General features: G+C 45.6%; 1 protein-coding gene, 2 long non-coding RNA genes and 1 pseudogene across 5 annotated transcripts; 3 read left to right on the forward strand and 1 right to left on the reverse strand.

The window, feature by feature from the left end:
- Positions 1-3,483: 3,483 nt before the first annotated feature.
- On the forward strand, positions 3,484-12,636 carry LOC121843882 (annotated as a pseudogene).
- Positions 12,637-16,415: 3,779 nt separating this feature from the next.
- LOC112240601 lies at positions 16,416-49,852 on the forward strand. Its single transcript, XR_002952081.2, has 3 exons — positions 16,416-16,746; positions 19,160-19,296; positions 49,791-49,852. It is a non-coding gene; the product is annotated as an uncharacterized LOC112240601 (long non-coding RNA).
- Positions 28,640-33,695, reverse strand: LOC121838702 (GTPase IMAP family member 7-like). 3 transcript variants are annotated; one of them, XM_042313744.1, is made up of 4 exons: positions 33,596-33,695; positions 32,034-32,120; positions 28,910-29,881; positions 28,640-28,857 (listed from the first exon to the last, which is right to left on the reverse strand). In XM_042313744.1, exons 1-4 carry the CDS (start codon positions 33,612-33,614, stop codon positions 28,838-28,840), a joined length of 1,098 nt encoding a protein of 365 aa, XP_042169678.1. In that variant the 5' UTR covers positions 33,615-33,695; the 3' UTR covers positions 28,640-28,837. The 3 variants fall into 3 exon arrangements, with proteins under 3 accessions (XP_042169678.1, XP_042169679.1, XP_042169680.1); XM_042313745.1 differs by having other exon boundaries at positions 32,034-32,117; positions 33,596-33,694; XM_042313746.1 differs by having other exon boundaries at positions 28,640-29,881; positions 33,596-33,693.
- Positions 49,853-50,112: 260 nt separating the features above from the next.
- LOC121843883 lies at positions 50,113-51,936 on the forward strand. The gene is made up of 2 exons (XR_006081776.1): positions 50,113-50,485; positions 51,809-51,936. It is a non-coding gene; the product is annotated as an uncharacterized LOC121843883 (long non-coding RNA).
- The last annotated feature ends 10,506 nt before the right edge of the window (positions 51,937-62,442 follow it).

Genomic DNA, 62,442 nt, shown 5'->3' on the forward strand with positions numbered 1-62,442 from the left:
GCTAAATGACAAATTAGTTAGCAAGTGCCAGCTAGCTAAATACAAATTGGTTAGCAAGTGCCAGCTAGCTAAATAGGACAAATTAGTTAGCAAGTCTGCCAGCTAAATAGGACAAATTAGTTAGCAGTGCCAGCTAGCTAAATAGGACAAATTAGTTAGCAAGTGCCAGCTAGCTAAATAGGACAAATTAGTTAGCAAGTGCCAGCTAGCTAAATAGGACAAATTAGTTAGAAAGTGCCATGGTTAGGCTAGCTAAATAGGACAAATTAGTTAGCAAGTGCCAGCTAGCTAAATAGGACAAATTAGTTAGCAAGTGCCAGCTAGCTAAATAGGACAAATTAGTTAGCAAGTGCCAGCTAGCTAAATAGGACAAATTAGTTAGAAAGTGCCAGCTAGCTAAATAGGACAAATTAGTTAGCAAGTGCCAGCTAGCTAAATAGGACAAATTAGTTAGAAAGTGCCAGCTAGCTAAATAGGACAAATTAGTTAGCAAGTGCCAGCTGCTAAATAGGACAAATTAGTTAGCAAGTGCCAGCTAGCTAAATAGGACAAATTAGTTAGAAAGTGCCAGCTAGCTAAATAGGACAAATTAGTTAGAAAGTGCCAGCTAGCTAAATAGGACAAATTAGTTAGAAAGTGCCAGCTAGCTAAATAGGACAAATTAGTTAGCAAGTGCCAGCTAGCTAAATAGGACAAATTAGTTAGAAAGTGCCAGCTAGCTAAATAGGACAAATTAGTTAGAAAGTGCCAGCTAGCTAAATAGGACAAATTAGTTAGAAAGTGCCAGCTAGCTAAATAGGACAAATTAGTTAGCAAGTGCCAGCTAGCTAAATAGGACAAATTAGTTAGCAAGTGCCAGCTAGCTAAATAGGACAAATTAGTTAGAAAGTGCCAGCTAGCTAAATAGGACAAATTAGTTAGAAAGTGCCAGCTAGCTAAATAGGACAAATTAGTTAGAAAGTGCCAGCTAGCTAAATAGGACAAATTAGTTAGCATGTGCCAGCTAGCTAAATAGGACAAATTAGTTAGCAAGTGCCAGCTAGCTAAATAGGACAAATTAGTTAGCAAGTGCCAGCTAGCTAAATAGGACAAATTAGTTAGCAAGTGCCAGCTAGCTAAATAGGACAAATTAGTTAGAAAGTGCCAGCTAGCTAAATAGGACAAATTAGTTAGAAAGTGCCAGCTAGCTAAATAGGACAAATTAGTTAGAAAGTGCCAGCTAGCTAAATAGGACAAATTAGTTAGCAGTGCCAGCTAGCTAAATAGGACAAATTAGTTAGCAAGTGCCAGCTAGCTAAATAGGACAAATTAGTTAGCAAGTGCCAGCTAGCTAAATAGGACAAATTAGTTAGCAAGTGCCAGCTAGCTAAATAGGACAAATTAGTTAGCAAGTGCCAGCTAGCTAAATAGGACAAATTAGTTAGCAAGTGCCAGCTAGCTAAATAGGACAAATTAGTTAGCAAGTGCCAGCTAGCTAAATAGGACAAATTAGTTAGAAAGTGCCAGCTAGCTAAATAGGACAAATTAGTTAGCAAGTGCCAGCTAGCTAAATAGGACAAATTAGTTTGCCAGCTAGCTAAATAGGACAAATTAGTTAGCAAGTGCCAGCTAGCTAAATAGGACAAATTAGTTAGAAAGTGCCAGCTAGCTAAATAGGACAAATTAGTTAGCAAGTGCCAGCTAGCTAAATAGGACAAATTAGTTAGCAAGTGCCAGCTAGCTAAATAGGACAAATTAGTTAGCAAGTGCCAGCTAGCTAAATAGGACAAATTAGTTAGCAAGTGCCAGCTAGCTAAATAGGACAAATTAGTTAGAAAGTGCCAGCTAGCTAAATAGGACAAATTAGTTAGCAAGTGCCAGCTAGCTAAATAGGACAAATTAGTTAGAAAGTGCCAGCTAGCTAAATAGGACAAATTAGTTAGCATGTGCCAGCTAGCTAAATAGGACAAATTAGTTAGCATGTGCCAGCTAGCTAAGTTGCCATACATGTTTAATGCTTTTCAACCTGTCCCCAAATTAATGTCATTGGTTCAGAGTTTGTTTTGATATTTTAACCTGAGTGTGGTGTGGGGGGACGAAAGAAATGTATGCACGATGTCGCGCAGCCGGTTTGGGTTCGGTGTAGATGGATTAGAATACTGTATATACATATGAGATGAGTAAATCAAGGTACTATATTAAAGTGACAACATCTACTGACTGCATCCACTTTTCCCACAGCTTCTTCACCATCCTTGTGACTTCAAACGAGTTTCCCAAATAAACATCTTTATCAAAACAAAAACATACTCCAACAAGCAACGATTCAACAGACTAATTTTCCACAACAATTGCTGCCCTTTTTGTTCAATTCTTGGACTTCACTGTTGTCCACCCATCCTTCTCACTAATGATACTCGATGCGCTTTCATCTTCAAACAACACTTCTTCTGCTCTCAACTCTGATTCTGGGCAGACAGCCAATGTTGTGAATTGTCAGGAGGAGGTTGATAATAGTGACACCCAATCAGAATTCAGACTCTGCGTGTTCTGAGTTGAATTATTCTTGCCTAGTAACACTCTCTCATTGGCTATAAATAACAAGTTACAGGGGAACCGAAACTTAACTCGGAATGTACAGGTAACTGCCAAAATACAAGAAACACTTGAGTAATTGAGGGTTCTGTCAGCTCTGTTATGTTGTGGGGTGCATTTTCCTGGCGTGGTTTAGGTCCACTCAACCACTTAGAGACCAAGGTAAACACCAGTAAATACACAGCCATTCTGAGTGATCACCTTCAACCTGTGGTGAATAATGTCTATCCTGATGGGAGTGGTCTCTTCCAGGATGATAATGCCCCCGTCCACAGGGTATGAGAGGTCACTGAATGGTTTGATGAGCATGAAAACTATGTAAACCATATGCCTTGGCTGTCTCAGTCACCAGATCTCAACCCAGTTGAACCCTTAAGGGAGACTGAGAGAGTGTTTCCACCACCATCAACCAAACAATAGAGTTCTAGACACTTGTAGAGTCTATGTGCATTGAAGCAGTTCTGGCACTTCGTGGTGCCCAACACCCTGTTAACACACATTATGTTGGTGTTTCCTTTATTTTGGTAGTTACCTGTAAGGTCCAGCTAATAGCTTCACTAACAGCGAGTATTCAACTTAACTACCTTACTAATTAAATGACGTACAACGATTACATTAGAAGACCTAGGCAACTATGAGCCTAAGCGGCAGGCTGTTTGTGGTATTATTACATCTCCTTGTCACTCATTGTCATGGCTTGATAGTGATCAATGGAGTTGGAAAGAGAACAAACAGATCTGGGACCAGGCTAGGCAACTACAGTATATAGTGATCAATGGAGTTGGAAAGAGAACAAACAGATCTGGGACCAGGCTTGGCAACTACAGTATATAGTGATCAATGGATTTGGAAAGAGAACAAACAGATCTGGGACCAGGTTAGACAACTACAGTATATAGTGATCAATGGAGTTGGAAAGAGAACAAACAGATCTGGGACCAGGTTAGACAACTACATAGTTACATTTGAAAATGTTTCATTTGCTATTTTAATTTGAACCTTTTTCCCAGAAGAAGAGGTCTGTGTCCAACACATTTCATTTTACCCAGAGTTGTGGCTAATCCAAGGTTGAGTTGTCAGAGGAGGTTGATAATAGTGACACCCAATCAGATTTCAGCCTCTGTCTGTCCTGAGGTGAATTACTCCTCTCATTGGCTAGAAATGACTAGTTACAGGTGAAACGAAACTTAACTCCGACTATAAGTTGCAGCACATAGCTTCAGCTCTCACAGTCACAACAGGGGACAATTAACAGACATGTGCAACTCCACTAAAAGTGAGTATTCAACTTAACTACCTTACTAATGAAATGTACAACAATGTATTGTGATAACTGTAGCACAATATGGAGTAAACATTTTATTTATACCAGGTTTGATCATCACTAGACATGTCAGGACAATTTATTCAAAATAAACAAGTTTCTTGGAAAGTCAACAATCACATTCTTCTGTTTGTATTTATACATGTGGTTTAATATTGGATAACAATGAAAGGAGAATTAGGTTTTTCACTTTTACCTGAAACATTTATCTTGTTTTATTAAATAGAAACCAGAGGGTCTAGGACAAGATAGTGTAGCACAGGTCTGGGTCTATGATATTTACCTAAGAGAGTTCAAGGGCTGATTTCCTCGTGTTGTTTCAGTCTTAATGTTTTGCTCATAAAATTGGTGGGCCAAATTAAACCACCTGCGGGCCAAATTCAGCCTGTGGGCCGCGAGTTGGGTAACCCTGCTATATATCTAATTGAAGTGGGCAAAACTTGAGTCAACACAGCATATAGCAGGTTGTTGCTGTGAGGGACTGACGTGCAGGTTATCCTGGTACTGAGTGACAGGTCATTATACCACAGTGTACAGCAGGTTGCTGCTGTGAGGGACTGACCTGCAGGTATCTTGGTACTGAGTGACAGGTCATTATACCACAGTGTACAGCAGGGATGGGCTTCTCCATTCATCTGGGGCCTGTTTGGTGACCTTGAGTACATTCCTGACTGACTATTTATTTATTTGTTATTTTAACAGGTAAGTTGACTGAGAAACATTGTCATTTACAGCAACAACCTGGGGAATAGTTACAAGGGAGTGGAGGGGGATGAATGAGACAATTGTAAACTGGGGATTATTAGGTGACCATGATGGTTTGAGGGCCGGATTGGGAATTTAGCAAGGACACCGGGGTTAACACCCCTACTCTTACGATAAGTGCCAGGGGATCTTTAATGACCTCAGAGAGTCAGGACACCCGTTTAACGTCCCATCTGAAAGACGGCACCCTACACAGGTCAGTGTCCCCAATCACTGCCTTGGGGTTTTGGGATATTTTTTAGACGAGAGGAAAGAATGCCACCTACTGGCCCTCCAACACCACTTCCAGCAGCATCTGGTCTCTCATCCAGGGACTGACCAGGACCAACCCTGCTTTCCTTCAGAAGCAATCCAGCAGTGGTATGCAGGGTGGTATGCAGGGTGGTATGCAGGGTGGTATGCAGGGTGGTATGCAGAGTGGTATGCAGGGTGGTATGCAGGGTGGTATGCAGAGTGGTATGCAGAGTGGTATGCAGGGTGGTATGCAGAGTGGTATGCAGGGTGGTATGCAGAGTGGTATGCAGAGTGGTATGCAGGGTGGTATGCAGAGTGGTATGCAGGGTGGTATGCATAGGGGTATGCAGGGTGGTATGCAGGGTGGTATGCAGAGTGGTATGCAGGGTGGTATGCAGGGTGGTATGCAGAGTTGTATGCAGGGTGGTATGCAGAGTGGTATGCAGGGTGGTATGCAGGGTGGTATGCAGAGTGGTATGCAGAGGGGTATGCAGGGTGGTATGCAGGGTGGTATGCAGAGTGGTATGCAGGGTGGTATGCAGGGTGGTATGCAGAGTGGTATGCAGGGGGGTGTGCAGGGTGGTATGCAGAGTGGTATGCAGGGTGGTATGCAGGGTTGTATGCTGCTGCAACTATATGGATGATGTATGACAGATATTATAATGCCTGGATAGGTATTTTACATATCAGACAGAGGAGGCTGGTTGGAGGAGCCATAGGAAGGATGGTTTATTGTAATGGCTGGAATGGAATACATTTAGTGGTACCTACACATCAAACTCATGGAAACAACATGTTTGACACGGTTCCAATGATTCCATTCCAGCCGTTACAATGAGCCCCTCCTCCTATATCTTCTGCAATGAAACTCCTGTGCAGGGAACCACGATCATCCTTTATCCACAGCTAACACACCTGGCTCCAATAATAAGCTAATAATGGTCTTCAGATTCTGTAGGGCTGGGGGAACGTGTGAGACCAATTAGGCCCCAGAAAACTGGAGTTGCCTTCCCTGGTGTACAATAACTGGTCCATCTGGTCCCACCATTTAGCAGAATGTCAACTGTAGAATGATACGCATGTTTAGAATGTCATTTGACATATGAGTACATTATGTTTACCTGATGCTGGTTACCTTGTTAGAGAATGTACTTTGTTTTACAATAGTTACATCACATAGCATCTTCTTATAGTTCATATTGGTTTAAAGTCAAATAACACCACATAGCATTACTCTTCTTATAGTTCATATTGGTTTAAAGTCAAATAACACCACATAGCATTACTCTTCTTGTAGTTCATATTGTTTTAAAGTGAAGCGGCTGAGAATAAATTATAATTTAGTTTATGTGGACTTTGCTTTTTGTAATAAGGTCATCGTCTGTTTCTATGTTTTTGATTGGCCGACTGTAGCAGAGATGGAACGAGGAAGAGGGACTCTGAAGATTCTGTTCCTGTTGACACTCTGTCTGCAAGCCTTCACTGGTCAATGCCAAGGTACACACACCCCCGCGTACATATATACATGCTGCTCAAACACACACCAGGGCCGTGCACAGACCTTTCAGGGGCAGGTGCTCAAAATGAAAAAAGGGCGACACACTCAGTTCAGTGCCTCCTAAAGACATGCTTGACAGGGGGAAAAGAGGGTGGGCTATTGGCTAATTATTGATGTTTATGATTGATGTTAATCTGCTGGTTAGCTTTATTTATTTTACTGGTTGAGATTTACCTTTAGCTGATAGGAGCGTAGAGAAGAAGAAAAGCCAATCAGACTGAAGTCTCTTCTTCCTCTCTCTCTGCTCCTATCAGCCAATCAGACTGAAGTCTCTTCTTCCTCTCTCTCTGCTCCTATCAGCCAATCAGACTGAAGTCTCTTCTTCCTCTCTCTCTGCTCCTATCAGCCAATCAGACTGAAGTCTCTTCTTCCTCTCTTTCTGCTCCTATCAGCCAATCAGACTGAAGTCTCTTCTTCCTCTCTCTCTGCTCCTATCAGCCAATCAGACTGAAGTCTCTTCTTCCTCTCTCTCTGCTCCTATCAGCCAATCAGACTGAAGTCTCTTCTTCCTCTCTCTCTGCTCCTATCAGCCAATCAGACTGAAGTCTCTTCTTCCTCTCTCTCTGCTCCTATCAGCCAATCAGACTGAAGTCTCTTCTTCTCTTCTTCAGCCAATCAGACTGAAGTCTCTTTCTGCTCCTATCAGCCAATCAGACTGAAGTCTCTTCTTCCTCTCTCTCTGCTCCTATCAGCCAATCAGACTGAAGTCTCTTCTTCCTCTCTCTCTGCTCCTATCAGCCAATCAGACTGAAGTCTCTTCTTCCTCTCTCTCTGCTCCTATCAGCCAATCAGACTGAATGTGGATGATGATGATGATGTTGGCTAAATCAAGTGTTATCAAGTGTTAAACAAATGTTAAGGTCTCTCAAGCCATCCATGTTTGGATACTGGGCAGGTTCAGTCTCCTTACAGGGCAGACTGGTGAACAGGTTCAGTCTCCTTACAGGGCAGACTGGTGAACAGGTTCAGTCTCCTTACAGGGCAGACTGGTGAACAGGTTCAGTCTCCTTACAGGGCAGACTGGTGAACAGGTTCAATCTCCTTACAGGGCAGACTGGTGAACAGGTTCAATCTCCTTACAGGGCAGACTGGTGAACAGGTTCAATCTCCTTACAGGGCAGACTGGTGAACAGGTTCAATCTCCTTACAGGGCAGACTGGTGAACAGGTTCAATCTCCTACAGGGCAGACTGGTGAACAGGTTCAATCTCCTTACAGGGCAGACTGGTGAACAGTGTTCAGGCATCTCCTTACAGGGCAGACTGGTGAACAGGTTCAGTCTCCTTACAGGGCAGACTGGTGAACAGGTTCAATCTCCTTACAGGGCAGACTGGTGAACAGGTTCAATCTCCTTACAGGGCAGACTGGTGAACAGGTGCAATCTCCTTACAGGGCAGACTGGTGAACAGGTGCAATCTCCTTACAGGGCAGACTGGTGAACAGGTGCAATCTCCTTACAGGGCAGACTGGTGAACAGGTGCAATCTCCTTACAGGGCAGACTGGTGAACAGGTGCAATCTCCTTACAGGGCAGACTGGTGAACAGGTGCAATCTCCTTACAGGGCAGACTGGTGAACAGGTTCAGTCTCCTTACAGGGCAGACTGGTGAACAGGTTCAGTCTCCTTACAGGGCAGACTGGTGAACAGGTGCAATCTCCTTACAGGGCAGACTGGTGAACAGGTTCAGTCTCCTTACAGGGCAGACTGGTGAACAGGTTCAATCTCCTTACAGGGCAGACTGGTGAACAGGTTCAGTCTCCTTACAGGGCAGACTGGTGAACAGGTTCAATCTCCTTACAGGGCAGACAGGTGAACAGGTTCAGTCTCCTTACAGGGCAGACTGGTGAACAGGTTCAGTCTCCTTACAGGGCAGACTGGTGAACAGGTGCAATCTCCTTACAGGGCAGACTGGTGAACAGGTTCAATCTCCTTACAGGGCAGACTGGTGAACAGGTTAGGTCTCCTTACAGGGCAGACTGGTGAACAGGTTCAGTCTCCTTACAGGGCAGACTGGTGAACAGGTTCAATCTCCTTACAGGGCAGACTGGTGAACAGGTGCAATCTCCTTACAGGGCAGACTGGTGAACAGGTTCAGTCTCCTTACAGGGCAGACAGGTGAACAGGTTCAGTCTCCTTACAGGGCAGACTGGTGAACAGGTTCAATCTCCTTACAGGGCAGACTGGTGAACAGGTGCAATCTCCTTACAGGGCAGACTGGTGAAAAGGTGCAATCTCCTTACAGGGCAGACTGGTGAACAGGTGCAATCTCCTTACAGGGCAGACTGGTGAACAGGTGCAATCTCCTTACAGGGCAGACTGGTGAACAGGTGCAATCTCAAATCAAATCAAATCAAATCAAAATCAAATTTGTTTGTCACATACACATGGTTAGCAGATGTCAATGCGAGTGTAGCGAAATGCTTGTGCTTCTAGTTCCGACAATGCAGTAATAACGAACAAGTAATCTAACTAACAATTCCAAAAAACTACTGTCTTATACACAGTGTAAGGGGATAAAGAATATGTACATAAGGATATATGAATGAGTGATGGTACAGAGCAGCATAGGCAAGATACAGTAGATGATATCGAGTACAGTATATACATATGAGATGAGTATGTAAACCAAGTGGCATGGTTAAAGTGGCTAGTGATACATGTATTACATAAGGATGCAGTCGATGATATAGAGTACAGTATCTACGTATGCACATGAGATGAATAATGTAGGGTAAGTAACATTATATAAGGTAGCATTGTTTAAAGTGGCTAGTGATATATTTACATCATTTCCCATCAATTCCCATTATTAAAGTGGCTGGAGTTGAGTCAGTGTCATTGACAGTGTGTTGGCAGCAGCCACTCAATGTTAGTGGTGGCTGTTTAACAGTCTGATGGCCTTGAGATAGAAGCTGTTTTTCAGTCTCTCGGTCCCAGCTTTGATGCACCTGTACTGACCTCGCCTTCTGGATGACAGCGGGGTGAACAGGCAGTGGCTCGGGTGGTTGATCTCCTTACAGGGCAGACTGGTGAACAGGTGCAATCTCCTTACAGTGCAGACTGGTGAACAGGTGCAATCTCCTTACAGGGCAGACTGGTAACAGGTGCAATCTCCTTACAGGGCAGACTGGTGAACAGGTGCAATCTCCTTACAGGGCAGACTGGTGAACAGGTGCAATCTCCTTACAGGGCAGACTGGTGAACAGGTGCAATCTCCTTACAGGGCAGACTGGTGAACAGGTGCAGTCTCCTTACAGGGCAGACTGGTGAACAGGTGCAATCTCCTTACAGGGCAGACTGGTGAACAGGTTCAATCTCCTTACAGGGCAGACTGGTGAACAGGTTCAATCTCCTTACAGGGCAGACTGGTGAACAGGTTCAGTCTCCTTACAGGGCAGACTGGTGAACAGGTTCAATCTCCTTGGGCAGACAGGTGAACAGGTTCAGTCTCCTTACAGGGCAGACTGGTGAACAGGTTCAGTCTCCTTACAGGGCAGACTGGTGAACAGGTCAATCTCCTTACAGGGCAGACTGGTGAACAGGTGCAATCTCCTTACAGGGCAGACTGGTGAACAGGTCAGTCTCCTTACAGGGCAGACTGGTGAACAGGTTCAGTCTCCTTACAGGGCAGACTGGTGAACTGTTCAATCTCCTTACAGGGCAGACTGGTGAACAGGTGCAATCTCCTTACAGGGCAGACTGGTGAACAGGTTCAGTCTCCTTACAGGGCAGACAGGTGAACAGGTTCAGTCTCCTTACAGGGCAGACTGGTGAACAGGTTCAATCTCCTTACAGGGCAGACTGGTGAACAGGTGCAATCTCCTTACAGGGCAGACTGGTGAAAAGGTGCAATCTCCTTACAGGGCAGACTGGTGAACAGGTGCAATCTCCTTACAGGGCAGACTGGTGAACAGGTGCAACTCCTTACAGGGCAGACTGGTGAACAGGTGCAATCTCAAATCAAATCAAATCAAATCAAAATCAAATTTGTTTGTCACATACACATGGTTAGCAGATGTCAATGCGAGTGTAGCGAAATGCTTGTGCTTCTAGTTCCGACAATGCAGTAATAACGAACAAGTAATCTAACTAACAATTCCAAAAAACTACTGTCTTATACACAGTGTAAGGGGATAAAGAATATGTACATAAGGATATATGAATGAGTGATGGTACAGAGCAGCATAGGCAAGATACAGTAGATGATATCGAGTACAGTATATACATATGAGATAAGTATGTAAACCAAGTGGCATGGTTAAAGTGGCTAGTGATACATGTATTACATAAGGATGCAGTCGATGATATAGAGTACAGTATCTACGTATGCACATGAGATGAATAATGTAGGGTAAGTAACATTATATAAGGTAGCATTGTTTAAAGTGGCTAGTGATATATTTACATCATTTCCCATCATTCCCATTATTAAAGTGGCTGGAGTTGAGTCAGTGTCATTGACAGTGTGTTGGCAGCAGCCACTCAATGTTAGTGGTGGCTGTTTAACAGTCTGATGGCCTTGAGATAGAAGCTGTTTTTCAGTCTCTCGGTCCCAGCTTTGATGCACCTGTACTGACCTCGCCTTCTGGATGACAGCGGGGTGAACAGGCAGTGGCTCGGGTGGTTGATCTCCTTACAGGGCAGACTGGTGAACAGGTGCAATCTCCTTACAGTGCAGACTGGTGAACAGGTGCAATCTCCTTACAGGGCAGACTGGTATACAGGTGCAATCTCCTTACAGGGCAGACTGGTAAACAGGTGCAATCTCCTTACAGGGCAGACTGGTAAACCGGTGCAATCTCCTTACAGGGCAGACTGGTGAACAGGTGCAATCTCCTTACAGGGCAGACTGGTGAACAGGTGCAATCTCCTTACAGGGCAGACTGGTGAACAGGTTCAATCTCCTTACAGGGCAGACTGGTGAACAGGTGCAACCTACGTATGGGGTGGAGGGTGACGAATTTGACAACAACTTGCGAGTAGTGGGTTCCAAACAACAATGACAGAAATGTATTTTAAAATTATATTACAACCCAGAAGGGAGACTGGAGGGACAAAGGGGCATCTGCTCTGTAGATCCATCCTCACACATGCCTGATACACAAACACACATTTCATTAGCTTTTCATCAAGACAATCACTATCAACTCAAGCACTTGTCTGTTTTCACAGATTCAGGGCATCCCTCTGACCTGAGGATAGTTCTGGTGGGGAAGACTGGATCAGGGAAGAGTGCAACAGGAAACACCATCCTGGGGAGAAAGGTGTTTAGAGAAGACCTCTCCCCTGAGTCTGTCACTGTTCACTGTGAGAAACAGAGTGGGGAGGTGGATGGGAGGAAGATTGATGTCATCGACACCCCGGGGCTCTATGACACAACAATGTCTAAAGAAGAGATGAAAAGTGAGATAGAAAAGTCCATCTACATGTCAGTCCCAGGACCCCACGCCTTCCTGCTGGTGATCAGACTGGGGAGGTTCACAGAGGAGGAGAGGAACACTGTGAAGTGGATCCAGGAGAACTTTGGAGAAGAGGCATCAATGTACACCATCATTCTGTTCACCGGAGGAGACCAGCTGGAGGACAAATCAATGGTGGACTTTCTAAGTGAGAGTGAGGAGCTTATGAAACTCGTCAAGGTCTTTAAGGGCAGAAATCATGTCTTCAATAATAAAAAGAAGAATGACAACACTCAGGTCCCAGAGCTGCTGAAGAAGATAGATGAGATGGTGAAGAAGAATGGAGGGAACACTACACCAATGAGATGTACCAGGAGGCCCAGAGGAAGATCGAAGAGGAAGAGCAGAAGAACACGTGGGGGATTAATAAGAATAAGTTACTGGACCTTTCGGTAAAGGCTGTGGGATTGATAGCAACTGGTGTCACAGCGCTGGTTTCAGGACCAGCAGCTATCGCAGTTGGAGGTGCTGTATTCTTAAAAGATGTATTTGACCTTTTTTACGATTCTAATTAAGTACAAATGAGGAAGAGGTGGCAGTGTGAAGTACCACTCTCTTCCTCATCTTAATGTCAAGTAGTAGCAGTAGAATATATTAATCCTGTACAATGACAACCATCATTGTTTGATTGTTCATCACTTTCTAATATGATCAGTTATTTACCATGTTTATTATTCAGAGGCTCAGGGATAATAACATACTGTAGGATGACATTTATAATTCAACAACAACAAACAGACAGAAAAATCTTAATACTAGTTTCATTAACTCAGAGTCAGATAATAGGTTAGAATGGGTAAAGGCATTCTAGGTTTCTGGTTATCTACAGTATTGATGTATCTACCCTCCCTCACCGGTCTGTGTTCTCCCTCTACCCTCCCTCTACCCTCCCTCACCGGTCTGTGTTCTCCCTCTAGCCTCACCGGTCTGTGTCCTTCCTCTACCCTCCCTGGTCTGTGTTCTCCCTCTACCCTCTCTCTACCCTCCCTCACCGGTCTGTGTTCTCCCTCTATCCTCCCTGGTCTGTGTTCTCCCTCTACCCTCTCTCTACCCTCCCTCACCGGTCTGTGTTCTCCCTCTACCCTCTCTCTATCCTTCCTCCCTGGTCTGTGTTCTCCCTCTACCCTCTCTCTATCCTTCCTCCCTGGTCTGTGTTCTCCCTCTACCCTCTCTCTACACTCCCTCCCTGGTCTGTGTTCTCCCTCTACCCTCTCTCTACCCTCCCTCACCGGTCTGTGTTCTCCCTCTACCCCTCTACCCTCCCCCTCTCTGTGTTCTCCCTCTCCCTCTCCCGGTCTGTGTTCTCCCTCTACCCTTCCTCCCTGGTCTGTGTTCTCCCTCTACCCTCCTCTACCCTCCCTCCCTGGTCTGTGTTCTCCCTCTACCCTCTCTCTACCCTCCCTCCCTGGTCTGTGTTCTCCCTCTACCCTCTCTCTACCCTCCCTCACCGGTCTGTGTTCTCCCTCTACCCTCCCTCCCCTCCCTCCCTCCCTGGTCTGTGTTCTCCCTCTAGCCTTCCTCCCTGGTCTGTGTTCTCCCTCTATCCTTCCTCCCTGGTCTGTGTTCTCCCTCTACCCTTCCTCCCTGGTCTGTGTTCTCCCTCTACCCTCCCTCCCTGGTCTGTGTTCTCCCTCTACCCTCCCTCCCTGGTCTGTGTTCTCCCTCTACCCTCCCTCCCTGGTCTGTGTTCTCTCTCTACCCTCCCTCCCTGGTCTGTGTTCTCCCTCTGCCCTCTCCTCCCTCTCTGGTCTGTGTCCTTCCTCTACCCTCCCTCCCTGGTCTGTGTCCTTCCTCTACCCTCCCTCCCTGGTCTGTGTCCTTCCTCTACCCTCCCTCCCTGGTCTGTGTTCTCCTCTACCCTCCCTCCCTGGTCTGTGTCCTTCCCTCTACCCTCCCTCCTGGTCTGTGTTCTCCCTCTACCCTCCCTCTACCCTCCCTCCCTGGTCTGTGTTCTCCCTCTACCCTCTCTACCCCCTCCCTGGTCTGTGTTCTCCCTCTACCCTCTCTCTACCCTCCCTCCCTGGTCTGTGTTCTCCCTCTACCCTCCCTCTGTGTTCTCTACCCTCCCTCCCTGGTCTGTGTTCTCCCTCTACCCTCCCTCCCTGGTCTGTGTTCTCCCTCTACCCTCCCTCCCTGGTCTGTGTTCTCCCTCTACCCTCCCTCCCTGGTCTGTGTTCTCCCTCTACCCTCCCTCCCTGGTCTGTGTTCTCCCTCTACCCACCCTCCCTGGTCTGTGTTCTCCCTCTACCCACCCTCCCTGGTCTGTGTTCTCCCTCTACCCACCCTCCCTGGTCTGTGTTCTCCCTCTACCCTCCCTCCCTGGTCTGTGTTCTCCCTCTGCCCTCCCTCCCTGGTCTGTGTTCTCCCTCTACCCTCCCTCCCTGGTCTGTGTTCTCCCTCTACCCTCCCTCCCTGGTCTGTGTTCTCCCTCTACCCTCCCTCCCTGGTCTGTGTTCTCCCTCTACCCTCCCTCCCTGGTCTGTGTTCTCCCTCTACCCTCCCTCCCTGGTCTGTGTTCTCCCTCTACCCTCTCTCTACCCTCTCTCTACCCTCCCTCCCTGGTCTGTGTCATCCCTCTAACCTTCCTCCCTGGTCTGTGTTCTCCCTCTACCCTCTCTCTACCCTCCCTCCCTGGTCTGTGTTCTCCCTCTACCCTCTCTCTACCCTCCCTCCCTGGTCTGTGTTCTCCCTCTACCCTCTCTCTACCCTCCCTCCCTGGTCTGTGTTCTCCCTCTACCCTCTCTCTACCCTCCCTCCCTGGTGTGTGTTCTCCCTCTACCCTCTCTCTACCCTCTCTCTACCCTCCCTCCCTGGTCTGTGTTCTCCCTCTACCCTCCCTCTCTACCCTCCCTCCCTGGTCTGTGTTCTCCCTCTACCCTCCCTCTACCCTCCCTCCCTGGTCTGTGTTCTCCCTCTACCCTCTCTCTACCCTCCCTCCCTGGTCTGTGTCTCCCTCTACCTGGTCTGTGTTCTCCCTCTACCCTCCCTCCCTGGTCTGTGTTCTCCTCTACCTCCCTCCCTGGTCTGTGTTCTCCCTCTACCCTCTCTCTACCCTCCCTCCCCCTGGTCTGTGTTCTCCCTCTACCCTCTCTCTACCCTCCCTCCCTGGTCTGTGTCATCCCTCTAACCTTCCTCCCTGGTCTGTGTTCTCCCTCTACCCTCTCTCTACCCTCCCTCCCTGGTCTGTGTCATCCCTCTAACCTTCCTCCCTGGTCTGTGTTCTCCCTCTACCCTCTCTCTACCCTCCCTCCCTGGTCTGTGTTCTCCCTCTACCCTCCCTCTACCCTCCCTCCCTGGTCTGTGTTCTCCCTCTACCCTCTCTCTACCCTCCCTCCCTGGTCTGTGTTCTCCCTCTACCCTCTCTCTACCCTCCCTCCCTGGTCTGTGTTCTCCCTCTACCCTCTCTCTACCCTCCCTCCCTGGTCTGTGTTCTCCCTCTACCCTCTCTCTACCCTCCCTCCCTGGTCTGTGTCATCCCTCTAACCTTCCTCCCTGGTCTGTGTTCTCCCTCTACCCTCTCTCTACCCTCCCTCCCTGGTCTGTGTCATCCCTCTAACCTTCCTCCCTGGTCTGTGTTCTCCCTCTACCCTCTCTCTACCCTCCCTCCCTGGTCTGTGTTCTCCCTCTACCCTCTCTCTACCCTCCCTCCCTGGTCTGTGTTCTCCCTCTACCCTCTCTCTACCCTCCCTCCCTGGTCTGTGTCCTCTCTCTACCCTCCCTCCCTGGTCTGTAGCCTTTCCCAGATCTGTGCACATTTCTGTCTCAGAGCTCTACGGACAATTCTTTCCACCTCATGACTTGGTTTTTGCTCTGACATGCACTGTCAATTGTGGGCACCTAATATAGACAGGTGTGTGCCTTTCCAAATCATGTTCAATTAGTTGTGTTTACCACAGGTGGACAGCAAGTTGTAGAAACATCTCAAGGATGATCAATGGAAACAGGATGCACCTGAGCTCAATTTCGAGTCTCATAGCAAAGGGTCAGAATACTTACGTAAATAATGTATTTCAGTTTGATACATTTTTTGAAATGTATTAAAAGAATAAAAACATTTTTATTTGTATTTAATCCACTTTAAACTAAGGCTGTAATGTAACAAAATGTGGAAAAAGTCAAGGGGTTTGAAAACCTTCCGAAGGTCATTGTTAGTGTGTGGTATGTGTTGCATGTATGATTCATCCAGATTTCAGAATTGTATAATAAAGTGAAATCAATAAAATGATCTCCTCATATTCTGTTAAAACACCACTGTCATTACGACCAACAATGCAGAGAGAAAGAGAGCGAGACAGTGAGTGTGTGTGAGGGAGAGACAGAGGGAGGCAGAGAGAAAGGGAGCGAGACAGTGAGTGTGTGTGAGTAAGAGACAGGGAGGTAGAGAGAAAGAGAGCGAGACAGTGAGTGTGTGTGAGGGAGAGACAGAGGGAGGCAGAGAGAAAGGGAGCGAGACAGTGAGTGTGTGTGAGTAAGAGACGGAGGTAGAGAGAAAGAGAGCGAGACAGTGAGTGTGTGTGAGTAAGAGACAGGGAGGTAGAGAGAAAGAGAGCGAGACAGTGAGTGTGTGTGAGTAAGAGACAGGGAGGTAGAGAGAAAGGTTGCCAGGTAGAGATCCAGCTGCAACAGGAAACCCTGGCAGCATGCAGCCGTCCCGTCGTACTCCCGGGGAAGGGCGAGACGAATCCGACTAGGACCTGGTGAATGGGGAGCGAGTAGTGGAGACCCTGGCTGTCCATGGCGACGCCGAGATGGTGGAGCATCGCCGCGTGCTCCCGGACGCACTCCTCGACCCCTATCCTAGGGGCACCTGCTCCTGCTGACACCATATTGTGGGTGCGTAATCAAAATCTAAAAATCCCCATCAAAATCTATCCGTTTATGCTAGATGTTCTTTTTTTGGATTTGGATGCGTCTCAATCCACCACACCCGCCAGTGTCGCACTTCCGCATCTGTGGTGAAAGTTGACAGAGCCAGAGTGGTGTATGTCAGACCATGAGAAAAATCGGTCTTCTCACCAAATTGCCTACAGCGTTTGAATGGTTTGGCCCCTCTATTATGACAAGATGAGACACGACCACAATGGTTTGGCCCCTCTATTATGACAAGATGAGACTCTCACGAACACAATGGTTTCTCCGTTTTGTTTTACGAACCTCACAAGAATTTGGGGTCCGACATCGGTACCGTCAATCTGTCAACTTCTCTGTAGCACTAAACAGTTCGGCCAACACACTAATATGACCCCGCTGTGGAAAGGTGAGACTAATGAACACCTACATGTTGTTTGCTCTCCCCCACAGGCTTCACAAGACTCATCTGAATGTCCCCCGGTACCATTTTAAAAAATGTATGGGAGTCCATATGGAGACATTTAATTTCAGTGCCAAATATAATGGGTTAAATACATACATTTCTCAAATATATGAATGGGTTAAATACATACATTTCTCAAATATATTAATGGGTTAAATACATACATTTCTCAAATATATTAATGGGTTAAATACATACATTTCTCAAATATATTAATGGGTTAAATACATACATTTCTCAAATATAGGACAGACACTTCAGGAAAAACTCCTTTAGATATGTTCTGGGGGGACTATCCATGTTCCATGTTGTGAATCTGTTATTCATTGAGGGTTTTTATGGGCTAATTGTAGTGAGACCAAATTATATTGTTCCTCAAATAAGTTTTTTATTTATTTATTTTGAGATGTCAAGGGGTCTTAAAATTGTTAATAAAATAGCTTGATGATTCTTGGTATGACCTCCTTTAAATAATTCCATATGTTAGCTTAGTTTAACCCCCCTGTAGAGGGTTAAACATTGTTTGAGCTACAGACTATTTCTTCTGCATCTGTAGATTTAACCATTGGTCTGTGTAATTATTGATTTAAGGAGAGTGAGGACAGGTGTGGAGGCTGAAAAGCAATTAGTAGCAGCTGATGCTTGTTGAGGAGCTGCGGTCAAGGCAACTAGTGTAAGCGTTGGAAACAGGCATGGAGGCTGATTGGAAGTTAGTAGCAGCTGGTGTTTGTTGAGTTGATGGGGAGCTGAGTTCAGTGCAACTAGTTCAAGCGTGGTCCTCTCTCCTGAATTTGTGTTAATTCTTCTCGACATCAAGTCTGTCTATCAGCATACTGAGCACAGTCCCTTTATAGTGCAAAGAACAATGTTGAACTTTTTTTAACCTTAATTTAACTAAGCAACCCAGGTAAGAACAAGTTCTTATTTACAATGACAGCCTACCAAAAGGCAAAAGGCCTCCAGTGGGGATGGGATTAAAAAATATATAAATTAAATTAAAATGTAGGACAAAACACACATCACGACAAGAGAGACAACACAACACTACATAAAGAGAGACCTAAGACAACAACATAGCATGGCAGCAACACATGATAACACAGCATGGTAGCAACACAACATGACAACAACATGGCAGCAACACAACATGGTAGCAGCACAAAACAGGGTACAAACATTATTCGGCAAAAGTGTCTGCTCATTGTTAGCTCCCCTCTCATGCTGCACAGAAGTTAATACACTTGAATAATGCGACGCGGCATGTAGAAATGTTGAATTATCATTACTGTTCACAAAACAATGTCCATACAGGCTAGAACACTTTACAATGCAAGATGATACCGGTAGCTTCTAGCTTTAATTGTAGGCTAACTTGTTAGCTTACAGCTGAATTCACTACCCCTAGTACTTTGTTTGTGATAGTATGAACACCATAATGCAGAATATGTTGATTTGAAAGCTGATTGTGTTGTGGAATATCTTGAGTCAAATATTTGCACAGATACCGGAACATGTGAATTCAATTTAGACTTTATTACAAATGGAGCATAGTTGAGCCCTTCCATGGAAAATACTGAATTCTTATATTATAGAGTAGTATAGATTATTACTACTATTATTATAGTAGTCTGTCTCTGCATAACGTATAGAGGCCCCTATATGAAAATAGCTTCCCTTGACCTTTCTCCATTATCTTTCCATCTCAGTTCCTGCTTGTTAACACATCTGACAGCTGTATAGGTTATAATGGTAGCAGGCTCTGTTCATATATGCTCCTTATACAGCCACTCTGTCTTAACACTTCAAAGTGGACAGTCTAAACACTGCCTACTACTATTAGAGTCATACGTTTTGCATGAGTTTCGCTGCCACAATTGCCACCAAAAACGTTATTATTAATAATCAATGTGAATCAATTGTGGCGCCCAGCAGGTCAGCCACCAGGGGGAGACGCGTCGAAGCCTGCTGACAGACGGGCATACAACACGAGGCGATGGCTCCATCTGCTGGACGTGCCAGGTCTCGACGGGCTCTCCGCCCAGGACTAACTGGGGCTGATTGGGGAGTTGGTGAGTAATCAAGGGCTGACTGCTCACCAGGTGTACAAGCCCCATATCTGAGCTAAGACGTTTAACAGGATACAGCAAGACCCGGAGCCCAGAAGATGGTATCCCAGGTATCCCTTTTCTTGATTTATTATTTAATAAACACCCTTGAACCCGAGCTAATCATACTGTGACCGTGTCTGATCTGTGTAAACGTCTTGACCCCCTGGTCTGCCACACAATATATTATGTGTATATTCATTTGAAGCAACATATTAAACATAACAAAATCCCCATCAAACTCCATTAGTTTAAATGAGAAATTAGTTTGTTTTGGTTAGGCGGGTTGGAAGCATGGTTTCTGGGTGAGCAAGGCGGGGGGAGGATTCGGGGTTGGGCAGGCGGGGGTTGAGGATTCAGGCGGGGTTGAGGATTCAGGCAGGGGGGTTGAGGATTCAGGCGGGGGTGAGGATTCAGGGGGTGAGGGTTGGGGTTATCTTTATATGCATGTATCTCTTGTTTTGTACCTGTAACCCCCATCTGTAAAAATAAAATGACAAAAATAAATAAAACACTGATAAATAAAATAAATAAAAAACCTGATACACTGTATATGCCTAATGATTGAACAGAGCAATAGCTGAGTTTATCCGTCTGGGTCAAGTGCCATTCTGGGACTTCGCCTACTATGCCTTCTTCTTTTAATACATGCAGATAAATGAAAGTCAGTTAAATAAAGAGCTGATATCTGCTGAGGTTATATAGACAAAATAATTTACACCTAATCTACATACAGTATGTACATTAAGAACAGAGCAGTTATCATGATGTGTAGCTATGTGACAATATTATAATAACAATGCTATCAGACGTAGTGTTATGAAACTAGAAAAAAACAAAAACATTATTACATGGATGAGATTAATGCATTTAGTTTGGACAATTGATTCCACAGACATCGTCACATTTGAGGGTGAATCTTAACTTCCACTTTTAAGTAAATTAAAGTGTCCGTTTGACATCAATACAACACTATGAGAAAGTTTGATCCAAGTGGAAATTAGGATTCAGCCCATTATCACCAAATTCCTATGATTGATCTATTGTCTTTTGCTTTAAAGCTGGAATCCATAATGGTAATACTGGAATCCGTAATGGTAATACTGGAATCCGTAATGGTAATACTGGAATCCGTAATGGTAATACTGGAATCCGTAATGGTAATACTGGAATCCGTAATGGTAATACTGGAATCCGTAATGGTAATACTGGAATCCGTAATGGTAATACTGGAATCCGTAATGGTAATACTGGAATCCGTAATGGTAATACTGGAATCCGTAATGGTAATACTGGAATCCGTAATGGTAATTTGGAATCCGTAATGGTAATACTGGAATCCGTAATGGTAATACTGGAATCCGTAATGGTAATACTGGAATCCGTAATGGTAATACTGGAATCCGTAATGGTAATACTGGAATCCGTAATGGTAATACTGGAATCCGTAATGGTAATACTGCCACGTCCGTTTGCGCTATTACAAAGACAAAGACGTTAATTCAAACAACGGACCCAAAGAATTCCCCATTATAGAACAGCAGAGTGTGAACTGCAATGTTTTATTACCACGATACTGAACGCTCCTTTATTCTGTTTGCTGTGGGTGAAATGACAAGACTATGTTATAATCCAGTTATTACATCAGATGGTTGTTTTATGGAATAGAATAGGAATAGAATAGGGTTCTTAGAGCACTCATCTGTGTGTGGTCTTCTGAGTTGGGCCTCTGGGGCTTAATGCGGGCAGTGGATTTACCAGGCTTTTGGTGATAAAACATAAAGACCGCATTCCACGGCATGGCATGGTGTTTGTTTGCCAGGAGGTACCAGGGTGGAGATGGCTCCGGTATGGATAATGATGAGGAGAAGCTTGTTTTGGGGGCCAGACCCTGGTTTCTTCACAATGAGAACAGTCTTTACAACAGATACTGTCTTCTGTGAATCATTAGTATATTTCATACAAATCCTAACCTTGTGACACATTACATACATAAGTTGTTAGTCATGAACGTTCAGGAGTAGGTAGTTTGCTATACAATCCTGCTGCTCAAATCGGCTCGTTGGGCTCTCAACGAATCATCTAGGGGTGGTTCATCGACCAGCTTCATTATTGCAATAATGAATTGATGTTATTAATACAATTTGAAAAAGTAATATCCTGAATGGTGATTGACCTTGTCTCCTCATTATTGATTAGTATTTCCACGTCAACAACAATAAAAACAATACCAGATGTCCTGTGTGCCGAACACTGTTTTCCCTTATGCAGATTACAGGTGACACACTGATGGGACAATAGTCAACAACAGTGTAAATGTCTGTGATCTATGCCAACTGGTAATGTTCCCAAGCGTTCTGACTGTGGTTACGACTGCACAAACCAGATCTACCTCCCTTTGTTTTTTGTCTTTGATAAGTTCATTTAAAATATTTCCTTGGGCTATTTTTTTATTTTGTTTTTGCTGTACAATCAGACTTCATCAAAAATACAAATCAGGGTCATTATATTAAAATGACAGAACGTAATTATTTGCTATGACACTAAATCGTAAGTTACAATGCATTTGATGACCAGATAACTCACAATTAGCAGGATTAAATCAATTCAAAAGATGTTGGCGATAATCGTTCTTTGGGGTGACGCATAATGACAACTCAAAAGTTGTTTAAATTTGACCAAATTCAATTGATTGGTGTTGAAATACTGTGCAAAATAAATGAACACATTTTATATTTCTTTCTCCTATCACATGTCATGTTACAGAATAAACAGCAGGATAAAACAACTATTTTAGTTCTGGCTTTTACCTTGCTTGCCGTTGACTGTCATTTTCGGCATGGTCCTTGATTGTGTTCAGCTGAGAGGGATATACCTGCAGAGCTACGACAACAGTACTCTGCACACACACTCCTGGATGATAAGTTAACGTCCCCAGACAGGCTCATCTGTTTGATAGGCGTGACACTGGTCTCGTTCCTGCCCGACTACTTTGCTGACGTTAGATTGCTTCCGTTAGATTTGTCTTAGACTGCACAGTCGGGCATCAGATTGGAATAGCATATGATGTGTTTAGCTGATATGTTAAACACTTATTCAGGCGTTGTGAGATCTGACAGACGTCTGGATTGTTGTCGGTCTGGAACGTGACTATTATGATTAGGTTTGTGATGTCATGGTGGGGTAAAGAATGTAATTATGTCCAAACCACCCCTTCTCTTCCCTGATCAACACATTTCTGTGAAACTGACATCTGTGCAACAGAGATTCCACCTCCCACTAACGCCCATAATAATGACCTAGTTACATGGGTGGGGCCCGTAATGACCTAGTTACATAGGTGGGGCCCGTAATGACCTACTTACATAGGTGGGGCCCGTAATGACCTAGTTACATAGGCGGGGCCTGTAATGACCTAGTTACATAGGCGGGGCCCGTAATGACCTAGTTACATAGGTGGGGCCCATAATGACCTAGTTACATAGGTGGGGCCTGTAATGACCTAGTTACATAGGCGGGGCCCGTAATGACCTAGTTACATAGGTGGGGCCCGTAATGACCTAGTTACATAGGTGGGGCCCATAATGACCTAGTTACATAGGCGGGGCCTGTAATGACCTAGTTACATAGGTGGGGCCCATAATGACCTAGTTACATAGGTGGGGCCCATAATGACCTAGTTACATAGGTGGGGCCCGTAATGACCTAGTTACATAGGTGGCGGGGCCCGTAATGACCTAGTTACATAGGTGGGGCCCATAATGACCTAGTTACATAGGTGGGGCCCGTAATGACCTAGTTGGCTCATAGGCGGGGCCCGTAATCAGACAGGAAGACCTTTAGTTACTAGGTGGGGCCCAGTAGTGGAATGACCTAGTTACATAGGTGGGGCCCAGGACTCTGAGTAGACAATACATCTCTTGGCTCTGAATAGATTCATACTATAGTCAGACAGGAAGAAATACTTTAACTAAGCAGTTCTGACCTACACCAGTAGATATCAACCAGGACTCTGTCTCTACAGTAGACCTACACCAGTGGATATCAACCAGGACTCTGTCTCTACAGTAGACCTACACCAGTGGATATCAACCAGGACTCTGTCTCTACAGTAGACCTACACCAGTGGATATCAACCAGGACTCTGTCTCTACAGTAGACCTACACCAGTAGATATCAACCAGGACTCTGTCTCTACAGTAGACCTACACCAGTGGATCTCAACCAGGACTCTGTCTCTACAGTAGACCTACACCAGTGGTTATCAACCAGGACTCTGTCTCTACAGTAGACCTACACCAGTGGATATCAACCAGGACTCTGTCTCTACAGTAGACCTACACCAGTAGATATCAACCAGGACTCTGTCTCTACAGTAGACCTACACCAGTGGTTATCAACCAGGACTCTGTCTCTACAGTAGACCTACACCAGTGGATATCAACCAGGACTCTGTCTCTACAGTAGACCTACACCAGTGGATATCAACCAGGACTCTGTCTCTACAGTAAACCTACACCAGTGGTTCTCAAACATGGCTGGTAGGACCCCTGGGGTACTTGGCCTTTCCAAAGAGGGTACTTGAGACGACTCATGAGACATTAGGCTTACTGGTAAAATCGCATGAGGGGGTACTTCAGGATTAATCCGGGCAGAGCAAAATGTACTTGGTGGTACAGTAAATGAAAAAGGTTGAGAAACACTGGCATTCTTATTTAGTGTTGTGTTCAAGGTCACCACTAGAGGGACCCATCAGACCAGAGTGTTGTGTTAAGGTCACCACAGGGACCCATCAGACCAGAGTGTTGTGTTCAAGGTCACCACTAGAGGGACCCATCAGACCAGAGTGTTGTGTTCAAGGTCACCACTAGAGGGACCCATCAGACCAGAGTGTTGTGTTCAAGGTCACCACTAGAGGGACCCATCAGACCAGAGCGTGTTGTGTTCAAGGTCACCAGTAGAGGGACCCATCAGACCAGAGTGTTGTGTCAAGGTCACCAGTAGATGGTCAGACCAGTCACCACTAGAGGGACCCATCAGACCAGAGTGTTGTGTTCAAGGTCACCACTAGAGGGACCCATCAGACCAGAGTGTTGTGTTCAAGGTCACCAGTAGACGGACCCATCAGACAAGAGAGTGTTGTGTTCAACGTCACCACTAGAGGGACCCATCAGACAAGAGAGTGTTGTGTTCAAGGTCACCACCAGAGAGACCCATCAGACCAAATCAGGAAAAAGGCAAAAGAACAATGATGAGTTCAGTTGTTATAAAGTATTTATTATTAACTCCTCACAATAGCTTGCATATATTTTCATAAATGTTTTTAACTTCAGAAATAATTTTGTCCAAAAAAAAAAGACAGTCTGACATAAACAAGTGACAGAGAAGTTTATACTACTGTTTGTAGAAATAAAAATAAAAAATTCTTCATCCAAATATGAATCTTTAGTTGCTTTCCCCTCCCTATCAGAAGTCATTGGCTATGGTTACAATCAGTGAAATGCATCCTGCTTCCTAATCTATATTTTACCGCTACTGATGTTGTCGACAACTCAATTGGTAACACAAGCTCTGCTGTTCCAGCGATTATAAAACAAGTTCCTGCCTTTGCACGGCTTTCCCTAACTTTGCAATCTTTCTCCAACTGTCTGTCTGTTCTTGGGCTCTCAGAGCTTCCTGATTCATCTCAACGTTGTAGTACTGACCTCCATTCTCCCTCTGTTTATCACTGGTTTAGTACTGTCCCCATCACCATCTCCATCTCACTGTTTTAGTACTGTCCTCCATTCTACCATCTCCTCCACCATCCATATCACTGGTTTAGTACTGTCCTCCATTCTCCTCCATCCATCTCCACCATCCTATCATATCACTGGTTTAGTACTGTCCTCCATTCCACCATCTCCTCTATCATATCACTGGTTTAGTACTGTCCTCCATTCTCTATCATATCACTGGTTTAGTACCATCCACCATCTCCATCATATCACTGGTTTAGTACTGTCCTCCATTCCACCATCTCCTCTATCATATCACTGGTTTAGTACTGTCCTCCATTCTCCTCCACCATCTCCTCCATCATATCACTGGTTTAGTACTGTCCTCCATTCCCTCCCCCATCACCGTCCTCCATCTCACTATTTTAGTACTGTCCTCCATTCTACCATCTCCTCTATCATATCACTGGTTTAGTACTGTCCTCCATTCTCCTCCACCATCCCTCTATCATATCACTGGAGTAGTACTGTCCTCCATTCTACCATCTCCTCTATCATATCACTGGAGTAGTACTGTCCTCCATTCCACCATCACCTCTATCATATCACTGGTATAGTACTGTCCTCCATTCCACCATCACCTCTATCATATCACTGGAGTAGTACTGTCCTCCATTCCACCATCACCTCTATCATATCACTGGTATAGTACTGTCCTCCATTCCACCATCACCTCTATCATATCACTGGTATAGTACTGTCCTCCATTCCACCATCTCTTCTATCATATCACTGGTATAATACTGTCCTCCATTCCACCATCACCTCTATCATATCACTGGTTTAGTACTGTCCTCCATTCCACCATCTCCTCTATCATATCACTGGAGTAGTACTGTCCTCCATTCCCCTCCTACCATCTCCTCTATCATATCACTGGTTTAGTACTGTCCTCCATTCCACCATCTCCTCTATCATATCACTGGTTTAGTACTGTCCTCCATTCCCCTCCACCATCTGTTTTGTTCCTCAGCAGCTCTGTGACCTGAAAGCGATCTTTGGTCTGGTTGTTGAGAGAGTGATTTCTAAATCCACAGATGTTGATAAGTTCCTGAAGCTCATCGCTTTCTCCCAGAAAACTTCTTGACTGACTACCATTTAACTTATCTTCAGCAGTGAATAATATAATAGTATATTTTGAGGGCTGCCCTGAATCTGTAAACCAAACAGGAAAAGTAAAAATTACAATGCAAGCCATCGGTTTGCTTCATATTTTCTTTTGTAATTGTGAGAAATTAAGAGAAATTCTAGAATAGTATATTTTGAGGCTTATTCTCCAAAGTTCTCCTGGATCCACTTCACAGTGTTCCTCTCCTCGTCTGTGAACAATGTCAGTCTGATCACCAGCAGCAATGTGTCCTGGCTTGTCTATACATCCATCTCACTCTTCATTGCCTTTTCAGCGAGCCAGCCAGCTAACATTAGCTAGCTAGCTAGGTAAACAATGAACCATAATCACAACTCATGATGTTACTACCTTACATGAATCTGCAGGTAGCTAATCAACCAGGTTCAATGTTAGCTAGCTAACATTATGCTATAGCTAGCCAAGTAAATGTCTCTTTCTGTCAAAATTAGAAACGTGTAATAACTGAAAATGTAGCTAGCTAGACTATTTTACAAGTATACATCATTCATGGTTGGACGCCATGGTCGGATGCCATGGTGCCCTTAGTTTGAAGATTTAATCCGGCGACAGGTGTTTTCCCCATCTCCTTAACTATCATACTCAAATTCCACTGATTTCAAAACTCAGTCCTCCAGAAAGTGGAGAGCTACACTAATGCAGTTTTAATACATAATACATTTGTTTTTTAAATGTGTTAGACAGGAATACCTAGACAAACTGACCAGCTCAAATAGACAGAAGCATGCTAAATGGCAGACCAGTCATAATTTATCTTTTGGCATGTCCAGCCCACTCATTATCTCAGCCAATCATGGCTAGATGGAAGGTTGCCACTTTCTCTTTGGCTAAACCAACTAGGCTCGTAATTTAACAACTGTACTCGTATTTACAGATGGAATACACATTTGTTCTTAAGGCACATGAAAGTGCACATGTTCCAGAAGGCATTTCGGCCAAAAAAGGCATTTTGATAAATGATTAGGTTCCAACTGCTCTCCTGTGAAGTAGTGACCCACGACATACGCCTAGTTTCCTGAAACCGGTCACAAACGTCCTCAAAGGTTGTCCATCAAATGTTCATCAAAGATTGACAAATCACAAAACATTATGCAGCACAAACATGAAACAAAAATAAATATGAATAATGGATAAACTGTCAATATATAAACAGCTCAGACATTTTCAGATAGCCATGATAATCAACGGGGCTCTACGACGTGCCAGCGTAGTGAAACGTAACCTTCCACGGAGTTGCATTATGTTCAGAAAACGCATAGAGAGCCCAGAGATGATGATCCCTTTTATACTATGGCTACAATTTAGCATATTTGCAGCTGGAATTTGTAGGAAGAAATGTGTTTATTAGCTAGCTACTGTAGTTGCCTTGGTAACCAACCAAACAGACTTGCTAGTTTATCTAACCAAAACATCAGTCATAGCTTTCTATTATGAAAATTAAATTCAACATTGCCAAACGTAGAACATGTGAGAATGAACTATTGCTATTGAGTTCTACCTTGCAAATATACAGTGTTTTATTTACAGTTCAAACTTATATATCAGGAAATAATGGAGCTCTAGAATGCCCTTCAAACCAATCAGAAACGAGTATTCAACGATGTCATGGTATGAACTGGATTAAACACATACAAAATTGTAAGTATATAATAAGAAGTTATTTTATTGTAATTGTTGAAGTTATAATTGTCCTACTTAGTGCTGAGCCAGGGAGGGTAAAGGGAGAACACAGACCAGGGAGGAAGGACACAGACCAGGGAGGGTGAAGGGAGAACACAGACCAGGGAGGGTTTAGGGAGAACACAGACCAGGGAGGAAGGACACAGACCAGGGAGGGAGGGTAAAGGGAGAACACAGACCAGGGAGGGTAAAGGGAGAACACAGACCAGGGAGGAAGGACACAGACCAGGGAGGGAGGGTAGAGGGAGAACACAGACCAGGGAGGAAGGACACAGACCAGGGAGGGAGGGTAGAGGGAGAACACAGACCAGGGAGGAAGGACACAGACCAGGGAGGGAGGGTAGAGGGAGAACACAGACCAGGGAGGAAGGACACAGACCAGGGAGGGAGGGTAGAGGGAGAACACAGACCAGGGAGGAAGGACACAGACCAGGGAGGGAGGTAGAGGGAGAACACAGACCAGGGAGGAAGGATAGAGGGAGAACACAGACCAGGGAGGGAGGATAGAGGGAGAACACAGACCAGGGAGGGAGGATAGAGGGAGAACACAGACCAGGGAGGGAGGATAGAAGGAGAACACAGACCAGGGAGGGAGGATAGAGGGAGAACACAGACCAGGGAGGAGGATAGAGGGAGAACACAGACCAGGGAGGAAGGACACAGACCAGGGAGGAAGGACACAGACCAGGGAGGGAGGAGAGGGAGAACACAGACCAGGGAGGAAGGACACAGACCAGGGAGGAAGGACACAGACCAGGGAGTGAGGATAGAGGGAGTACACATTTTTTCTGATGTTATATCCCTGAGCCTCTGAATAATAAACATGTTAAATAACTGATCATATTAGAAAGTGTTGAACAATCCCTGATGGTTGTCATTGTAAAGGATTCATCTACTGCTACTACTTGACATTAAGATGAGGAAGAGAGTGGTACTTCACACTGCCACCTCTTCCTCATCTTTACTTACTGAGAATCTTGAAAATGTTCAACTGCATCTTCAGCTACCTCTTTTGCAAGTACAGCAACTCCAACTGGAATTGCTGCTGGTCCTGCTACCACCGCTGTGGCAACAGTTACTAACAATCCCAAAACCTTTCCCCATAGGTCATTTGACTTCTTCTTCCTCATCTCCTCTTGTCTCTCCTTTTCCTTCTTCCTTTCCTCCTCTCTCGCCTTGTCTACCTGTTTCCTGATCTCCTCCTGTTTCTTCCTCTCCTCCTCTCTCACCTTGTCTTCCCGTTTCCTGATCTCCGCCTCCAGTTTCTCTTTCTCTTGCTGTTCTCTCTTCTCCTCTTCCTGTTTCTTCCTCTCCTCCTCCTCTTCGATCTTCCTCTGGGCCTCCTGGTACATCTCATTGGTGTAGTGTTGTCCTCCATTCTTTTTCACCATCTCATCTATCTTCTTCAGCAGCTCTGTGACCTGAGTGTTGTCATTCTTCTTTTTATTATTGAAGACATGATTTCTGCCCTTAAAGACATTGACGAGTTTCATAAGCTCCTCACTCTCACTTAGAAAGTCCACCATTGATATGTCCTCCAGCTGGTCTCCTTCAGTGAACAGAATGATGGTGTACTTTGATGCTTCTTCTCCAAAGTTCTCCTGGATCCACTTCACAGTGTCCCTCTCCTCCTCTGTGAACCTCCCCAGTCTGATCACCAGCAGGAAGGCGTGGGGTCCTGGGACTGACATGTAGATGGCCTTTTCTATCTCACTTTTCATCTCTTCTTTAGACATTGTTGTGTCATAGAGCCCCGGGGTGTCGATGACATCAATCTTCCTCCCATCCACCTCCCCACTCTGTTTCTCACAGTGAACAGTGACAGACTCAGGGGAGAGGTCTTCTCTAAACACCTTTCTCCCCAGGATGGTGTTTCCTGTTGCACTCTTCCCTGATCCAGTCTTCCCTATCAGAACTATCCTCAGGTCAGAGGGCTGCCCTGAATCTGTGAAAACAGACAAGAAGTGCTTGAGTTGATAGTGATTGTCTTGATGAAAACCTAATGAAATGTGTGTGTCAGGCTCCTACTGTGCAGAGCACAAGCCCCATTGTCCTTCTAGTCTCTAAAGCACCCTATTGGGTAGTGGTATAATTTCCCCCAAAATATTTTTTCTTGTACTTGTTCAGAACCCTTAAATTGCTCGCAATTTGTCGTCAAGTTCACCACTCCCCACCCTGTTCGTTGGTTACGCTTGTTTCCCAGTCTGCTCTGTAAGGAGTTTGCCCTGTAAGGGCAGTCTGCCCCGTAAGGAGTTTTATCCAAACGTGAATGGCTTGAGAGATGCGGTCACCGATGGAGTGTGTGTAGCTCGCTACCCAGTTTAAATATCAACAGTACCACCACAGCAGCATAACATTTATTTAAACACTTGATAACACTTGATTTAGCCGACATCATCATCCGTATTTAGTCTGATCTGATTGGCTGACAGGAGCAGCTGAGAGGGTAAGAAAAGACAAAGGTAAATTACAATCAATAAAATAAATACACTAACTAGCAGATGAACATCTGCCATTAACATCAATGATCAGCTGATAACCCCCCTTCTTTTCCCCATGTCTATCATGTCTTTATGAGGCACTGAACTGAGTGTGTTGTTGCAGAAATAAATAGGTCTATGATTAAAAATGTTCAAAGATGTTAAAATTTACAGGCTTTTGGTCTTTTCAGAATGTCACCCTTTTTTCATTTTGAGCACCTGCACACTGAAAGGTCTGTCCACGTGTAACAGGGTTATATTGGTGATTCCCCTTGCCACTTTATTGTTAAGCCAATGGGTTTTTGGTTTGAGTTTGTTTTGCCTTCACCTACTCAACATGGCATCTTATTGGCTGGTTTGCGTGGCTTGCTTACGAGGGGGGATGTTCCAGTTAGAATAGTCCCAGTGAACAAGCACCAAACCAGCGGTAAGTTGTTGGTTGCAAAGCACTGTACATCAAAAGTGATTTTTATACTCTCAAGTGATGATTTAAATGTACAATTTATATCAAATTGTTTGTAAATGTTATTGGAACATCACACATAAGATGCAGCGGTTTTTGGAGAATATTTGTTGTGCATTTTGATGTAAAGAATTCCCGCCAGTACTAGCTAGCAACTTACTGTGTCTGGTGGGGGGTCATATATTTTGTACAGTACGTGAGTGCAGAGTTGGATGGTGAGATGTGCTTTGCATGACATGCAATTTTGTGCCGTTCCTATCAGGTACATTGTTAAAGATAATATATTGTATATTGTAATTGTATTATTTTGGTAACTAGCCCAGTGAACAAGCACCAAACCAGCAAATAAATCTACATGACTGGTGCTACATGTTGGAGTTCCGTGTCAATGACTGATTGTACACAACGCAAGAAGAGTACTGTTACCCACGGCCCTGGTGTGTGTACGTGCATGTGTGTGTGTGTGTGTGTGTGTGTGTGTGTGTGTGTGTGTGTGTGCATGGCCCTGGTGTGTGTACGTGCATGCATGTGTGTGTGTGTGTGTGTGTGTGTGAGTGCCTGTGTGTGTGTGTGTGTGTGTGTGTGCATGGCCCTGGTGTGTGTACGTGCATGCATGTGTGAGTGCCTGTGTGTGTGTGAGTGCCTGTGTGTGTGTGTGTGTGTGTGTGTGTGTGCATGGCCCTGGTGTGTGTACGTGCATGCATGTGTGTGTGTTTGTGTGCGCACTGGTGTGTGTGTGTGTGTGTGTGTGTGTGCATGGCCCTGGTGTGTGTACGTGCATGCATGTGTGTGTGTTTGTGTGTGCATGGCCCTGGTGTGTGTACGTGCATGCATGTGTGTGTGTGTGTGTGTGCATGGCCCTGGTGTGTGTACGTGCATGCATGTGTGTGTGTTTGTGTGCGCACTGGTGTGTGTGTGTGTGTGTGTGTGTGTGTGTGTGCATGGCCCTGGTGTGTGTACGTGCATGCATGTGTGTGTGTTTGTGTGTGCATGGCCCTGGTGTGTGTACGTGCATGCATGTGTGTGTGTGTGTGTGTGCATGGCCCTGGTGTGTGTACGTGCATGCATGTGTGTGTGTATGTGTGCGCACTGGTGTGTGTACGTGCATGCATGTGTGTGTGTGTGTGTGTGTGTGTGCGCACTGGTGTGTGTACCTTGGCATTGACCAGTGAAGGCTTGTAGACAGAGTGTCAACAGGAACAGAATACTCAGAGTCCTTCCTCTTTCTCGTTCCATCTCTGCTACAGCGGCCATCAAAAACAAAACAGACAATGACCTCATTACAAAAAACACAGTCCACATGAACTAAATTTGATTTTCTTCTCAGCTATTTGACTTTAAAACAATCTTAACTATAAAACAAATAATGCTGTGTGTTATAACTGTTGTAAAACAAAGTACATTCCCTGACAACGTAGCCGATATTAGGAAAACATAATGTACTCATATAGGGATGTCAAATTACATCCTAAACATGCTTTTCATTCTACAGTTGACATTCTGCTACGTGTTAGGACCAGATAGACCAGTTATTGTACACCAGGGAAGGCAACTTCAGTTCTCTGGGGCCTGATTGGTGTCACACGTTCCCCCAGCCCTGTAGCTAAAACACCTGACTCAACATTCTAACCTGAAGACCATCATTAGTTGATTATTGGAGCCAGGTGTGTTAGCTGGGGATAAAGTAGGATCGTGGTTCCCTGCACAGGAGTTTCATTGCATCAACCAATGGCTGCATGCCACATCATCAACTGTGCTGTCGGGCTATAGCATATGATGTGGATATCTGATATCAGTGGAGGCTGGTGGGAGAAGATATAGGAGGAGGGGCTCATTGTAACGGCTGGAATGGAATCATTGGAACCGTGTCAAACATGTTGTTTCCATGAGTTTGATGTGTAGGTACCACTAAATGTATTCCATTCCATCCATTACAATACACCATCCCTCCTATGTCTCCTCCCACCAGCCTCCTCTGTCTGACATGTAAAATACCTATCCAGGCATTATAATATCTGTCGTACATCATCAATGTAGTCAGGCAGGAATATACTCAAGGTCACCAAACAGGCCCCAGATGAATGGAGATGCCCATCCCTGCTGTACACTGTGGTATAATGACCTGTCACTCAGTACCAGGATAACCTGCACGTCAGTCCCTCACAGCAACAACCTGCTATAAGTTGTGTTGACTCAAGGTTTGCCCACTTCAATTAGATATATAGCAGGGTTACCCAACCCGCGGCCCACAGGCTGAATTTGGCCCGCAGGTGGTTTAATTTGGCCCATCAATTTTTATAAGCAAAACATTAAGACTGAAACAACACGAGGAAATCAGCCCTTGAACTCTCTTAGGTAAATATCATAGACCCAGACCTGTGCTACACTATCTCGTCCTAGACCCTCTGGTTTCTATTTAATTAAACAAGATAAATGTTTCAGGTAAAAGTGAAAAACAGAATTCTCCTTTCATTGTTATCCAATATTAAACCACATGTATAAATACAAACAGAAGAATGTGATTGTTGACTTTCCAAGAAACTTGTTTATTTTGATTAAATTGTCCTGACATGTCTAGTGATGTCATGGTTTGATTATGTATGCATCAATGTCAACAAACCTGGTATAAATCAAATGTTTACTCCATATTGTGCTCCAGTTATTACAATACATTGTTGTACATTTCATTAGTAAGGTAGTTAAGTTGAATACTCACTTTTAGTGGAGTTGCACATGTCTGTTAATTGTCCCCTGTTGTGACTGTGAGAGCTGAAGCTATGTGCTGCAACTTATAGTCAGAGTTAAGTTTCGTTTCACCTGTAACTAGTCATTTCTAGCCAATGAGAGGAGTAATTCACCTCAGGACAGGCAGAGGCTGAAATCTGATTGGGTGTCTCTTGGTTTAGTCACAACTCTGGGTAAAATGAAATGTGTTGGACACAGACCTCTTCTTCTGGGAAAAAGGTTCAAATTAAAATAGCAAATAAAACATTTTCAAAAATAACTTTGTAGTTGCCAAGCCTGGTCCCAGATCTGTTTGTTCTCTTTCCAACTCCATTGATCACTATATACTGTAGTTGCCAAGCCTGGTCCCAGATCTGTTTGTTCTCTTTCCAACTCCATTGATCACTATATACTGTAGTTGCCAAGCCTGGTCCCAGATCTGTTTGTTCTCTTTCCAACTCCATTGATCACTATATACTGTAGTTGCCAAGCCTGGTCCCAGATCTGTTTGTTCTCTTTCCAACTCCATTGATCACTATATACTGTAGTTGCCAAGCCTGGTCCCAGATCTGTTTGTTCTCTTTCCATGTAACGGTTTTCTAGGTGTGAAGGGGAGTCGGACCAAAATGCAGCGTGTAGATTGCGGACTGAAAGATCTGGCTGCTCCATGCTGACTGGCGGCTCTGGCTGCTCCCACTGGCTGACTGGCGGCTCTGGCTGCTCCATGTGAGGCTGACAGCTCTGGCGGCTTGGCTTACAGACTGACAGCTCTGGAGACTCCAGCAGCGCTGAGACTCCAGAGGAAGAAGGCTCTAACTGCGCTGAACAGGCGGGAGACTCCGGCAGCGCAGGAGAGGAGAAAGGCTCCGACAGCGCTGGAGAGGCGGGAGACTCCGACAGCATAGGAGAGGCGAGGTGCACTGTAGGCCTGATGCGTGGTGCTGGTACTGGTGGTACTGGACCGAGGACATGCACAGGAAGCCTGGTGCGGGGAGCTGCTACCGGAGGGCTGCGGTGTGGAGGTGGTAGTGGATAGACCGGACCGTGCAGGCGCACTGGAGCTCTTGAGCACCGAGCCTGCCCAACCTTACCTGGCTCGATGCCCACTCTAGCCCGGCTGATACTAGGAGCTGGAATATACCGCACCGGGCTGTGCACCCGCACTGGGGACACCGTGCGCACCACTGCATAACACGGTGCCTGCCCGGTCTCTCTAGCCCCCCGGTAAGCACAGGGAGTTTGCGCCGATCTCCTACCTGGCATAGCCATACTCCCTGTGAGCCCCCCCCCAAAAGTTTTTTTGGGGCTGACTCTCGGGCTTCCATCCGCTCTGCCGTGCTAGCTCCTCATAATGCCGCCTTTCTGCTTTTGCTGCCTCCAGCTCGCCTTTGGGGCGACAATAATCTCCAGGCTGTTCCCAGGGTCCTTTCCCGTCTAGAATCTCCTCCCAAGTCCATTTCTCCAAGTAGTGCAGCCTCTCCCACTGTAGTTGCTGCTGCTCCTGCTGCTGCTGCCTCTGTTGCCTCTCCTGCGGCTCCTGCCTGTTGACACGCTGCTTGGTCCGGTTGTGGTGGGTGATTCTGTAACGGTTTTCTAGGTGTGAAGGAGAGTTGGACCAAAATGCAGCGTGTAGATTGCGATCCATGTTTAATGAACAAACGTAACACGAATCTAAATACAAACACTACAAACAATAAACGTAACGAACAAAACGAAAACCGAAACAGCCTATACTTGTGTAAACTAACAAAAACAGGAACAAGGACACTAAGGACAATCACCCACGACAAATTCAAAGAATATGGCTGCCTAAATATGGTTCCCAATCAGAGACAACGATAAACACCTGCCTCTGATTGAGAACCACTCCAGACAGCCATAGACTTAACTAGAACACCCCACTAGCTACAATCCCAATACATACACACCACTTAATAAAAAACCCATGCCACACCCTGGCCTGACCAAATAAATAAAGACAAACACAAAATACTTCGACCAGGGCGTGACAGAACCTCCCCCCCCCTAAGGTGCGGACTCCCGAACGCACCTCAAAACAATAGGGAGGGTCCGGGTGGGTGTCTGTCCATGGTGGCGGCTCCGGCGCGGGACGTGGACCCCACTCAATCAATGTCTTAGTCCCCTCTCCTCGCGTCCTTGGATAGTCCACCCTCGCCGCCGACCATGGCCTAGTAGTCCTCACCCAGAACCCCACTGGACTGAGGAGCAGATCGGGACTGAGGGGCAGCTCGGAACTAAGGCAGCTCGGGACTGAGGGGAGGCTCGGGAGTGAGAGGAAGCTCGGGAGTGAGAGGAAGCTCGGGAGTGAGAGGAAGCTCGGGAGTGAGAGGAAGCTCGGGAGTGAGAGGAAGCTCGGGAGTGAGAGGAAGCTCGGGAGTGAGAGGAAGCTCAGGAGTGAGAGGAAGCTCAGGCAGGTTGATGGATCTACCAGATCCTGGCTGGCTGGTGGTTTTGGCAGATCCTGGCTGACTGGCAGATCCTGGCTGACTGGCAGATCCTGGCTGACTGGCAAATCCTTGCTGACTGGTGGATCTGGCAGATCCTGACCGACTGGCAGATCCTGGCCGACTGGCAGTTCTGGCAGATCCCGGCCTGACTGGCAGATCTGGAAGAGTCTGGTTGACTGGCAGATCTGGAAGAGTCTGGTTGACTGGCAGATCTGGAAGAGTCTGGTTGACTGGCAGATCTGGAAGAGTCTGGCTGACTGGCAGATCTGGAAGAGTCTGGCTGACTGGCAGATCTGGAAGAGTCTGGTTGACTGGCGGATCTGGAAGAGTCTGGTTGACTGGCAGATCTGGAAGAGTCTGGTTGACTGGCAGATCTGGAAGAGTCTGGTTGACTGGCAGATCTGGAAGAGTCTGGTTGACTGGCAGATCTGGAAGAGTCTGGTTGACTGGCAGATCTGGAAGAGTCTGGTTGACTGGCAGATCTGGAAGAGTCTGGCTGACTGGCGGATCTGGAAGAGTCTGCTGACTGGCGGATCTGGAAGAGTCTGGTTGACTGGCGGATCTGGAAGAGTCTGGTTGACTGGCAGATCTGGAAGAGTCTGGTTGACTGGCAGATCTGGAAGAGTCTGGTTGACTAGCAGATCTGGAAGAGTCTGGTTGACTGGCAGATCTGGAAGAGTCTGGTTGACTGGCAGATCTGGAAGAGTCTGGTTGACTGGCAGATCTGGAAGAGTCTGGTTGACTGGCAGATCTGGAAGAGTCTGGCTGACTGGCAGATCTAGAAGAGTCTGGCTGACTGGCAGATCTGGAAGAGTCTGGCTGTCTGGCAGATCTGGAAGAGTCTGGCTGTCTGGCAGATCTGGAAGAGTCTGGCTGTCTGGCAGATCTGGAAGAGTCTGGCTGACTGGCAGATCTGGAAGAGTCTGGCTGACTGGCAGATCTGGAAGACTCTGGCTGACTGGCGGAAACTGGCAGACTGAAAGATCTGGCTGCTCCATGCTGACTGGCGGCTCAGGCTGCTCCACTCTGACTGGCGGCTCTGGCTGCTCCATGTAGGCTGACAGCTCTGGCGGCTTCTTACAGACTGACATCTCTGGCGGCTCTGTGCAGACTGGCAGCTCCTTGCAGACTGGCAGCTCTGGCTGCTCCATGCAGACTGACATCTCTGGCTGCTTCATGCAGACTGACATCTCTGGCTGCTCCATGCAGACTGACATCTCTGGCTGCTCCATGCAGACTGACAGCTCTGGCTGCTTCATGCAGACTGACAGCTCTGGCTGCTCCATGTAGACTGACAGCTCTGGCTGCTCCATGCAGAATGCCAGCTCTGGCTGCTCCATGTAGACTGACAGCTCTGGCTGCTCCATGCAGACCGACAGCTCTGGCTGCTCCATGCTGGCTGGCAGCTCTGGCTGCGCTGAACAGGCAGGAGACTCCAGCAGCGCTGTAGAGGAAGAAGGCTCTAGCTGCGCTGAACAGGCGGGAGACTCCGGCAGCGCAGGAGAGGAGAAAGGCTCCGACAGCGCTGGAGAGGCGGGAGACTCCGACAGCGTAGGAGAGGCGAGGCGCACTGTAGGCCTGATGCGTGGTGCTGGTACTGGTGGTACTGGACCGAGGACACACACAGGAAGCCTGGTGTGGGGAGCTGCTACCGGAGGGCTGGGGTGTGAAGGTGGCCTGCCCAACCTTACCTGGCTCGATGCCCACTCTAGCCCGGCCGATACGAGGAGCTGGAATATACCGCACCGGGCTATGCACCTGCACTGGGGACACCGTGCCCACTCTAGCCCGGCCGATACGAGGAGCTGGAATATACCGCACCGGGCTATGCACCTGCACTGGGGACACCGTGCGCACCACTGCATAACACGGTGCCTGCCCGGTCTCTCTAGCCCCCGGTAAGCACAGGGAGTTTGCCCGATCTCCTACATGGCATAGCCATACTCCCTGTGAGCCCCCCAAAAAGTTTTTTTGGGGCTGACTCTCGGGCTTCCATCCGCTCTGCCGTGCTAGCTCCTCATAATGCCGCCTCTCTGCTTTTGCTGCCTCCAGCTCGGCTTTGGGGCGACAATAATCTCCAGGTTGTTCCCAGGGTCCTTTCCCGTCTAGAATCTCCTCCCAAGTCCATTTCTCCAAGTAGTGCAGCCTCTCCCACTGTAGTTGCTGCTGCTCCTGCTGCTGCTGCCTCTGTTGCCTCTCCTGCGGCTCCTGCCTGTTGACACGCTGCTTGGTCCGGTTGTGGTGGGTGATTCTGTAACGGTTTTCTAGGTGTGAAGGAGAGTCGGACCAAAATGCAGCGTGTAGATTGCGATCCATGTTTAATGAACAAACGTAACACGAATCTAAATACAAACACTACAAACAATAAACGTAACGAACGAAACGAAAACCGAAACAGCCTATACTTGTGTAAACTAACAAAAACAGGAACAAGGACATTAAGGACAATCACCCACGACAAACTCAAAGAATATGGCTGCCTAAATATGGTTCCCAATCAGAGACAACGATAAACACCTGCCTCTGATTGAGAACCACTTCAGACAGCCATAGACTTAACTAGAACACCCCACTAGCTACAATCCCAATACATACACACCACATATAAAAACCCATGCCACACCCTGGCCTGACCAAATAAATAAACATAAACACAAAATACTTCGACCAGGGCGTGACATTCCAACTCCATTGATCACTATCAAGCCATGACAATGAGTGACAAGGAGATGTAATAATACCACAAACAGCCTGCCGCTTAGGCTCATAGTTGCCTAGGTCTTCTAATGTAATCGTTGTACGTAATTTAATTAGTAAGGTAGTTAAGTTGAATACTCGCTGTTTGTGAAGCTATTAGCTGGACCTTACAGGTAACTACCAAAATAAAGGAAACACCAACATAATGTGTGTTAATAGGTGTTGGGCACCACGAAGTGCAAGAACTGCTTCAATGCACATAGACTCTACAAGTGTCTAGAACTCTATTGTTTGGTTGATGGTGGTGGAAACACTCTCTCAGGTGTTGATCCAGAGTCTCCCTTAAGGGTTCAACTGGGTTGAGATCTGGTGACTGAGACAGCCAAGGCATATGGTTTACATAGTTTTCATGCTCATCAAACCATTCAGTGACCTCTCATACCCTGTGGATGGGGGCATTATCATCCTGGATGAGACCACTCCCATCAGGATAGACATTATTCACCACAGGTTGAAGGTGATCACTCAGAATGGCTGTGTATTTACTGGTGTTTACCTTGGTCTCTAAGTGGTTGAGTGGACCTAAACCACGCCAGGAAAATGCACCCCACAACATAACAGAGCTGACAGAACCCTCAATTACTCAAGTGTTTCTTGTATTTTGGCAGTTATCTGTACATTCCGAGTTAAGTTTCATTTCCCCTGTAACCAGTCATTTATAGCCAATGAGAGAGTGTTACTAGGCAAAAATAATTCAACTCAGAACATGCAGAGTCTGAATTCTGGTTGGGTGTCACTATTATCAACCTCCTCCTGACAATTCACAACATTGGCTGTCTGCCCAGAATCAGAGATGAGAGCAGAAGAAGTGTTGTTTGAAGATGAAAGCGCATCGAGTATCATTAGTGAGAAGGATGGTTGGACAACAGTGAAGTCCAAGAATTGAACAAAAAGGGCAGCAATTGTTGTGGAAAATGAGTCTGTTGAATCGTTGCTTGTCGGAGTATGTTTTTTTTTGATAAAGATGTTTATTTGGTGAACTCGTTTGAAGTCACAAGGATGGTGAAGAAGCTGTGGGAAAAGTGGATGCAGTCAAAGTAGATGTCACTTTAATATAGTACCTTGATTTACTCATCTCATATGTATATACAGTATTCTATACCATCTACACGGAACCCAAACCGGCTGCGCGACATCGCGCATACATTTATTTCGTCCCCCCACACCACAGGCAGGTTAAAATATCAAAACAAACTGAACCATTGACATTCATTTGGGGATTGAAAAGCATTAAGCATGTATGGCAACTTAGCTAGCTGGCACATGCTAACTAATTTGTCCTATTTAGCTAGCTGGCACATGCTAACTAATTTGTCCTATTTTAGCTATTTGCTGGCACATGCTAACTAATTTGTCCCTGGCACTTTCTAACTAATTTGTCCTATTTAGCTAGCTGGCACATGCTAACTAATTTGTCCTATTTAGCTAGCTGGCACTTGCTAACTAATTTGTCCTATTTAGCTAGCTGGCACTTGCTAACTAATTTGTCCTATTTAGCTAGCTGGCACTTGCTAACTAATTTAGCTAACTAATTTGTCCTTTTAGCTGGTGCTAACTAATTTGTCCTATTTAGCTAGCTGGCACTTGCTAACTAATTTGTCCTATTTAGCTAGCTGGCACTTGCTAACTAATTTGTCCTATTTAGCTAGCTGGCACTTGCTAACTAATTTGTCCTATTTAGCTAGCTGGCAGCTAACTAATTTGTCCTATTTAGCTAGCTAATTTGTCCTATTTAGCTAGCTGGCACTTGCTAACTAATTTGTCCTATTTAGCTAGCTGGCACATGCTAACTAATTTGTCCTATTTTAGCTGGCACTTGCTAACTAATTTGGCACTTGCTAACTAATTTGTCCTATTTAGCTAGCTGGCACTTGCTAACTAATTTGTCCTATTTAGCTAGCTGGCACTTGCTAACTAATTTGTCCTATTTAGCTAGCTGGCACTTTCTAACTAATTTGTCCTAATTTAGCTAGCTGGCACTTGCTAACTAATTTGTCCTATTTAGCTAGCTGGCACTTGCTAACTAATTTGTCCTATTTAGCTAGCTGGCTAACTAATTTGTCCTATTTAGCTAGCTGGCACTTGCTAACTAATTTGTCCTATTTAGCTAGCTGGCACTTGCTAACTAATTTGTCCTATTTAGCTAGCTGGCACTTGCTAACTAATTTGTCCTATTTAGCTAGCTGGCACTTGCTAACTAATTTGTCCTATTTAGCTAGCTAACTAATTTGTCCTACTTGCTAACTAATTTGTCCTATTTAGCTAGCTGGCACTTGCTAACTAATTTGTCCTATTTAGCTAGCTGGCACTTGCTAACTAATTTGTCCTATTTCCTATTTAATTTGTCCTAGCTGGCACTTGCTAACTAATTTGTCCTATTTAGCTAGCTGGCACTTGCTAACTAATTTGTCCTATTTAGCTAGCTGGCACTTGCTAACTAATTTGTCCTATTTAGCTAGCTGGCACTTTAGCTGGCACTTGCTAACTAATTTGTCCTATTTAGCTAGCTAGCTGGCACTTGCTAACTAATTTGTCCTATTTAGCTAGCTGGCACTTGCTAACTAATTTGTCCTATTTAGCTAACTAATTTGCTGGCACTTTCTAACTAATTTGTCCTATTTAGCTAGCTGGCACTTGCTAACTAATTTGTCCTATTTAGCTAGCTGGCACTTGCTAACTAATTTGTCCTATTTAGCTAGCTGGCACTTTCTAACTAATTTGTCCTATTTAGCTAGCTGGCACTTTCTAACTAATTTGTCCTATTTAGCTAGCTTGCACATGCTAACTAATTTGTCCTATTTAGCTAGCTGGCACTTTCTAACTAATTTGTCCTATTTAGCTAGCTTGCTTATATATTCGTATTCCTTTCCTTTACTTAGATTTGTGTGAATTAGTTATTTGTTAGATATTACCTGTTAGATATTGCTGCACTGTCGGAACTAGAAGCACAAGCATTTCACTACACATGCAATAACATCTGCTAACCATGTGTATGTGACCAATAACATCTGCTAACCATGTGTATGTGACCAATAACATCTGCTAACCATGTGTATGTGACCAATAACATCTGCTAACCATGTGTATGTGACCAATAACATCTGCTAACCATGTGTATGTGACCAATAACATCTGCTAACCATGTGTATGTGACCAATAACATCTGCTAACCATGTGTATGTGACCAATAGCATTTGATGTGATTTGATTTGATATCGCGTGTATCTAAAGAGCAAAAGGTACGTGCTTTGTGGCTTGTAAAATGATAGACACGTGAAGTGAACAGCTGTGATTTTTGGAGCAGGGCGTTAAAAGGTGTTGTCTCTGGCTTCCCGTTGGACATTGATAATCAATATCTTCGACAAAACATTCCAGGAAGATTTAATGCTCGTCGCTTGACCCGTTTGGAGAAAAGAGCTAAATGTGTCTGTCTCTACAGTAGACCTACACCATCTGTATTATTGATGTTTGATGAAGAGCATCTACCACCATTTATAAAGCTGGTAGGTATAAGATACGCTGATACAACACGATGTAATGCAAGAAATGTACAAGAATTTGCCACGTTTCAAGTGTTTGCAGACGGAAGGAATATGTTATTAAGGAGTCTGTGAATGTAATATGTTGCAAATCTGGTGTGGATCATATTCCCTAATTCCCAGAGTGCCCTGTTAGGGTGAAAGAGGTTGAGGGGTCAAGGATCAGGGCTGTAGATCTCCCTTGTGGAGGCAGTGAAGAGAAGAAGAGTGTGTGAAGAGAGTTGAAGGGTCAAGAGGCCACATTTCTGAAGAAGATGGAGGTTGATGCACCGTAAACAGTTGCAAATGTTATATGTCACAATTTTGTAGCATTTATAGCCACAGTTATGAATTGTACTGTACAAGTGTCCAAGAAGTCCAAGAAGCTGGACATCATTATATCTGCAACTGAGAAAGTGTTGGGCCTCCTAGACTTAACAGCAGAAGCACTGCATGGAATACTACCCTCACAGGATCCTCACTAAGACTGTGTTAAACAGAACATTTTCTGATTAAACAGAAACCAAAGCTGATTCCGTTTAATTTAGATGTAATTATTGATCGTTTGTATGGAATTGTTTTATATTTATTATGTTTTTTAACCTGCATTTTTTTCCTTTTTTGGGGATCTTTATTATCCACCTGTACAGTAGGTGGCAGAATGCACATATAATTGTTGCGAACGCCATTATACAGGAAAAGAAGAAGAAAACGATAGGTCATATCTCTGAGTACAATAGTATGTGTCACACACAGAGACGCCAACAGAAAAATGTGTAAAAACACATTTCTCTTATTTTTTATGTAATTGTTATAGTCATAACTGCCCTGCTCAGTGCTAAGTTCTACAGTAGACCTACACTAGTGGATATCAACCAGGACTCTGTCTCTACAGTAGACCTACACCAGTGGATATCAACCAGGACTCTGTCTCTACAGTAGACCTACACTAGTGGATATCAACCAGGACTCTGTCTCTACAGTAGACCTACACCAGTGGATATCAACCAGGACTCTGTCTCTACAGTAGACCTACACTAGTGGATATCAACCAGGACTCTGTCTCTACAGTAGACCTACACTAGTGGATATCAACCAGGACTCTGTCTCTACAGTAGACCTACACTAGTGGATATCAACCAGGACTCTGTCTCTACAGTAGACCTACACAGTGGATATCAACCAGGACTCTGTCTCTACAGTAGACCTACACCAGTGGATATCAACCAGGACTCTGTCTCAGTAGACCTACACAGTGGATATCAACCAGGACTCTGTCCTACAGTAGACCTACACTAGTGGATATCAACCAGGACTCTGTCTCTACAGTAGACCTACACTAGTGGATATCAACCAGGACTCTGTCTCTACAGTAGACCTACACTAGTGGATATCAACCAGGACTCTGTCTCTACAGTAGACCTACACTAGTGGATATCAACCAGGACTCTGTCTCTATAGTAGACCTACACCAGTGGTTATCAACCAGGACTCTGTCTCTACAGTAGACCTACACTAGTGGATATCAACCAGGACTCTGTCTCTATAGTAGACCTCCATCAGTGGATATCAACCAGGACTCTGTCTCTACAGTAGACCTACACTAGTGGATATCAACCAGGACTCTGTCTCTACAGTAGACCTACACCAGTGGATATCAACCAGGACTCTGTCTCTACAGTAGACCTACACTAGTGGATATCAACCAGGACTCTGTCTCTACAGTAGACCTACACTAGTGGATATCAACCAGGACTCTGTCTCTACAGTAGACCTACACCAGTGGATATCAACCAGGACTCTGTCTCTACAGTAGACCTACACCAGTGGATATCAACCAGGACTCTGTCTCTACAGTAGACCTACACTAGTAGATATCAACCAGGACTCTGTCTCTACAGTAGACCTACACCAGTGGATATCAACCAGGACTCTGTCTCTACAGTAGACCTACACCAGTGGATATCAACCAGGACTCTGTCTCTACAGTAGACCTACACCAGTGGATATCAACCAGGACTCTGTTTCTACAGTAGACCTACACCAGTGGATATCAACCAGGACTCTGTCTCTACAGTAGACCTACACCAGTGGATATCAACCAGGACTCTGTCTCTATAGTAGACCTCCATCAGTGGATATCAACCAGGACTCTGTCTCTACAGTAGACCTACACTAGTGGATATCAACCAGGACTCTGTCTCTACAGTAGACCTACACCAGTGGATATCAACCAGGACTCTGTCTCTACAGTAGACCTACACCAGTGGATATCAACCAGGACTCTGTCTCTACAGTAGACCTACACCAGTGGATATCAACCAGGACTCTGTCTCTACAGTAGACCTACACTAGTAGATATCAACCAGGACTCTGTCTCTACAGTAGACCTACACCAGTGGATATCAACCAGGACTCTGTCTCTACAGTAGACATACACCAGTGGATATCAACCAGGACTCTGTCTCTACAGTAGACCTACACTAGTGGATATCAACCAGGACTCTGTCTCTACAGTAGACCTACACTAGTGGATATCAACCAGGACTCTGTCTCTACAGTAGACCTACACTAGTGGATATCCACCAGGACTCTGTCTCTACAGTAGACATACACCAGTGGATATCAACCAGGACTCCTATATTTACTGCCTGGGCCTCTCCACATGGGGTACTTGAGAACTCATGAGACCATAGGTTTACTGGTAAACTCACATGAGGGGGTCCTTCAGGGCTCCTCCGGGCAGAACAAAATATACTTGGTGGTACAGCAACCGAAAAGGTTGAGAACTACTGGCCTTCAAAACACAGACACATTGCAATAACATAACCCACTGTTCTCATCTAGTGTTGTGTTCATGGTCACCTCTAGAGGGACCCAGCAGACCAAAGAGTGTTGCTAGGCAGAAAAAATCATTCAGGGCAGGCAGTCTGAATTCTGATTGGATGTCACTGTTATCAACCTTCGCAGAATCAAAATGTAGACCACAGAAAAATGAAATGTGTCTGACAAATTTTTTCTTCAGGATAAAAACTACAGTTTTTTAAACGTAACTATAGAGTTGCCTAGCCTGGTCCCAGATCAGTTTATGGTCTGTCCAACGTTATTGCTCTATCACACCCTGATCTGTTTCACCTGCCCCCAGTTGGGGGATTGTGCTTGTCTCCACCCCCCTCCAGGTGCCGTCCATCTTCCCCATTATCCCCAGTGTATTTATACCTGTGTTTTCTGTTTGTGTGTTGCCAGTTCATCTTGTCAAGTTTACCAGTGTCTGATTTCTAGTCCTCCCGGTTTTGACCTGTCTTGTCCCTGAGCCTGCCTGCCGTTCTGTACCTTACGGACTCTGCCCTGGATTACTGCCCTTTACCTGCCCCCTGTTTTGTAAATAAACCTCTGTGATTCAAACTGCCTGCGTCTGGGTGTTATCCTGAGTTCTGATATGCTCACTATCAAGCCATGACAATGAGTGACAAGGAGTTGGACCGATGGCATAAACAGACTGACACTCAGGCTATTAGTTGCACTCAGGCAATTAGTTTAACACAAATGTAGTATAAACTAATGTATAGAATTTATTATACAAAAGACTAAATTCACAAATTCTACAACACAACGGCAGTCAAGTCAAGTGTAAAACTGACAATGACTCAATAAACCATGCTTTCTGGGATTGCTATGAAGTCCACAAGTTGTGGGTGAAGCTAGAAAGTTGGCTGACAAAGGTATTACAATGTAAAACTTACTTTTATTCCAGCATATTTCAAGACATCATATAGGGGTGTAGTGAGATACCCAACGGGCTGGACTATTCTCTTCTCACCTCTCATCTTGAGAAAAAATGTGTCCTAAAGAATTGGAAGTCAATCAATCTGCCATCATTAACACAATGGAACAATGAAATGATTTATTATTGAGATATCATGGGTGACATAGAAAAACAAATTGGTACAATTTAAGGCCACGTGGAAAACTATGTTGCAGGCACTAGGGATGGGGATGTCGGGAGGATCAATGGAAACAGGAGGCACCTGAGCTCCGTTTCAAGTCTCATAGGGAAGGGTCAATACTAAATAAGATGTTTCTGTTTATTTTTTAAATTCATTTAGTATAATGTCTAAAAACCTGTTTTTGCGTTGTCATTATGAGGTAATGTATGAAGATTTTAGAACATTTCAAGGGGTCTGAATACTTTCCGTATGCACTGTAGATATGTGAAATAAAGTTTGATGAAAAAACAAGTTCTCCCCATAAACAAACAACTGTATGCTGGGATAAACCCATTGGAATGTAGATACTGGTAATCAAAATGGCTTCCAAGGTCAAGTTATAATAGTCCTGCTCTTTGATAATGAGTCATAGAGTACACTATAACATTACTCACTACAGACTACGCATGTGGTGTTGTACAAGTGTTACACTAGAGGGAGCTTGTGAACCATTTAGGGTGAAGACAGAAGTATCTGGAAGTAGATTCAAATCAAATCAAATGTTATTTGTCACATACACATGGTTAGCAGATGTTAATGCGAGTGTAGCTAAATGCTTGTGCTTCTAGTTCCGACAATGCAGTAATAACCAACAAGTAATCTAGCCTAACAATTCCAAAACTACTACCTTATACACACAAGTGTAAAGGTATAAAGCACATGTACATAAAGATATATGAATGAGTGATGGTACAGAACTGCATAGACAAGATGCAGTAGATGGTATTGAGTACAGTATATACATATGAGATGAGTAATGTAGGGTATGTAAACATAGAAGTGGCATAGTTTAAAGTGGCTAGTGATACATGTATTACATAAAGATGGCAAGATGCAGTAGATGGTATTGAGTACAGTATATACATATGAGATGAGTAATGTAGGGTATGTAAACATTATATTAAGTGGTATTTTTTAAAGTGGCTAGTGATACATTTTTACATACATTTTTCCATTATTAAAGTGGCTGGAGTAGAGTCAGTGTCATTGACAGTGTGTTGGCAGCAGCCACTCAATGTTAGTGTTGGCTGTTTAACAGTCTGATGGCCTTGAGATAGAAGCTGTTTTTCAGTCTCTCGGTCCCTGCTTTGATGCACCTGTACTGACCTCGCCTTCTGGATGGTAGTGGGGTGAACAGGCAGTGGCTCGGGTGGTTGTTGTCCTTGATGATCTTTTTGGCCTTCCTGTGACATTGGGTGGTGTAGGTGTCCTGGAGGGCAGGTAGTTTGCCCCCGGTGATGCGTTGTTGCGCCTTCTTCACCATGCTGTCTGTGTGGGTGGGACATTTCAGTTTGTCCGTGATGTGTACGCCGAAGAACTTAAAACTTTCCACCTTCACTGCTGTCCCATCAATGTGGATGGGGGGATGCTCCCTCTGCTGTTTCCTGAAGTCCACGATCATCTCCTTTGTTTTGTTGACGTTGAGTTTGAGGTTATTTTCCTGACACCACACTCTGAGGGCCCTCACCTCCTCCCTGTAGGCCGTCTCGTTGTTGTTGGTAATCAAGCCTACCACTGTAGTGTCGTCTGCAAACTTGATGATTATTTTGGACGCGTGCATGGCCACGCAGTCATGGGTGAACAGGGAGTATAGGAGAGGGCTGAGAACGCACCCTTGTGGCCCCCAGTGTTGAGGATCAGCCGGGTGGAGATGTTGTTTCCTACCCTCACCACCTGGGGGCGTCCCGTCAGGAAGTCCAGAACCCAGTTGCACAGGGCGGGATCGAGACCCAGGGTCTCGAGCTTAATGACGAGTTTGGAGGGTACTGTGGTGTTAAATGATGAGCTGTAGTCGATGAACAGCATTCATACATAGGTATTCCTCTTGTCCAGATGGGTTAGGGCAGTGTGCAGTGTGGTTGAGATTGCATCGTCTGTGGACCTATTTGGGCGGTAAGCAAATTGGAGTGGGTCTAGGGTGTCAGGTAGGGTGGAGGTGATATGGTCCTTGACTAGTCTCTCAAAGCACTTCATGATGACGGAAGTGAGTGCTACGGGGCGGTAGTCGTTTAGCTCAGTTACCATAGCTTTCTTGTGAACAGGAACAATGGTGGCCCTCTTGAAGCATGTGGGAACAGCAGACTGGGATATGGATTGATTGAATATGTCTGTAAACTCACCAGCCAGCTGGTCTGCGCATGCTCTGAGGACACGGCTAGGGTTGCATTCTGGGCCGGCAGCCTTGCGATGGTTAACAAGTATAAATATTGTACTCACGTTGGCTGCGGTGGAGAGCCCGCAGGTTTTGGTAGCGGACCATGTCGGTGGCACTGTATTGTCCTCAAAGCGAGCAAAGAAGTTGTTTAGTTTGTCTGGGATCAAGAGATCGGGGTCAGCGACGGGGCTGGTTTTCTTTTTGTAGTCCTTGATTGACTGTAGACCCTGCCACATACCTCTTGTGTCTGAGCCGTTAAATTCCAACTCTACTTGCAGCTATTGTAATGCTATTTTAAACATTTTGTCATGATGCTGAGAGAAAACTGTTTTTTCATCTTAATCTTAAGTAAGTGTCATAACCAACCATAAAATAACTACAGTGGTAGGTTCTGTGGGTTTTGACTCTTATGTAGGTGTCATAACCAACCATAAAATAACTACAGTGGTAGGTTCTGTGGGTTTTGACTCTTATGTAGGTGTCATAACCAACCATAAAATAACTACAGTGGTAGGTTATGTGGGTTTTGCCTCTTATGTAGCTGTCATAACCAGCCATAAAATAACTACAGTGGTAGGTTCTGTGGGTTTTGACTCTTATGTAGGTGTCATAACCAACCATAAAATAACTACAGTGGTAGGTTCTGTGGGTTCTGACTCTTATGTAGGTGTCATAACCAACCATAAAATAACTACAGTGGTAGGTTCTGTGGGGTTTGACTCTTATGTAGGTGTCATAACCAGCCATAAAATAACTACAGTGGTAGGTTCTGTGGGGTTTGACTCTTATGTAGGTGTCATAACCAGCCATAAAATAACTACAGTGGTAGGTTCTGTGGGGTTTGACTCTTATGTAGATGTCATAACCAACCATAAAATAATGTAAGATATGTCACAACAGGTCTAAATATATGTATCATGACAATGTTATGACGATCTTATGACAAGTTATGACACGTTATGTCAGCTGTTATGACATATGATGTAGTTATGACTGTGTCATAACATGTTATGATGCTGGGTGTCAAGTATAGTGTTACCATTTAAGTGTTCCTATAATCCTCTATGTGAAAAATGAATGGTGGAAAACGATTGGAACTGTTTCCCTGTTTGACAGCTGGGTTTTATGGGTATTGTGACTCATACTGTGGTACTCTATGGAGTTGGAAAGAGAACAAACAGATCTGGGACCAGGCTAGACAAATATAACATTACATTTGAAAATGTAGTTTTATTTGTTATTTAATTTGTAACCTTTTTCGCCCAGAAGGAGACTAAGTCTATGTCTTTCATTTTACCCAAAGATGTGGCGTATTGTAATGGCCGTCGTCGGTGGAAGAAGGTGAGGACCAAGGTGCAGCGTGGTAAGTGTTCAGGATTTTTAATATAATCAAAACTGAACACTAAATAAAATAACAACTAGGAAGAACGAACAAACGAAACAGTCCTGTCTAGTGATGACACACAAAACAGAAAATAAACACCCACGAAACACAGGTGGAACAAAGCTACCTAAGTATGATTCTCAATCAGAGACAACTAACGACACCTGCCTCTGATTGAGAACCATACCAGGCCAAACTCAAAAACCAACATATAAAAACAAACATAGACTGCCCACCCCAACTCACACCCTGACCATACTAAAACAAAGACAAAACAAAGGAACTAAGGTCAGAACGTGACACCTATCTTCTGATTCTGGCAAGCATACAAGGTTAAAAAGCGACACCCAATCAGAATTCAGATCCTATCTGTCCTGAGTAGAATAATGTTTGCCTAGCAACACTCTCTCATTGGCTAGAAATGACTAGTTTCTGGGAAAATGAAACTTAACAGAATGTAACGTGAGACACGTTGGGTGCTTTAGTTTCGCATGAGATTTAGACCATTCCATTGGTCCTTAAGGTCCTGGCTATGCAAAACCAGCCGGCCCACTGCTTCAGCTCTCTCTGTGACAACAGCAGACAACAATATATAGATCTGTGCAACACTAAAAGTGAGTATTCAACTTAACTACCTTACTTATTAAATGTTGTGCAACAATCTACTCTACAGTATTTGAATAAAGGTTGTACAATATTAAGTAGACATTTTATTGATACCAGGTCTGTTAATATTTATGCATAAATAGTCACATGATTGCATCACTTAACATCAAAATGCCAAAACAATATAATCATGTAGCTGTTAACAATCACATTCTGCTATTACAGTATGTTTATATTTATACACGTCTTAATATTGTTTAACAGTGAAAGAGGAAACATAGTTAGACTTTCAACTGAAACATTTATCTTGTTTAGTGCAGAGATAGTGCAGTATACTGTACCTTGATTAGTGCAGAGATAGTGCAGTATACTGTATCTTGTTTAGTGCAGAGATAGTGCAGTATACTGTACCTTGATTAGTGCAGAGATAGTGCAGTATACTGTATCTTGTTTAGTGCAGAGATAGTGTAGTATACTGTACCTTGTTTAGTGCAGAGATAGTGTAGTATACTGTACCTTGATTAGTGCAGAGATAGTGTAGTATACTGAACCTTGTTTAGTGCAGAGATAGTGCAGTATACTGTACCTTGATTAGTGCAGAGATAGTGTAGTATACTGTACATTGATTAGTGCAGAGATAGTGCAGTATACTGGACCTTGGGTCAACACCCATCTTATAGCAGGAGTTGCTGTGAGGGAAACACCTGCAGGTTTTTGTCAGTACTGACTAAGGTCACGTTCCACTGCTTAGAGGTTGCATGCATCAACCATTGGTTGACTGACAGATTGCTAAAACAGATGATGTGGTTAGCTGATATGTAAAATACCTATCCAGGTGTTGTTAGATCTGGCGTCAGCAACGTCTGAACAGAGGAACAGAGGAACACTATGCTTTGTGTTCAGACTCCTCCTGATTTACACATTTAGCACTGGTTTCAGTTATACTGATTCCACTTAATTATTGTTTAAACTGTTCCTGTCTGTCTACACAGTAGATGTGATGTTTAATGGTAATGGGAACGCGACCTCTAACTGGTCTATCTGGTCTTAACAGCAGCAGCCAGGCAACGGTAGAATAATAACCATGTTTAGGATGTAATTTGATACGCCCCATATAAGTACATTATGTTCACCTGATGTAGGCTACGTTGTTAGGGAATGTACTGTGTTTATCCACAGTTATACAGCATATGACTACTTTTTTATAGTTTATAGTTTAATAGTTTTTAAAATTATTATCTGTAAAAGTAGAAACTTTGCAGAACACTGCATGAGGCATCGAAGAAATGTGGACTTTGTTTTTTGCAATGACGTCATCATCTGTTTCCAAGTTTTTGATTGGCTGCAGTTTTAGTAATGGAACGAGGAAGAGGAAGGATTCTGTTCCTGTTGACACTCTGTCTGCAAGACTTCACTGGTGAATGCCAAGGTACACACACACACACACACACACACACACACACACACACACACACACACACACACACACACACACACACACACACACACACATACAATACAATACACACACACAATACACACACACACACTTGTTTGTTTGGATCCCATTGTCTTTTCCAGAGGCAGCAGATGATTTTCCTGGGGTCAACAGAAAACACAAAACATGACAAGTAACTAAACACTGATAGACAAGGACAGTCACACAAATAAATAAATAAATATGATTATTATTATAATAATACAATACAAAAAAAAATGTTTGTTTGTTTGTGTGTCCCTTCACATGTCCTGCCATTCCATGAGAAGATATATATATGTCCTGTTGGGTATATATGGACTTGGGGACTGTGAAGAGACCTCTGGTGGCATGTCCTGTTGGGTATATATGGACTTGGGGACTGTGAAGAGACCTCTGGTGGCATGTCCTGTTGGGTATATATGGACTTGGGGACTGTGAAGAGACCTCTGGTGGCATGTCCTGTTGGGTATATATTGGTGTATAAACTGAATGTTATTTGACTAGAAGAGAAGCAGTTAATGTCTTGTCAACCCTAAACCAGGAAAGACACACACACACACACACACACAGTTTTCAGTAGCCTTTTATCAAGACACCCACTATCAGTGTTAGCAGTTGATGTTACTCTTCAATAGCACAGACCCCAAAGCAAATCAGCGGGAGAAAAATAGGTTTATTCAAAGAGGACAAATCATAGATGTTATGCTGAGAGGTAGATGTTCATTCTCCCCTGTCCTCAGTGATTCTCTCCTCAGTGATTCTGTAACGGTTTTCTAGTGGTGATGAAGGAGAGTCGGACCAAACTGCAGCGTGTCGATTGCGATCCATGTTTAATACAACAAAGAAACACGAACTTACAAAAAACAATAAACGAAACCGAAACAGCCTATCTGGTGCAAACTAACAGAGAGTACACATAGGACACTAAGGACAATCACCCACGACAAACTCAAAGAATATGGCTGCCTAAATATGGTTCCCAATCAGAGACAACGATAAGCACCTGCCTCTGATTGAGAACCACTCCAGACAGCCATAGACTTTGCTAGACAACCCACTAAGCTACAATCCCAATACCACCACCAAAACCCCAAGACAAACACACCACAATTACAAAAACCCCATGCCACACCCTGGCCTGACCAAATACATAAAGATAAACACAAAATACTTTGACCAGGGCGTGACAGAACCCCCCCCCCTAAGGTGCGGACTCCCGAACGCACCTCAAAACAATAGGGAGGGTCCGGGTGGGCGTCTGTCCATGGTGGCGGCTCCGGCGCGGGACGTGGACCCCACTCATTTAATGTCTTAGTCCCCTCTCCCTTCGTCCCTGGATAGTCCACCCTCGCCGCCGACCATGGCCTAGTAGTCCTCACCCAGAACCCCACTGGACTGAGGAGCAGATCGGGACTGAAGGACAGCTCCGGACTGAGGCAGCTCGGGACTGAGGGGAAGCTCGGGAGTGAGAGAAAGCTCGGGAGTGAGAGAAAGCTTGGGAGTGAGAGAAAGCTCGGGAGTGAGAGAAAGCTCGGGAGTGAGAGGAAGCTCGGGAGTGAGAGGAAGCTCGGGAGTGAGAGGAAGCTCGGGAGTGAGAGGAAGCTCAGGAGTGAGAGGAAGCTCAGGAGTGAGAGGAAGCTCAGGCAGGTAGATAGATCTACCAGCTCCTGGCTGGCTGGTGGTTCCGGCAGATCCTGGCTGACTGGCACTTCTGGCGGATCCTGGCTGACTGGTGGATCCTGGCAGACTGGCGGATCCTGGCTGACTGGTGGATCCTGGCAGACTGGCGGATCCTGGCAGACTGGCGGATCCTGGCAGACTGGCGGATCCTGGCTGAATGGCGGATCTAACTGATCCTGGCAGACTGGCAGATCCTGGCCGACTGGCAGATCCTGGCCGACTGGCAGTTCTGGCGAATCCTGGCAGACTGGCGGATCCTGGCAGACTGGCGGATCCTGGCAGACTGGCAGATCCTGGCAGACTGGCAGTTCTGGCGGATCCTGGCTGACTGGCGGATCCTGGCAGACTGGCGGATCCTGGCAGACTGGCGGATCCTGGCAGACTGGCGGATCCTGGCAGACTGGCGGATCCTGGCCGACTGGCGGATCCTGGCCGACTGGCGGATCCTGGCCGACTGGCGGATCCTGGCCGACTGGCGGATCCTGGTTGACTGGCAGTTCTGGCAGATCCCGGCTGACTGGCGGATCTGGAAGAGTCTGATTGACTGGCAGATCTGGAAGAGTCTGGTTGACTGGCAGATCTGGAAGAGTCTGGTTGACTGGCAGATCTGGAAGAGTCTGGTTGACTGGCAGATCTGGAAGAGTCTGGTTGACTGGCAGATCTGGAAGAGTCTGGTTGACTGGCAGATCTGGAAGAGTCTGGCTGACTGGCAGATCTGGCGGCGCTGGGCAGACTGGCGACGCTGGGCAGACTGGCGGTGCTGGGCAGACTGGCGGTGCTGGGCAGACTGGCGGTGCTGGGCAGACTGGCGGCGCTGGGCAGACTGGCGGTGCTGGGCAGACGGGGGGCACTGGCGGCGCTGGGCAGACTGGCGGCACTAGCTGCTCCATATAGGCTGACAGCTCTGGCGGCTTCTTACAGACTGACAGCTCTGGCGGCTCCGTGCTGACTGGCTGCTCCTTGCAGCCTGGCAGCTCCTTGCAGACTGACAGCTCCGTGCAGACTGACCGCTCCGTGCAGACTGACAGCTCCTTGCAGACTGACAGCTCCTTGCAGACTGACAGCTCCTTGCAGACTGACAGCTCCTTGCAGACTGACAGCTCCTTGCAGACTGGCTGCTCCATGCAGACTGGCTGCTCTATGCAGACTGACATTTCTGGCTGCTTCATGCAGACTGACAGCTCTGGCTGCTCCATGTAGGCTGACAGCTCTGGCGGCTCCGTGCAGACTGGCAGCTCCTTACAGACTGGCAGCTCCGTGCAGACTGGCAGCTCCGTGCAGACTGACAGCTCCTTGCAGACTGACAGCTCCTTGCAGACTGGCTGCTCCATGCAGACTGGCTGCTCCATGCAGACTGACATCTCTGGCTGCTTCATGCAGACTGACAGCTCTGGCTGCTCCATGTAGGCTGACAGCTCTGGCGGCTTCTTACAGACTGGCAGCTCTGGCGGCTCCGTGCAGACTGGTAGCTCCTTACAGACTGGCAGCTCCTTGCAGACTGGCAGCTCCGTGCAGACTGGCAGCTCTGTGCAGACTGGCAGCTCCGTGCAGACTGGCAGCTCCGTGCAGACCGGCAGCTCCGTGCAGACCGGCAGCTCCGTGCAGACCGGCAGCTCCGTGCAGACCGGCAGCTCCGTGCAGACCGGCAGCTCCGTGCAGACTGACAGCTAGTCAGTAGTGTTATAGTAGTGTTATAACCCAACCATAGTCTGTGGTTGACCAGTTAGAATTCCTTGCAATAAAACTGGGCCAATGGCAAAAAAACAAGTAACCTATTTCAGTCTCAATGTCTAGACAAATTTCTCCCATGTCTCTGACCCATTGATCAATAATTCCCAATTACAGAAAAAACACTATTTTTATTGATCATAAGTAATCGATTGACCTCTCGTCCTCTGCGTTGTGTAGTTATCGTAAAATATTCTTACACTCCCCCTAGACCATTTTAAAAAGAAGTATATTTCAAATGTATTTTTGGAAAATAATAGAAAACATTAGCATTAAGCATAAAATCATTCACATTAAACACATTACATTTCTATAAAACACTAAGGACATATTTGTAACGTTCGCCCTGGAAAGAAGGTCACCAAAACGCAGCGTCGTAAGTGTTCATTGTAATTTAATAAATAAACTGAACACTGAAACAACAAAGAGAGTGAACGAAACGAAACAGTTCTGGCTGGTGCAGACACACAAAACAGAAAACAACCCACAACAGACAGGTGGGAAAAGGCTACCTAAGTATGGTTCTCAAGCAGAGACAACGATAAACAGCTGCCTCTGATTGAGAACCATACCCGGCCAAACGCACAGTAAAGAAAACATAGAACACCAGACATAGAATGCCCACCACAACTCACTCTCTGACCAAACCAAAATAGAGGCATAAAAAGGATCTCTAAGGTCAGGGCGTGACAATGTTTTACTTGATATTACAATAAGAAATAGATTTCAAACAAAGTTATAGAAAATAAGTATTAACAGGTGTATTGATGATGTCCCTTACGATTCCTACCACATCCTGAATTTGAGGAAACTCACACGAAAAAAGAATTGTCTACAAAACAACAATAGTCAATTGTTTATGCAGTTTTTTGTTTTTTACGTGTTATTTCTTACACTAGTACCCCAGGTCATCTTAGGTTTCTTTACATACAGCCGACAAGAACTACTGAATATAAGATCAGCGTCAACTCACCATCAGTACGACCAAGAATATGTTTTTCGCGATGCGGATCCTGAGTTCTGCCTTACAACCAGTGTAACCGAGTGGATCACATGCAGCGACCAAAAAAAAAAAAAACGACTCAGAAAAAGAGGGAAACGAAGCGGTCTTCTGGTCAGACTCCGGAGACGGGCACATCGTGCACCACTCCCCAGCATTCTTCTTGCCAATGTCCAGTCTCTTGACAACAAGGTTGATGAAATCCGAGCAAGGGTAGCATTCCAGAGGGACATCAGAGACTGTAACGTTCTCTGCTTCACGGAAACATGGCTCACTGGAGAGACGCAATCCGAAGCGGTGCAGCCAGCGGGTTTCTCCACGCATCGCGCCGACAGAAACAAACATCTCTCTGGTAAGAAGACGGGCGGGGGCGTATGCCTTATGGCCAACGTGACATGGTGTGATGAAGGAAACATACAGGAACTCAAATCCTTCTGTTCACCTGATTTAGAATTCCTCACAATCAAATGTAGACCGCATTATCTACCAAGAGAATTCTCTTCGATTATAATCACAGCCGTATATATCCCCCCCCAAGCAGACACATCGATGGCTCTGAACGAACTTTATTTAACTCTCTGCAAACTGGAAACGATTTATCCGGAGGCTGCATTCATTGTAGCTGGGGATTTTAACAAGGCTAATCTGAAAACAAGACTCCCTAAATTTTATCAGCATATTGATTGCGCAACCAGGGGTGGAAAGACCCTGGATCATTGTTACTCTAACTTCCGCGACGCATATAAGGCCCTGCCCCGCCCCCTTTCGGAAAAGCTGACCACGACTCCATTTTGTTGATCCCTGCCTACAGACAGAAACTAAAACAAGAAGCTCCCACGCTGAGGTCTGTCCAACGCTGGTCCGACCAAGCTGACTCCACACTCCAAGACTGCTTCCATCACGTGGACTGGGAGATGTTTCGTATTGCGTCAGACAACAACATTGACGAATACGCTGATACGGTGTGCGAGTTCATTAGAACGTGCGTTGAAGATGTCGTTCCCATAGCAACGATTAAAACATTCCCTAACCAGAAACCGTGGATTGATGGCAGCATTCGTGTGAAACTGAAGGCACGAACCACTGCTTTTAATCAGGGCAAGGTGTCTGGTAACATGACTGAATACAAACAGTGCAGCTATTCCCTCCGCAAGGCTATCAAACAAGCTAAGCGCCAGTACAGAGACAAAGTAGAATCTCAATTCAACGGCTCAGACACAAGAGGTATGTGGCAGGGTCTACAGTCAATCACGGACTACAGGAAGAAACCCAGCCCAGTCACGGACCAGGATGTCTTGCTCCCAGGCAGACTAAATAACTTTTTGCCCGCTTTGAGGACAATACAGTGCCACTGACACGGCCTGCAACGGAATCATGCGGTCTCTCCTTCACTGCAGCCGAAGTGAGTAAGACATTTAAACGTGTTAACCCTCGCAAGGCTGCAGGCCCAGACGGCATCCCCAGCCGCGCCCTCAGAGCATGCGCAGACCAGCTGGCCGGTGTGTTTACGGACATATTCAACCAATCCCTATACCAGTCTGCTGTTCCCACATGCTTCAAGAGGGCCACCATTGTTCCTGTTCCCAAGAAAGCTAAGGTAACTGAGCTAAACGACTACCGCCCGTAGCACTCACATCCGTCATCATGAAGTGCTTTGAGAGACTAGTCAAGGACCATATCACCTCCACCCTACCTGACACCCTTGACCCACTCCAATTTGCTTACCGCCCAAATAGGTCCACAGACGATGCAATCTCAACCACACTGCACACTGCCCTAACCCATCTGGACAAGAGGAATACCTATGTGAGAATGCTGTTCATCGACTACAGCTCGGCATTCAACACCATAGTACCCTCCAAGCTCGTCATCAAGCTCGAGACCCTGGGTCTCGACCCCGCCCTGTGCAACTGGGTACTGGACTTCCTGACGGGCCGCCCCCAGGTGGTGAGGGTAGGCAACAACATCTCCTCCCCCGCTGATCCTCAACACTGGGGCCCCACAAGGGTGCGTTCTGAGCCCCCTCCTACAAAACTAAGGAGATGATTGTGGACTTCAGGAAACAGCAGAGGGAACACCCCCCCCATCCACATCGATGGAACAGTAGTGGAGAGGGTAGCAAGTTTTAAGTTCCTCGGCATACACATCACAGACAAACTGAATTGGTCCACTCACACAGACAGCATCGTGAGGAAGGCGCAGCAGCGCCTCTTCAACCTCAGGAGGCTGAAGAAATTCGGCTTGTCACCAAAAGCACTCACAAACTTCTACAGATGCACAATCGAGAGCATCCTGGCGGGCTGTATCACCGCCTGGTATGGCAACTGCACCGCCCTCAACCGTAAGGCTCTCCAGAGGGTAGTGAGGTCTGCACAACGCATCACCGGGGGGCAAACTACCTGCCCTCCAGGACACCTACACCACCCGATGCTACAGGAAGGCCATAAAGATCATCAAGGACATCAACCACCCGAGCCACTGCCTGTTCACCCCGCTGTCATCCAGAAGGCGAGGTCAGTACAGGTGCATCAAAGCTGGGACCGAGAGACTGAAAAAACAGCTTCTATCTCAAGGCCATCAGACTGTTAAACAGCCACCACTAACATTGAGTGGCTACTGCCAACACACTGTCAATGACACTGACTCTACTCCAGCCACTTTAATCATGGGAATTGATGGGAAATTATGTAAATATATCACTAGCCACTTTAAACAATGCTACCTTATATAATGTTACTTACCCTACATTGTTCATCTCATATGCATACGTTGATACTGTACTCTATATCATCGACTGCATCCTTATGTAATACATGTATCACTAGCCACTTTAACTATGCCACTTGGTTTACATACTTATCTCATATGTATATACTGTACTCGATATCATCTACTGTATCTTGCCTATGCTGCTCTGTACCATCACTCATTCATATATCCTTATGTACATATTCTTTATCCCCTTACACTGTGTATAAGACAGTAGTTTTTTTTTGGAATTGTTAGTTAGATTACTTGCTCGTTATTAATTTGATTTGATCGATTTTTGCCTTTCTAAGGGCTGTGCGTCTAACACTGCCTGTACCCGGGGGTAAAGTGGGATTCCCAATCTGGGCTGTAGATCCCCACGTCATCTAAATAAGCTGCGGCGTATGCTTTGTGCGGTTTTAGGACTTTGTCCATGAGCCGTTGAAAGGTGGCTGGGGCCCCGTGTAAGCCGAATGGCATGACGGTGTATTGGAAACAAACCGTCAGGTGTTGCAAAGGCTGTCTTTTCTTTGGCCCTGGGGGTCAGAGGAATTTGCCAGTACCCTTTTGTCAGATCAAGGGTCGTAATGTACCGAGCATGACCAATTTTCTCCAGTAGTTCATCTACTCGGGGCATGGGGTAGGCATCAAACTTCGAGATTTCATTTACCTTCCGAAAGTCGTTACAGAACCGCAAAGACCCATCGGGCTTGGAGACCATCACAATTGGGCTAGACCACTCACTATGTGACTCTTCGACCACTCCAGCTGTCAACATTTTCTCAGTCTCTGCTCTAATCGCGCCCGTCGAGCCTGGGTACCCGATATGGCCTCATACTCACTTTTCTCCTGGTAGGGAAACGATATCATGAGCCGTAACCTCAGTTCGGCCAGGTACCTCTGAAAACACATCTCTGTTTTTCTGGATCAGGGTCTTTACTTCCTGTACTTGCGCTGGGGACAGAGTGGGTGAAATATTTACTTGGCTGTCTCCTGAATGTGTGTGGGGTATGTGACCATTAGTGTTTCTCTCTCTCTCCATGCTTTTAACAGGTTTATGTGATAAATCTGTTCCTGGGGCCGTCGACCTGGCTGTCGGATCCGATAATTGACTTCTCCTATTCTCTCCAGTACTTCATATGGTCCTTTCCATGTGGCTAGTAGTTTACACTCTACCGTGGGGATCAGCACTAACACCTTATCTCCCGGTTGAAATTCCCTCAGGGTAGCCTGCCGGTTATAAGTGTGCCGCTGGTGTTCTTGTGTTTGTCGCATGTGCTCTCTGACGATGGGCATGACTGTGGCTATCCTGTCTTGCATTGCCGTGACGTGCTCTATGACACTAGTATACGGGGTGGATTGGTGCTCCCAGGTTTCCCGGGCGATGTCTAAGATTCCCCGGGGATGCCTCCCATATACCAGCTCAAAGGGAGAAAACCCCAGCGAGGCTTGAGGAACCTCTCTAATGGCAAACATCAGATACGGCAACATGCAATCCCAGTTTTTCCCATCCTTTCGATTACCTTCCTGAGCATTGACTTCAGGGTTCGGTTGAATCTCTCAACCAGCCCGTCCGTCTGAGGATGGTAAACCGATGTCCTCAACTGTTTCACCTGCCACAGTTTACAAAGGTCCGCCATAAGGCGGGACATAAAGGGGGTCCCCTGGTCGGTAAGGATCTCCTTTGGAACCCCTACCCTGGTGAACAAGAGCACTAATTCCTTTGCGATATTTTTGGAAGTCATCGTCCGAAGGGGAATGGCTTCTGGGTAGCGAGTGGCATAATCTAGAATGACCAGAATGTATTGGTGCCCTCTGGCGGATTTGGGTAGTGGGCCCACTAAATCCATCGCTATCCTCTCAAATGGCGTTTCGATTATGGGGAGTGGCACTAACGGGCTTCTAACAGCTGGTGGGGAGCTGTTAACTGGCACTCCGGGCACTCTCCACAATGCCGAGCCACTTCAGCTTGAATTCTGGCCAGTAAAACCTCCTTACAATCCGGTCTCGGGTTTTATCGATACCAAGGTGTCCACCCAGAATGTGCCCATGAGCTAGATCCAGTACTGTCCTCCGGTACCGGGTGGGAACCAACAACTGTTCCACCACATCAACCCCTATTTTTCGAGACTCTGTACACCAAACCCTTTTTCATGATGAAGTGGGGAAAACTATCAGGCATCATCCCAACATTTATGGGAGTACCATCTACGACCTGCACATCTGCTCTGGCTTGCTGCAGGGTTGGATCCTGGTTTTGGGCCGTCCCAAAATTAGTCAAGGACCCTGCCAGGTCTGCTGGTTCTAGATCGTCGTCCTCTGGATTCAGATCGACCCCAGCCCCACTAGTACCGGGCTGTTCGTTATCAGCGAGGTTTGCCACTTCATCCTCCTCCTCCCCTACTAGCACCTGTGATGTTGTCCCCTGGGAGACCTCTTTTTTGGCTTGGAAGGGCTTCTTCCTGCTTGGTCGGGGTTGTTGGCTTCAAAATATGCCATTCTTGTGGCCCCATAGGATTGAATCTTCTTACATCTGCTTGGTCAGGCCCTCTGGTATGTTTGCTAAGGCCTGGGGTACAGACGGGTATCCCCATGAATACATGTAACACTGATATCCCGTCTTGTATCCAGTTTATGAGTCGCACTAGGCTGGTAACGACTCAGGGTTAGCATACTGCCGAATCCAGCAGTGCTTCAACCTCTTTCCCTTCAACCTTCACTCCTGCACATATGTTTGTTTATTGATCTTTCAAGTACAGTGGTTACAAATAGGACATGCATACCGTATATCATCTTCATTTTCACTGAGGTTACATTGCATTGGCTCTTTCTTTAATAGGACCGTAGGCTGCAATATGTCCTGGTTGATTACAATTGTAACAGATAATAGGGGTTCGGGGGAGACCCCCTCGACACCCAGTCCCGGTTTCCGTTTTTTCCCTTAGTGTCTCGGCCTGATTCTGATTCTTTCCTCATGGCCCCCACGCTGCTCTCTTCCCCCCTCCATATGTTGGGACAGCCTTACCCCTGTCCGCTGGTTCGCCCATGCCTGGGGAACGGGAATCTTTCCTCCTGTGCCTGCTCAGCTGTTCCTGCCGTACAATACCGTTCAACCAGGCCCACGAGATGGTCGGCGGAAAGTACCTCGTTCTGGCCAACCCATCGTCTCACTTCTTGGGGTAGACCTCGCTGAAACTGGTTGAGTACGATGGTCTCGACGATCTCGGCGGATGACCGGGTCTCTGGTCGCAACCATTTCCGTGCCAGGTGAATCAAGTCGAACATCTGTGTTCGTGGGGGGTTGTCCCGGTCGGTAGGACCACTGGTGG

Source organism: Oncorhynchus tshawytscha, unplaced genomic scaffold (assembly GCF_018296145.1).
Source record: "Oncorhynchus tshawytscha isolate Ot180627B unplaced genomic scaffold, Otsh_v2.0 Un_contig_3689_pilon_pilon, whole genome shotgun sequence".
NCBI classification, from domain to species: Eukaryota; Metazoa; Chordata; class Actinopteri; order Salmoniformes; family Salmonidae; genus Oncorhynchus; species Oncorhynchus tshawytscha.

Coding starts and splice junctions, on each gene's coding strand:
- LOC121838702 (XM_042313744.1), bottom strand. Junction 29,882..32,033: donor CTTCACTGGTCAATGCCAAG/GTACACACACCA, acceptor CTGTTTTCACAG/ATTCAGGGCAGCCCTCTGAC. Junction 28,858..28,909: donor AGTTGAACATTTTCAAGATT/CTCAGTAAGTAA, acceptor ACCACTCTCTTC/CTCATCTTAATGTCAAGTAG.